The sequence below is a fragment of the Anopheles merus genome, chromosome 3L (assembly GCF_017562075.2).
Source record: "Anopheles merus strain MAF chromosome 3L, AmerM5.1, whole genome shotgun sequence".
NCBI classification, from domain to species: Eukaryota; Metazoa; Arthropoda; class Insecta; order Diptera; family Culicidae; genus Anopheles; species Anopheles merus.
Genome location: NC_054085.1, coordinates 12138201 through 12210289, shown reverse-complemented (window position 1 = coordinate 12210289; position 72089 = coordinate 12138201). Strand labels below are relative to the sequence as shown.

At 42.2% G+C, this 72089-nt stretch overlaps 1 protein-coding gene across 1 annotated transcript; it reads right to left on the bottom strand.

The window, feature by feature from the left end:
* Positions 1–43858: 43858 nt before the first annotated feature.
* On the bottom strand, positions 43859–59384 carry LOC121600383 (zinc finger protein sens-like). The gene is made up of 6 exons (XM_041928911.1): positions 58852–59384; positions 55331–55498; positions 55095–55253; positions 54210–55006; positions 52019–52169; positions 43859–46185 (listed from the first exon to the last, which is right to left on the bottom strand). The coding sequence occupies exons 2-6, from the start codon at positions 55482–55484 to the stop codon at positions 45818–45820; spliced, it is 1629 nt and encodes a 542-aa protein (XP_041784845.1). The 5' UTR covers positions 55485–55498; positions 58852–59384; the 3' UTR covers positions 43859–45817.
* Between the last annotated feature and the right edge of the window lie 12705 nt (positions 59385–72089).

The following is a 72089-nucleotide window of genomic DNA, read 5'->3' as shown; positions in this document are numbered from 1 at the left end:
TCGGAAGAACGGGCGCTGCATGATAACGAGCGCTACAACGAACCATAACAAAGCCGCAGCTTTTCACTTTCTTTTCTCCGCAGCCCTTGGGGAGGGAAGTTGAAGGACAGCGCTGGGGGAGACACTGTGGGGAGACGTCACACCATCAGAATTGGTCGGGCAATGATACCAGCATCTTCCAGCACCACCAGCGCAACCGGCAAGATGCACACACTCTTCGCCGTCTGAACTTGAACTTGCCTTTTTGACGGTTAGAACACGGGCTATGAGGGTTCAGGTTCTCTCCTGGCAGGAGGACGATGCTGATGATGATGGTCATGGTGGCCGGTGACCGCAAAAGGATGCAAAAGGATAGGGCCCTGTGTAAAGAAGGACACCCTGACAAATGGGGCAATATTTGTCATGCAACAAGCAGACCACCATCAGTTTTATTTGTTTTCAAGGCTAATTTATTTCGGTTAAAAAGAAAAGAAAAGGGGAACAAGGGATTTTTCAAATGAAACGTTTGGTTTTGTGTAATGGGTTTGGGAATAAGACTTGCAAAGCTTTTGTAGCGATATGATTACAATAAATTTAGGCTAGTATATTCAAAAAGAAATATTTATTACCCAGTAACATGCACCATTTTATTGTACTTTTAGTGGTTTTTTCTCAGAAAACAGACAATTTCTTAGGTGAAAATACTAAAATAGTAAAACAAAATAATTCAATTCAACGACTGGTTGGAGTCCTGCTTAAAAAAGAGTGAGATGAACTTATTACTTTGATCTACTGTGATCTTTGTATGTTTAATATCGTGCCTGGCTAGTGATTGAGACTCTTCAAAGAAAACGACAACGGTATGCCATCCATGCTCGATTGATAAGACTTTTAGATGTGGAAAGTCTCACCTTTTGTTTTGTTATTGACTTTACGTTTCAACGATTGGAGTAGATTGGTGCCATCATCTTTATAGGAATGAATATTTATAATAGAGACGCCTCCAAGGTACGCCGTTTAAGTGATCCCAAAGTATCTACGTAACTAGAATTTCATATTCATTTCCGTTACCGTTATATTAATTTCCCTTTAGAATTTCATATATCTAACATAGCTAATGGTCGGTCTCATGGTACAGTCGTCATCTCGTACGACTTAACAACATGCCCGTCATGGGTTCAAGCCCCAAATAGACCGTGCCGCCATACGTAGGACTGACTATCCTGCTATGGGGGGAAATCAATAAGTCACTGAAAGCCAACCCCACAAGTGTGTAGGCAGGCCTTGACCGGCATCGGTTGTTGAGCCAACGAAGAAGAAGAAGAAGAAGAAGAAGAACATAGCTAATAGGTCTCAAACTGGGAAGAATTGTGTCTTTTTTAGAGTTTTCACTGATGGAAGGAGTTGATACCTAGTGTTTTCGTATGTTTGACACGACCACAGTAAGTGGTCAATGTCATGGTGTCCTATACCACACGGACACTCTTTTGTCTTAGACAAGCCGATGCGCTGGAGATGAGCGTTTAACCCATAGTGATTTGAAATCAGCCTTGACATAGCCCTGATAAAAGAACGTCCAGCCTTCAAGGCTCTAAACCACGAGTGTATATTAATATTCGGTAATATGGAATGACAATGGCGACTAAGATCATCTTCACTCCAGTATTGTTGCCACTTTTCTATTTAATTGGTGTTTTAAATAAATTTAGTACTTTTAAACACTTAATAAGTATGTAACTGGTATATATTAATTTAGTATGAATATTTCGATATTTCTGACACTAAAGCGTCTTGAAAGTTTTATAAAAAAAGCAAATCATTGTCCATTTGTCAATTCTTAGAGCATATTGTACTGATTTGACTCACACACTGGTCAATTTAGAAAACCGCATATTCCCGAATCCTCGTAACTCGAGAACCGCGTAACTTGAGAGCAAACTGTATTTATACGTGTACTATAATAATAAGTGCCTTATAGCATTCCTTGGAATGCTATAAAAAGTACTATTTCACAAAAGATTAGTTGAGTTAGTACACTTTTGCGGTTTTCTGAAGCAACAATACAATCTTAAATTCAAAGGTGATGATGAAGAAAGAGATCAGCTGAGAAATAAAAGATCAGTTACGAATGATTTTAAGTAACTTTAATTAATATTTTTAAATATGTTTTAAGTAAGCCCCTTAGCTTTTTACTCCTTGTTTTATTCTGATATTTGAAGCCTACAGTCTCGTTATCATCCAACCCAAAGCACGTGTCACTTTATCATATACTAATGGAATTTTCTGACTATTAAATAAGTCATAAAATAGTGAACATTATACTCACGTGAGCCGGTCTCATGGTACAGTCGTCAACTCGTACTCCTTAACAACATGCCCGTCATGGGTTCAAGCCCCGAATAGACCGTGCCGCCATACGTAGGACTGACTATCCTGCTATGGGGGGACATCAATAAGTCACTGAAAGCCAACCCCACGAGTGGGTTGGCAGGCCTTGACCGGCATCGGTTGTTGAGCCAAACAAGAAGAAGAAGATACTCACGTGAAAAAGACTGATAAAATCTGTTGGCAATACTACAAATTTACAGTAAAATAAAATAAACTGTTTGTTGATATTTTATGGCAAATACTTTCATGTCATGTACTATCTCGAGAAAGTGAGTGTGATAGTTTCAGATTTCAGTTGAAAATCTGGTAAAAAAGATTAAACCTGCCCAAAAGCTTCAAAACCTTTTAACTATTGTTTATTTCGAGATACACTGTAAAAAAGTAAGATTCTCAATTATGGGAAAAAATATAAGCAACACGGCCGTTTTTGGACCGTACCTTCTGAGTAAAAAAATTGTGGGAAAATGCTGCTCAGCGTATGTCTTTGTGATGCTTGGCGATCCTTTTTTCTATTTCTCTATTAACTCAACCCCAGCACTCAATTTAGACACAGGTTGTTCAGCATTCCCAAATCCTTTCATTTCGATTGCAGGGAACTTATGGCTAAATCTATCATTTTCACTCAATAAAAAGCGAATCCTTTCTCCCGTCCACACTATCGTGAACATTTTTCGTTTTCATTGTAACATTCCCGTTCACACGTGGAAAGCACATTGTTCTTTCTCTACCATCTATCGTCTCAGTCGGCTTCTCAGTGTAAAGGAACCGCTGTTTTATTTACCACGCAAACAACACAAAGGAAGCGCTGTTACGTTTGTCCGTTTGTTCGCTTGCGAGGCACGATTTTCGTTTGAAAATTCACCTGATTCGTATCAGTATCAAATCCTTAATTTATATCCTTCCCCGGGTATTAGAGTGCCGATCGAGAGCGAGAGCGAGGTCCTCGATTGCATCAAAACGGACGCATTTCTCCCCATGAGGGTCAGCGTTCTTCAGGGGTTTCTATGTGGACGCCAGGACATTGAAGCTTCCGAAGGGTGTGTTTTTTCTTCTTTCTTTCATTCGTCCAGATACAGGTAGAAAATATACACACACACACAGTCATACGTTCAAAACGATAACGATACATTAACCTTACCTTACGTAGGGTTTGTAGAGGAAGTAAATTGACCTCCACCCGAGAGTGAGAGCAAACGGCTCGGCTACGGTGCAGCGTAAGCGAACAAGAGAGTGAAAAGCAAACTGGGAAACACGACCCCTGGGCACCCTCGAATCTCGAATCACCAGCCAGTCGGTAGACATTTATTTCTCCACGGCGATGCCGCCGGGCCCCGTTCGGTGTAAGAAGCGGGTTCGGAAATTCACCTGCTGACCTGAGCGAAGCTAAAACTAAAATCGAAGTGCATCCCAGCAGTGTTCAGTTGAATCCTGAAGACTCCTCGTGGCTTTTTGTCGCTGTGAAACGAATCAGGGGACTTCTTGAAGCCATCAGGACACTGGTCCGGGTTTTTTATGCCCGTTTTTTTCCTGCTCGACTGCACATCCCCAAAACATGCATTCCTCAAACCGATCGGCTGGTAGCAAAATCGGATATAAATACGCAACATTGCATCGCCCGGAAGCCTGGCAAATTTCCGAAACACCTACCAATATGTTCAGACCGGGCAGCATGGATGGCCGGAGAGGCCGGATTTCTGAAACAAAAGGGAAAATAAGCAAACCATATGCTAAGTACCGTTTTTGGGGGCCGTACGCACTGTTGCCAGGCGGCACTGTGCGCACGGCAATCGTCAGGATTCGTCTAATTATTATGTTTCCCTTCATTTACGATGATCAGCTTTTGGCATTTTTTGTTGTTGTAGTTGAGGCGGCCAGTCCCGTTAGATGAAGCAGCATGATTGGTGTAAATAATAATTAGAGGTGTAGTTTTTCATTGCACGTTCTAGGTGAGTTAAAAAAAAATGATGAAAGGAGTTTTGAAGGGGTAGGAAAAATAAGGCGGTGCATTTTTTTGTAGATTTGCACTTGATATTTGTAACAAAGTGTTACGGGAGCAGACAGTGTAATTGAACTTGGATATAAAAACTATAAATTGAAACAATTTGCTGTTTAATGGATAGCTTTTTCCATTCCCTGCTTATTGGTTGAACGAAAAATTAAATAATTGTACTAAATATTGCTATTCCTTCCATTTGAATGCTTGTTTGTTTCATTGCTGAAGGCTACTTATCTTGTTATAATTATGGTTAATTTGTTAATTCTGCTTCTTTATTTTATTTTAATGTTTGGTTTTAGTATTACAATTTAATTATTAATTTGATTCTTTTTAACTTTTTCAATATTTTAATTTTTATAACTTTATTTTAGCTTCTGTTGATCAGTTGTTTAATTGTTGAAAGCTATTTATCTTGTTATAATTATGGTTGATTTTATTATTGTCCTTTTGTTTAATTTGCTTTTTTTTGTTGTAATGTTTGGTTTCATTATTGTATCTTGTTATAATTATAGTTGATTTTATTATTCTCTTTTAAATACAAAAGGAAAAGTTTTAGTGTTCAGTAGTTTGATTATTATAATTTAATATTTAATATTTACTCATTATTTTGGTTCTTTTTACCTTATTCAATATTTTATTACATGTATCTAACACTTAAGTTTAGCTTTTGTTGATCAGGGTTTTCTTTATCTTACTTCAGTAATTATTCCATTTACTTATTTGAATAGTTTTTTTTCCTAATTATTTTTCCTAGGTTTTAATTTCTTCTTTGATGCTTCTTTTCCTTTTTTCTCTGTTTGGATTTAGTTTGGAAATTCTTTATTTTTTATCTAAAAGGTAACATTCAATTTATTTATTTTGCTATAACGGTTTTGGCATTCAATGCTTTTCTAAGCTTTAATATACAATTTGAACTTAAAAATTGCAAAAACTGCTCGATAAATTAAGCATAAATTAACTGCTCGATAAAGCAGGTTAAACACATCGTAACATGGTATAAACGTGTAAATCGCTTGTGTTCTTCAATTTGTTGTGTTGGTTGCAAATGGTTTACTTTGTAGAATTCGTCGTTTAGCCATCCGAAAAAGGCCTTTTCACCTACGCAAAGCGAAACAGGAGCTCACTTCCTTTAAATCTGGTGCTTTTCCAATCAAGGCATGACTTGCAATCAGTACGGCTATCGGTAGTGCGTTTGGTGTGCGATTCAAACTGTCTTGCGCATGAATGCAGCAGCGAAAAATCAAGACGCTGCAAACTGATTTACCTTTTCTTTCGCAATGCGGTGTGTGTGTGTGTGTGTGTTGTGCACCCGAACGAACAGTTTGCCGGTTGGATTGTTTTGGTACCCTCGTACCCTATCTTGATGGTTGAGGGAACTTTTTTTTAGCGGCTGCTGCTGGTGCTTCTGCTGCCGCCTCGACTACTGTGGCCGTTGCCTTTTTGATCGAGTCGGTTATTGAAACCGTTTATATGGGTCTCTTCGTTTGCCGTGCCTCCCCGTTCTCTCTGTCGACATCTTTATCGTACCCGGGGTGGCCGGCGAAGAAAAACCCGTGTGGTGACCGTATCGTATGCGTGCGTATGTATTGCTTGGTATGCGTTTTCGGCATCTTTTAGCGGCGGAACGTGGCAGAAGCAGAGGCAGTCGACGACGGGTAGCCCGAGTAGCCGGCTGTGGTCGATTTATGGATACACCTGCCCTGTCTCCGTGTGTTTCCGAGGCGGGCGAGTGGATGGGCTGGAGAAGGTCCTTGGCGGTCTCGCGCGATCAGCCACACTGCTTCTGCTGCCGGTCCCTATCATCAGCGCACAACCGCGGCATCATCATAATCGGGGCTTCTCGTTCGCACGCACACTGCGCAAATGAGTGCGGCGTGTGCGCCGGGGCCTTCTGGCGATACGTGGTCGTCGGGAAGAGAAGCCGCCCGGTGCCCGGCCGCTACGCAAAGGAGCAGCTGATTTGCCTCCGTGATTTTGTACCGCCGGTGATTGCGAAGGCTACGGGCGTGCGCGCGCGCGATCTCTCTCTCTCGGCAACAACAGGGTCGTCGTCTTCGTCGCTTCACCGTCGTTGAAATCTTTTGTTTTTATCTCGAAACTGGCGTTTGGGTTTTTTTCGTGGCGAGGTAGTATGTGTTTTTTTTTTCTCTCTCCCACTCTTACCTCTCAATTCCTTTTTTTATTCAGTGCTCTTTCCACACATTGTTTTAAGCCTGATGATATTAATCGTTCGGAAATTGGAAGCACGGTGCTTTCGGTGACGGAATGATATTGATAGAATTGGGTTATGATTTTCGAGATGAAGGCATTTGGTGTTTTATTTTTATGTTTGCCACCTGCAGAAATGAGTAATATAGATTAACACGCAGCATAATCTTCTTAATGAGCTTTTTCAAATGATGAGTTTAGCTGAATGACTTGAATGTAATAATACATGTTAATTACTGATTATTTTGGGGCTTTAATTGTACATTTATTTAATTTAATTGTTTGTTTTATTTTATTTATTTTTTTCTGAAAACCCCATATGAGACATGATTAAGTATGTTAAATAAACTAAAAATACAATCGTGATGTGGCAAAAGTTTGGTCCTTCGAACCGGATAAGAATGTGTTTCTTATAGAATAGTGATCTTGTCGAAATTAAGGAATGATTGCAAAAATATAATTAAGGAGAATTCTTGTAAAGGATATAATAAAGAATATAACTTTCTCATATTTCTTCAAGAGCTCAATAGATAAAAAAATATTTTGGTTTTGGTCCTTGGAATCGGACGGGAAAGCGATACAAGTGCAGGAACGTAAAACAATCTTCGCAATTAATAATGAAAATGTGTTTTTTATCTCTTTAAATGTCTCCTCACAACACTAACCGATATTCTATATTTATTGTTTGCTGCTACGAAGGTTTCTGGTCCTTCGAACCAGATCAAAAGCGATTATCTCATCCGTAGCGGGAATGTACGGCGCTCATTTGGAATCCTAGGGACGGTAAAACATTTCATGTGCCCGGTCCTACAACGCCGTGGTAAAAAACTATAGCAACTATCTAGTACGTTAAAAATATGAGGTAAAATAAGTATCAGGACGAACGCCGTCGCTACGAACGGATTCAAAGATATCATTTTTTTCTCTGCAATCATAACAAACTGTTTTAATCTCATTCAAAATATCGGAAAGCATTAAAATACACATTATACAAATAAAAAGCAAAAAAGTTCACCGTACGATATACCTTGACTCATACTCCTTTCCTTTGCCTGTGAGTCATACGCTATTTAGAGAATGAAAAATCTCCTTCCCATTGCGTAACAATGTGCTGTTTCAATCAGCAGCAAAATGGAAAAAGCCCACTATCACAACCACACACGGAAACAGAAACCAAAAAGCAAAAGTTCTCTGGCAAGCAAAACTTCTAGCCTTACAACCCCGGTTGTCGAAAGCAAGAAGCTTCCCGAGCGCTCCGATCAGCACCTCTTTCGCACGAGTCATTTGACTTTTAGTCATACGATGACTAGCGCGGCCCACACAGCACGCCCGCCATGCTCCCATATTGACCCACACAATGGCGTACACGTCGACGGCGTACGGCAGGCCGCCCCAGCATCACTCTGGCCGCCCAGGGCAAAGCAATCCGCTCCTTTCCCTTCGTTGCCATGATAAATCAAACATTCTATGTTTCAAAACACAAATTAATATCAATTTCATCTCATTATTATCATTTTGCCGAGACTGTCCGGACCATTTCAATAGCTTGCTCCCCATTCCCCCATTTCCCTCCTAGCCACAGAATCGGAGCTGGACCAACCGAACGCAGCGTATGTCATAATGCAACATTAATATTCATTAAATGATATTAACAAAAGGGTGACCCGACCAGCAGCAGCAGCAGCGCCCGGTGCAAGAACGCCGGGTTCGGTACGGTGACTAGAGCTGCCGTGTCGTTTCGATTCATTCTTCCCCCCATTTTGGACGTACACAACGGGGCGCAACATCCCGAGACTTACATTAAATTGTTCTTTGACCGGTGCCGTGTGCCCCGTGCCGCCTGCTTTAGGGTGGGGCCTGCTGGCAGCTTCTTGTGCAGCTCTGTGTGATCTTCAATTTTTCCCGAGCACCACAGAAGTGCTTTCGTGCTTGTTGCTTTTTTGGTGCGTACGCGTGATAACCATAAATTAGGCCATTCAAGGAACCGAGCACACACACACACACACACACATACACACACAGAGAACGAGGGCAAGTACAGGGCGGAGGGTGTATTTAAATCACGTACCAATGCGCCCTCCTGTGTTCCGTTAGGAGTCACAGGCACTCCTGCCAACATTGTCATAACAGTAACTAATTGTAGGGTATTTTTAGTCACCACCACACAGACGCCAAAGTTTTAAGTGTTAGTAGGCCATGCTGTACGGTTTTGAGGCGTAAAAAACCGGTCCTTTTCTTAAGATTCGTCGCTTGTCTGCGCACACGTTCGGGGAAGAGCGCAACCCCCCCTCCCGGAGAGAAAGAGAGCGCGTACAGTGAGCGATCAGAATCCTTGGCAGCTTCCATCCGACTTTTATACGTTCGGAATACCATAAAGACTTGTCCCAAAACCATCCCAACCTAGGACACAGCGAACGAGACAGAGTGCGGTGGGAAAATGGTAGTAAATGCTTAATTTGCATCGAAAACCAATCAAAAGATATTCAGGAAGAAAGGACAACCAAAGCAGCGCGCAACAAAAAAAGTGCTTCAGCGTACACATAATTTATGTTATGCTACACATTCTTGATCGTACTTGCTGCTGCTAGTGCTGCAATCCGTGCAGCAGGAGGTGGTTGCCCCGACGGCCCTCAAGAAAGCCGTTGCACGCACAAGGACACGTAAAAACGCCAAAGCCCGCTGCAGTGCAATGTCAAACTTTCATCGGGGCGGAAAAAAAGGCTGACCGGGCCATGAAACCACTGGCAACAATTACCATGCTTATATTGTCATTAATTCGGGAATGCACTCAATCTCGTCGACGTCGTGGTCGTCCTTTCCCGATTCCTGCCTCCCCGAACTCGCCACAAACAGGCCGGGCCGGGGGAGCCGGGTGATCGATTTTCGGGAAACTCGTCGAACGGGCTCCCGGTTAACGGGGCTCGATCATTTCATCATTAAAAGGGACGGCCGGAGAGACAGCGAGAGAGAGAGAGAGAGAGAGCGAGATAATGTACGCACCGTGATTGTCATTGCGACACGGAGAATGTGTTGCGCTTTAAATTTTTGGGTTTATTTTTTGATAGCTTTTGGTTGTTTTCCCTCTAAGGGAGGGATTTTTTTCTGTTGTTCTTTGTACGTTTTAATTTTTCAAAAAACAAAAACTGTCACACAGATGGAATGTTTGGATTTATTTAACAAAAAAAAGGACAGCCCTTGCCTGACTGGAATTTGTTTTCCGGGCATGTAGCTTTTTCCAATTTTTCATCAGCTTGTGAAGGATTGCTTGTGTATAATAAATGGCCGACGGGCGTGTTGGACGCTAATTTACCACCTTTTATGCATAATCTCTGTCCAGTCGTAGCAGCAGCAGCAGCAGCCCGGCAAAGCCTCTGCAGACTTTCTTTTCGGCACGGTAACATCCTCACACTCACATGACACGGCATGACCGTCGCCGCGTGTTGTGTGGACATCGATCATCGAGCATAATCAACCATCGGAGGCGCGCTGGACGCGCTGGAACGTATCTCAATCAAGTGCGGCTGCCCTCCTCCCCTCCGCCCCATTTTTGAAAGCGATCGCACGATCGTCCTTTGCGCAGAATCAGCGCATCAAAGTGAACCTCTGCGGGAAAGGACCACGGGCCACGTGAAAGCCTCTGCGAACGGGCAGGGGGCTTTCTCCGGTGCAAGCTGTAATCAGCGCGTTTGGTTTTGGCCGAAAAAGCCAACACTCCTGTGACGACTTCCCCGAGGAAGGAAGGACACTGATGGCACTGACCTCGTTGCGCGAAGATGGGTTGGGGTGAGGGGGAGAAAATGTTTATTTTATGCTCCGTTGCTGCTGGTAAGTGCTTGTCTGACGCTGACGAAACATTGATAAATAATAACCTGACGATAGCTTCGGCGCAGTGGGGACGAACCGTGGGGACGCACCGGGAATGTGTCTTTCGGGTGCACCGTTTAATTGAAAACTTATCGATCATTGAACCGGTGGCGGCAGGAATCGGGGATGATGAGCGTTGGAAAATATTGTTGCCTTAGGAAAAACGGTTCCCCTTTTCGTTCTCGGAGAATGATGACAGAGCATGATGAAGAGGGGCCCCGAAAGAGGAACGCTTTAAAGTGAAAGCAATCCGTATCGCGCGCTTCGTGTTTGTCACATCACACACACGCTGATAGTAATGATGATGAAGATGGGACCGATCTGCTTAAGTGACCGGCAGCGATCGATTAAAGCGAGAAGCACCGGTGAAAGGAGGGGTTTTTTTTGTTGATGCATTTTGTGCAAAAGGTGTAAAACGGTTCAAGGTGCAAAGGATGCAAAAGGTCTGCCCGTTATTCTATCAGTTCGTAGTGCAGCAGCAGCAGCAGCGCAATCAAAGGGTTGCCTGGTCGTTCTTGGTCGTTCACTTGTCAGAGGGAACGTATGTGGTTCACCACTGTAGGTTGTGTTGGGTAAATTAAATTTATAGTTTAATAGTTTGGCTGGTCATAAATTTTACGACTGCAAAAGATTGCAGCGGCCTTTACGGGGCGTATTGCAGGGGTACATCGCTTTCATGATTTTTTTTGTATGGGGCAATTTAACACAATAAACTATAGTTTCTTCTGCAAGCAAAAGTTGCAGGAAATTTAATACACAATGTAAACAACATGACATGTGAAATGCTTCATTTTTAGGTTTACTATCCGATCAAAATGCCCTTTAATTGAGTAGTCATGAAAAGTTGCATTACAAATTGATTTAAAAAATGATATCATAGTTTCAAATTGCTTAACATTTACTATAAATGTTTTATTTTCTTCTTTTATTAAAAAGGCCGGTCTCGTAGTACAGTCGTAAACTCGTACGACTTAATAACATTCAAACCCCAAATGGACCGTGCCGCCATACGTAGGACTGACTATCCCGCTATGGGGGGAAATCAATTAGTCACTGAAAGCCAAGCCAACAAGTGGTACAGGCAGGCCTTGACCGACAACGGTTGTTGTGCCAAAGACGAAGAAGATTAAAAAGGATGAAGTCCCATCTTACTGGATGGATAAGGTAAAATTAGTCTGATCCGTTTCTTTGGTATGAAATGAGATAATTATGAAAGTTAAAATTAATTTCTATCAATAAAGAAATCAGATGAATTATAAAACGTTGAAGACGTCGTATATACTCGTCGTATTGATGAGACAAGTTGGCAAAAACCCGGAGTTGACTCCGATGCGACTCTGATAATTTCGGAACAGACTCCGGAAGGTAGGTCCGCTCAGCATTATCCGGAGCATTTTGTAATCGTCTGGAGTCGTTCGGAGTCGTCCGGAGTCACTCAGAGTCGTCCGGAGTCGCCCAGATTTGGAGACATCCGGAAAAGTTCGGAGTCATCCAGAGTCCAGAGTTATCCGAAGTGGACCGGAGCAGTCCAGAGTCATCCGAAAATGTCCGAAGTCAGGCAAAGTCGTCAGGAGGCTTTCGGAATCGTTCTGAGTCGTCCGGAGTCGTCCGAAGTCGCTCTACGTCATTAGGAGTCGTCCGCAGTCGACCTTCGGAACAAAGGTTTGTATACGAAGTGCATGCGCAAAGTTAAAGTCAAAAAAACACAACGAAATGAATTGCCTGATAAGCACATTGCACCGGACGGCTCATGTTGACTTCAACTCCGGACGATTCCAAATGTCTCCGGGCGACTTGGAACGACTCCGGACAACTCAGAACAATTCCGAGAGACTCTTGACGTCTCCGCATGACTTCAGACGACTTCGGATGACTCCGGACGGAACTAGTGGTTCGGATTTTGCCGGAGTCGGAATCGGACTAATAATAGTCTGAATCGGATCGGAGTCGTGGGTGCGCTTCAGAGATAACATCACTAGTACAAACCCAATGAAATTTACAGGTTGCTGAATGAACTAATGATCAACAAGGTTGCTAAAATCCCCAGTTTGTTAAAGTGCTTTAAACATTAATGAGACTTTATATATCATTTTCGTATATTAATTAGTCATTGAACATTTCTTTCCTTTTTTCGTTTTAAGTGTTAAATTTGCTGCATTAGGGTTTTTTTTTATTAGAGAATATTAAATTATCCAATCAAATTTTTTTTAAATGTTTTATTAAAAACGTGCTTAGGTTCTATTTATCATTAAAATTGATCGAAAAAATGCGATAATTGTATGGCTTTCAACGATTTTAATGCCAAAAATTCGTTTGGCCGTTAATTACAAATTTTCCTTAAAACCGATTAAACAAAAGGAAGTTAAGATTAAAAACACTTCCGTCATGATTTATGAAACTATTAAGCATCTATTGAATATTAAAAATTTGAAAACTTCAGCTCAAAGAAAGGTATTTTTCAAATCAAATTTAATTCATACCATTGCCTAAACGATCTCGAATGATAACCATTTGCAAAACATATGAGACTACTCACAACTACAACCCAAAGAGCATCTGCTCACGTTTTAGCATACCTAAAATCATCCCCCCATCCGTAATGCCTAGTCTCTCAGCTAATGTCATCAATAAACGGGGAACGATCGACACACCGAAGTGTATATTTTATTGAGACGTTACACGCTAAGCAACTGCACATTAAACGAAATTTAAAATCAATTCGCAGCGCATTACAAATGCACTCTCTAATTGCATTTGCCTCCGAGAGAAACAACGGCAGGTTTCCTAGTGCAATGCGGTGGTGCGGTGAGTACGTTTGATGTGGTGAACGGAAGCTACCGGGACCACACGGCAGCTTCACCTGAACAAGCTCTCTGTTATGTCCTGCTGTCACCTGCTCTCTTCGCTTTTTTGTCGTTGTTTTCTCCATAAAACTTTACGCCCAGCAGGCAGTCCGAGCTGTGCTTCGAGCGAATCGATAAGGCAAGACTGCGTCAGGGAGTACATCGATGCGCAAAGGGTTATAATTTAAGGCACAAATGCACGCACATGCACATGCACCTTTTAGTGCGCACACACACACACACGGGAGGAGCATTGATTGCGGATTGCTGGTGCGCGCTGTCAAAACAATTATTACATGTGCGACAACAATGTTGCCTGAGCGTCATACCAAATGAAGCTCAACCTGCCTGCCACCCGAAAATTATGAGCTTTCGACGAGGAGACAAGGGGCTTGGCTGTGTTTTCTCCCCCCAGTTTTTCGATCATCAATGTGTGCCGACTGCCGATGTGTGTATATGCATTCCTTCGCGCCACTCACATACACGGTACGTGTCGGAGCGGCATCCTTCGGCTGGCTGAAGATGAAAAGCGCAGCTTCCCAGTTTTCACCGGCTTCCGCGTCAAAGAGTGCCGCAACCGAACCGCATAAGTCTCAGCCCGCCTTTCTGGTTGCGGGAATACAAAAGCGCAACCGCGCATCAATTAGTGGTAGTGTGCCTGGTGGACACTCCGGCCCCCATACGCACGGCCAGCAATAATTAGCTGCCAAGCTGGTGATGAAACCATTAAACCCGTTGCATATGGCATGATTTTGATGCTTTCCTGCATGCCTGCACAAACCAATACTGTCCCCGCCGCAGTGTACTGTGTTCCGTTCCTTGGTGCTGCGAGCGTGGTGGAGCCTAATTGAATCGTCACATTATCACACGTCCAGCCGAAATATCGACAAGTGATTGAAGCCCGCTTGCGGCTCGAACTGGTGCCGTGCCGGCACGATAATGAGCGTGCACCGGTACCGGAGTTGAAGGATTTGCTGCGTCGTTGTCGTCCTCGTCGGCATCACGTACGCACGGGACGTGGCGTGACAATTTGCGTAAAGGGAATGGGTTCCGAAAGCGCTTTGTTTTATAAGCCGACGAGCGAGGTTGCTCCTGGTTGTTTTATTTTTTTTGGGGAGAGAGAGCTGAAAATTAGTTTTCAATCACTCGCTCCTCGATCACGAACAATTATTTGGCGGTAACATAATTAGTGACATTCCTTTGCACCTGACGGGGGCACCGACAGTCGATAGTGGGTCATGAGGGATAATTTTGTTTTTATTGTACGGAGTTGGACGGGCAAGCTTTGCAGGAGAATTAACATTGAACAGGGCTGAGCTAACTTTCATCGTATCATTGGAATTTAGTTTTATTTTTGTGCTAGAAAAAAAATCTGTCTCTTCAAATACAAGCGATATAACGGTGGGATAGGTTCTCATCATGAAGGAACATAACATTTCAATCTGACCTTATCATCCAGATTAAATCATTTGGATAAAATATACCCAATAAAATCATTTAAAAATTACCTGATGATTGATTAAGAGTAATTTGTTAACTTTTCAAGTATAGGGATTGCATAAATTCATTCTGTGGGCCAGTTTTGGCAGACAAACACGTTCACTGTTTATGGTATTCATCATAGAGGAAGAGTTACGTGAATATCCCCAATACATTTTTTTCCACAAGAGAATTTGCAATTTTATTATATTTTTTTTCTAAAACAACCATTGCAAGAATCATTAAAAAATATAAAAGAATGAAGGCCTATGAAATTTACACCGTAATTTCCATTTATCATTAATTCGTATTGATTGTAAAACTGTCCAAAATTTTAGAACTTTTCGTATCAGAGTTATGTTGTAACCGTTGTAGAGTTCTGCCCAACTGTCAGCCAAGCACATCGCGGATAGTACAAAAAATAGATAAATAGGAAACGAACGGCAGTTTCAGCCCTTTTAGTTAAACGAATTCACTGAGCAAATACAAGCCACAAAATGCCTAAAATAAAACTAATTTTTTGGCACCACGCCTAAGCCTAAAAAATGTGGTTAGTTTCTAACAAGTTACTTTAAAACTCAAAAAACTTTCATTGAGGCGATGTATTCTCTCATCAGGATCTAGGAATGATTTATTATAATTAAGGCCACTTCTAACTCATTGCCCGTATTTGCCAAGAATAGATCAAAATGTATCCCAGTTTTGTCGAAACCCTGAAATACAGAGAACATATAGATACAGCGGAACCCCTCAAAATGAGTTTAATCCGTTCTAATGACTCACTCGTTGTGCGGGAGGCACTTTTTCACACAACTTGTATGAAAACTGAAATAATTGATTACGGGTCAAGAAAAGTACAGGTATATAGGGATTATATGAATCACTACCATACGGAACACCTCCAAATGATGCGTTGATCGATTCTTAATATCGAAATTCTCGTCTTCACGAGCAAATAGATCAAGAATGCATGCAAGAACACACTCATCAATACAGCTCACACCTGTGAATCACACGCTTTTTAGGGAGGTACACTACACACTTAAACCCACATCCAAAATCCACTTTCACGGCCGATGCCGAGGAGAGCCTCTCATATTGTCAAATAAGTACGAATGAAATAGAGCAATTAAAGTGAAGACACTACATCACTTACTCCACCTGTCGATAAGGGCACAAAAACTCTCAGCTCCGCTATTTGATCTAGAAAGAGTTATCTAACATGGAGTGGACCACCGTCCGTTCCAGCCTTTTTTCGATTTTTGTATGATTTCGTGAAAAGTGATGAGAAAAATGAAGATTTCGTCGGAATCGATTCCGTCTAGCTCCGAAGTTTTCTAAAATCGATTGCGGATAGTAGGTCCGGAATCGATTCGGGAATCGGTTCCAAAATTGGTTTCGGAATAAGAATCGGGTTCGAAATCGGAATCGGTTTCGGCATCTCCATAAGAAGAGACGTTTGTATCCCATGATGCTACGTGTTGAAAGCCACAAATACTCAAAATTTACTTGTAAACTATCCATTTTCATGGAGATACCTGGACTGATTTCGCTTCTGAAACTACTTTTTTCTATCCAAATTTTCAAAACGAACTAATTCTCATTTTGGAGCTAATTCCAGTTCTTGAGTTAATTCTGATTCTGTTACCGGAACAAATTGCGATTCCCGAGTCGATTCCGTTTACGGAGCCGATTCTGATTCCAGAATCGATTCCGAAATCAACTCCTATTCAGGCTGTTCAGGCTATAAAAAGAAGACCACTATAATGGACATATTTGTTTAACGTTCTACTATTTGGGATCCAAATACATCTCGTTTAAACAGTCAGATTGGGGTTTCATCCTAAAATTGTTACACATGTTGAGATTAAATTAGTTTTAATTTAATTAGATGATTAGGTGATCGATTAGAGCAGGATGTATTGACAAATCGGCAAAGGCTTGGCACACCTTACAGATGTCTGGGAGATGTTTTCCAGCAACCCGCAAAACAAGGCGAAAAGCTCAGTGTTCTTGTGGATCATCAGGAGAATAATAAGTACATTAAGGAATTGTCAAATATCGCGAGAGATTAAGTGGACGATAAACCATCTCTATGAAATGAGAATGCTAAAGAACTGTTTGCCAACTCGACCATTGAAAAATAAAAACTGCTCAGTTGCCTAACGTCGAGCATGAAATGTAAAGGATTTGTAATGGATTTTGCAACTCCATACCACAACAACGTTCCGTTCTTTAACTAAACCGTTAAACAGCTTTAGAAAAAAGGGCTCTCCTATTTCCTAACAACAGATTTCTTAGAGCCACTCTGGGCAAAAAATAGCGTGGCACAGAATATCTCATGCACTGACTGGGTTCTAATTGAATTAAAACGCAGCTCCAGGTTTTAAACCTTTGCCGTCTACTCGTACGGATTAGACGAAGCCGAACGAAAGCAAATCTTACAAACAAACCCAGACTGACTACGTTGACCTCGGTATAGATTTCGCTCATAAGCTGGCTGCTTAAAGGTAAAACAAGCACAAGGAAGAGGAAGATACAAAACAGGACTGATTGGCGGCGTCTACCGCGTAAACGGTTCTGGGGGGAAGGAGCACGTTTTTTTTCCTGCGACGACCATCTGGACGGTTTGGTGGCCGATTAATTCGTAGGACACGTATCAGTACCCGTGATAATTATACACAGTTCAACTCGATCAAGCTGTACGTTTCGATTAAAAATGCAAACCCCTCGCGAGAAGAAAGTTTTACCTCCCCTTTTGGCTGAGCTTCCCCCAAAGCAGCAGACACACAGATCATACCACGTCCGGCGTTTTGTTCGCTGGACGTGGTATGTTGTAAGACATAAAGAAAAACCTCCAAAAATATACGCACACACACACAGACACCCGCTCGTACGACAGTGTTAAAGTGGCATACGTTTTAGTTGTGGCATCTGCCAGCTGATGGTCAAGGCTTCTCGTATTTCCTGCTCGAATCTTATCAACCGACTGCGCCGTGGAATGTGGACACCGGTGGCCGGGTGCCAGGTTTATTGCAACATTGTTGCATTCGATCCGTCCTCGGCCGTGCTGACCGAGTGGAGAGAAGAGAAAGAATGGTTGATGATTATACAACTCCACGGTTTCGCCTGCTTGCTGGTCCGGTGCTGGGTTCTGCTTCTGCTGCTGGGTTTATTGGATTCTTATCGGTCATAAACTTGATTCTTGGTGAAAAGTTTGGAAAATTAACTCGTGCCTGTGTCCGTCCATCCGTCTGTCGTCGGTCTGGTCGGCCGGCCGGCTGATGATAAGGGCGTGCAATAATAATGTTAATGTTTGACCCCTTGACAACTTGAATTGTAATTGAGATTGTTTCAATGCACGTTGAATAATTCATTTTTTTTTGCTAAAGGAAAGAGTTAATTGGGTGCATTTGGTATCATTTTGCACTCTTGTATAAATTTAGAAACATAATTTAAATATCAAATCGAATTAAAACAGGAGGTTCACAGCTGTTTCCTTATTACTTAGCTAGTTGTTTGATGGTTGTCAGTAAATGATACCTAAAAGAAACCTATCAATTATGCTGTTTGAATCAGCGAAGGAAAACGCACTTTCAGAAACATTATAAACAATTTAGACAAAGAAAATAGTACCTAAGTGAAAAAATGATAAGTCCAAGGCAGGGATATCCAAACATTTCAGTTTGCTATTGCTTCACAAATACCATTCTAGAGAGCCATTTTGACCTGACTTTTAGCGAAAGGGTGAACGTTTAAAACTCGTTTCCATAAGAAAATATTAACTGTAGTTAACAATTCTTTTATTAAAGTTTGATTTTCATTTTTTTAACGCAATAATTCATTTTTTTATCAAGATAGTCTAAATAATAAACTATTTATTTTAACCTAAACAAAATCATCACGAGTCGCATTATAGATTGCCGCCTACGGCCCACCTGCAAGCCTTAGTTTCAAGACCTCTGGTCAGTGGGAAAAAGTTTGGCAGGACGACTGTTATTGCAAAGAAACTGGAAGAATCTGTAGGGATTTTCGACGGAGGGATATATTCCTGAAAAATCAGCATAAGGAAGATTATGTTATTGAAAATATTATTCTGTTGTTGGTTATATTACAATTAAATTTGTTTATTTTAAATATTTTATATAATTTTAAGATCCTACCTGGACTTTCAGGATGTTTGTGTAAGCACTACGTTGCCATACAGGGAAGCCGTACGTTGCGGCTGGTAAGATAATCTGCTTATATACAGCAAATTTGTTTTTTTGGAAACAGCCGAAAATTACGATTCAGCAGAGGGTAATGTTTGTTTTTCAGTAAAGTAATCATTTGAGTTGATAGCTCTTTAGTGTCATGGTTATATAGGAGCTTGTTATCAATGATGAGGCCCAGATATTCCACCCACAACCAGATGGTGAGTAGTGGGTTTCACTAGTTTATTTCTTAGGCAATGGGCGACAATCATGGCTTGTGTCTTGGTATTATCAATTCGGATCTTCCATTCCGAAGCATAGCCTCGCAAGATGTCCAAGGATCGTTGCACAATACCCCTTAGTACTGCTGGTGTTCTGCCTTTTAATGCAATAGCCGTGTCGTCTGCGAACAGAAACAACTCAGCCGTTCGGAAGAACAGGAAGAACTCAGCCGCAAACAGCAAAAATAGAAGCGGCCCCAGAATATTGCCTTGTGGTACGTGTTGTTTATTAAATTTAGTTCTCTGTTAGGCTAGTTTGGAAATGAAGTATAGGTAGTAAAAAGTAGCATGCCTGCAAAATAGAGCTACAATAAAAAAATATGTAAAAATTGGAAATATGAGTTGTATTTTGTCAGATTGGTGGTCTTGTTGACCTAGATCCTTTATTTGGCGTAAACGTCCTACGCGGACATGCCGGCCTATACAGGCTTTCAAGACTTCATTCAATACCACGTAGCCGGACAGCCACAGTCCTTACTACAGAGGGCCGGTCCATTCAGGGCTTGAGAACCCATGACGGGCTTGTTATTAAGCCGTTCGAGTTAACGACTGTACCACGAGACCGCCCCTTGTTGCCCTAGATATAGATGTCAAATAGGTAGATCCAGCATATCTATCATGGGTTCAAGATCTAACTTACTGCTTAATCTATGCTTATTTTGGCGTATCCTGCCAGCTTTCGCCATCGTTAGGATATTTGGTTCACCGTAAGCAAGCTTCTCCTTGAAACTTCATGATCGTACACACCGCTACAGTAGTCCGGAGGATGTGTCACTCAAACACGATTAGAGCATTTGCATTCTCCACTCGGATGGCCCAAGACTCGTGTCCATAGTCCACATTTTGTGCAGTCTCTAAGTCTTCTGGATCTCAGCATTTTCTGGATCTCCATAGTATGCATAATTCCCCTGCATAATGCGTTTTCGGATTTCGCAGCTGATGTCGCTGATGCTTACCTAACAATGCTTAATAAGTCATTCAATCTATTAGTTGCTTTGCGCTTCATTAATAAATCCAACAATAGTCTTAGCCCAAAATAATCTAAATTTGGAAGTTCACCCTACTTAACTGTGAGTGCCTATAAGAGAGTTAACATGTAAGGCAGTACAGTTTTTAATCAATCGAACGGATTATAGATTAATTTAATCAAAAAAACTGGCCCAACTTAAAATACTCCAATTGCAGACCTTTTAGGTTTTATTTGGGATGTGAATTAAGAGAGTCATACTATGTTACATCTTGAGATCCGTCACAGCTATTCTTGTCGCAGTAGTATGATTACTTTGATCCTCTTACGGATGCGTTACCACATCAAGCCTAACTGATCAGACTGATTTATTCAGGTAAACTGATTGACTTCAAATTTTCAGAACTGACTGAAACAAAGTTAAGTTCATAACCATTGCAAAACGTTTGAAAACAAATTGTTCATTAAAATGTATAACAACACCATCGTGGATCGAACTTCCTCTATTGCCTTTGGTTTTTAATGCCCTCCAGTTTTAAGTCTAATGAACAAGCCTTTTTTACCTTCTGATGCCTCCCCATCGTATCTAGAAGTACCCATTGATGAGCTTCTTCATTTGCTGCGTATTCTCGCCTTCGTGCGGCACACCAAAACCGCAAACGTACCGAATCCTTCCACCGAAAAAAAAACCCGTCCGCAGTAGCCGTCCCAAGCCGAGGTGCATTGCTGCTTAATGATACCTATTAAATTTGGCGATTTAATAACAATAACAGCCCCGGCCCGGGTCGGATCCCGCGGGTGCTTTAACCTCATCTTAGTGCATCGGCGGTGTTCAATCCGCACAAATCGATTATTATCCTGCGTGCCTGCGTGGATCTTGTGCAAAGGGGAACGCGAGACCCAAAGCAGCTCGGATTCTCCGCTGATCTGATGGCGAAATTTTTGGCACACTTCAGCTACCGACGAACGAATTGCACGGTGCTGCGCCAGTTAAAACATACCTTCGGTTGAGAGGCTGAAGTAGAATATCAGTCATCAAACAGCGTCGTAAGCCGATAGGTAGCGGGAACAAAAAACACCCTGTTGAGCGGGAGGGAAAAATGTTTACGCATGTGCCATGGACAGTGGATAATATTTGCGCTTGCAAAACCAGCCATAAACCATTTCGTAACAAAATGAGCAGCCCGGCGCACTGCCCATCGCAGCCTTCGGCCTTCTGAAGTCTCCGGAAGGTTTTAGCGCCCGAGGTTGTATACTAATTTTGTACCACCATTTCTCGAGGGGCCAAGCGTCTGTAACGTCTAACCGCTTATCCTTCGGAATTGGGAGGGAACGCTCCAAAGATGTTCGCCGCGGCGGGGGAATTGCAATTCTTTTTCTGCTCTTCTCCCGGAGATGAACATTGCGCATTACGGCGGGGACGCAGCGTAACAAAGGCCGCTGCACATGCTTCATTGACGAGTGGACAAGAAGTCAATAGCATTTGCTGCCAGCGAGCAAATCGGAGCAAGGTTTTTGCGTTTTGTTTTTCGGGTTGTTCGTTTGCTTTTATTTCTTCCGCTCCTCCCCAGAAACGAGTGCATTTTTCGAGGCGTATACGCATACCGTATGTGTTTTCGGCGCTCGGCCCTTTCGGGATCGGTGTAATGGGGCTGCTGCTGGTGGTGTTGCTTTTTTGCTCCAAGTTCTTGTGCTTGCTCTTGCTCACTGTTACGGATGCTTCCGAGGATGAGCATAATTATTGTTTATTATCTTAAATCACTGCCTGTGCACTGTGCACGTTTGAAGCGCGGTGCTACCATCCGTTTCCAACGGGCGTTTCCTTTGGCTCCGTGCGTCCAATTTGGCTGGCTGCAATTGCATTTTTGCGCTGCCGCGTAAGGGGGGGCTTTTGCTTTTTCTGCCTTGTTTCCAATTTGTAATCTGCATTGCATTTGCGCCCGGGCAGGCGCATTAGAAGGAGCGGATGGAACCGGATGGTGATGGAGGATGAGCCATGGCTACGATTATAATGCCAGAGTCAATGAACTTGGCTTTCAAACGTCATGTTATATTTTTTTGGGAGCAATTAGCTTACGTAACTGGTTTGCGGGCAAGTGCGGCTGGGTATGGGCAGAGTGTTTTTTTAATCTCATAATTTTATGTGTTTTAAAATGTGGCTCAAGTCGCAATAATTAAAATTTTATGTTTTTTTACTTACTAACAACTGGCAGGGTCATTTGTATAGCGTTCCATGAGGTTTAAAGCCTTTAAACTGATGTTTTGAGACGTTGGTTTGAGAATAGTTAAGAATATAATGTTTAATTTATAAAATTATGGTTAAAAAATCGTAGATTTTTCTTTAAAGTTATATACATCTTCTCATGCTTATACATCTTTTTGGATATATTAGCATGTTGTAATTCATGGATGCACCCTTAGGGATCCGATAAACCGATGTTGTTTTTACAGAATTTACAGTTTTTGTAGCAATATTTTCACTTTCAGTTACCATTATTTCTCTATGCTTCCAATTTTTGACGTGAGAAGTATTAGCTTTTCCTTTTAAAAGTGCGATTTTTATGTGAATTGCGTACATAGTTTGTTATGGAATTAGTTTTTAAGTTTTACTAATATCACAATATCAAAAATATAATAAGACTTAGTTAGTGGTTATGCTACAATTTTTATGCCGGGTTTGAAATCATGCGTGGAGCTCTTTTTTATGCTAAAACAATAAAATTTAAACAATCTAAATGAAAGCAACGATCACAATGGAAAAGAATTATCCCTAAAAAATGCGTATTTACTGAACTTTTTTCCTCGCCAGATTGGTGCGCTCGTAACTCCTGTCCTTTGACTTTTAATTTGAGCTATAAATCTCACATAAATTCTCAACTATTGCCTTATAATGACTCATCAAAGCAGCAGCAATTTCTTTTTTATCATCCCATCCATCTTGAAAGCGCTACAACCGCGAAAAAGGAAATACCAAAATCCGTCCCTAGCAGTCAGTCCGCGACACGTTTTGCTTTTTGTGTGTGTATTTTGCTTTCCATTGAACTGTGAACCAGAATCTCTCATCGAAGATAAATATGTTATTTTAATTGCCTCGTCAGCCGGCATCGAATCGTCCAACCAATCCCGAACAGCGCAGTCCCGTGTAACAGCTGATCGATGAACGCCAAACCGGGAACGCTATCCAGCACAGGCGACCGGGACCGGGGGCCGTGTTGTGGCTGTCTGTGCGCGGCGGAAAAAAAGGACGACCTTTGCCGCGAAGGAAGTGACGGAAATCGATTATAAACTGTTTCGTCGAATCTAATCTTGCCCGGAAAGAGGAAATGGCAGATGAAAGCCAGATTCGGGGCACGATAAGCCCCAGCCAACGCGTCGGTCCGGAGCAGTTGCTGGGTGCGTGGTTCGTCCGAGGCGCGAGTTTCCTATTGTTTTTGCTTTGTCGGAATTTTCGGTTCGATCGGGTCCGCGGGTCGGGCCAGCATATCCTTTTGGGCTTATCTGTCAAGGTAGCTTCCGGGCGGAATTAGAACATTTCGTAGACGATGGAAAGCAGCAGCAGTTTTTGGAATGTTCGTATGAGATTATTCTGATGGAAGTTGTTGTCTCCGTTTATACTCGTATCGATGTTTTAGAACATGCTCATGTTATTTCATTTCAATTTAATTATTGTGTCTACCTGATTATTTAACAAAAATATAAGTTGCTTATAGCTAGCCTAAACTATGGTAGAAGGTGCAATATGGATATAAATAGAGAGGAGATAGAAGGAAATTTGGAAAGGAAATTAAATAAGGAAAGTTGGAGGAACTGGCATCAGTCCGCAGCCTAGATCTAAATGACGCCGAAGAGATGTCATAATCGAATAAGTGGGAAGAATCGTTGAAATGTCTGATGCAGTTCAGAAACGGATCGCTCATGCCAAATTCGAGTCGATATCTATGCACCATCCCGAACACTTAGGTCTAGAGAAACTCTACGGCTCGCTCAACCCCGTTCCAGTGCTGGTCGGTCTGACCCTATGTTCCGCATGTCGGCTGTCTTCAACACTGTCTCGAATTGCTTCGACTTCGACATCTCAACTCAGTGCTTCAAGGAACGTCTCCGGCTTTTGCCGTGGCCGCAGTGAATTGCGATGTAAATCTTATTTTTGCTATGTATTTTTTTTCAATCGAACTGTTACATCTTAATTAGGCCATACGGCCCGTTGAAGATTAAATAAATAATAATAATAATAATAATAATAATTGGGTTCGATGTCTGAGGATGTCTAGAGGAGGACAATGTCTTAGTGGACGGGCAGGGACATAAAAATCGATATAAGAAAGAAGAGGAGAGGTGTCGACTCCATGGAGTAGGATGGACTCGATAAATAAGGATTGGGCTTGAGTACGACGTGATTCGATTGACTCAATCCCAAGAAATTGAAAACGGACAGAATGCGAAGGGTGTCCGGACCGAGGATTCTCCGAAGAGCGAAACGTGTGAACATATTTTGCACCCGTTCGAGTCTGAGGATCGAGGAGGGAGAAGAAATCGACCACACTATGCGCCCGAACTCTAATATTGGTCGTCTGACTAAAATGCAATACAGAGCCTTCAAGTACGTTGTGTCCAAAAACTCGGACCCAATGCGGCGAAAACAACCCAAAGTTCCATATGCCCTGCTAATTACATTGTCTTCGTGCAAAATAAAGCAGAGCTTATCGTCTATCCAAACTCCTAGGTCTTTTACTGACTCCTAGGTATGATACCCTTTGAACATTATTACATATAAAGTCAAAACGTCAAAACGTGGATTGAGAGATCGACAAAAGGAAATGGCAGAACATTCAGGGATGGATAACGAATGGTTAGCTTTTGTTCTTTGTTCTTATATTATAGTTTCATTTCCTATAGTACAGTTTTAACATATTTTTGATTTTCATAAGTTTTACTTTGTTATCATTTTAGATGTTTGAGACTTTTTCATGTTTTGCATTTTGTGTTTGTTGTGTAGTATTCTTGCAATTTCCTATTTTATTGCTTTTTGTATGTCTTAGGTAATGTTATAAATTTATCTTAAATTCATCATTTATTCTTATTTAGTTATATCACCTTTCACAATTTGCTCAGACAAATTGGTAATTGATAGGAAAAAATAGTAATGGGCCTCATTCATTTTTTTAACATGTTTTAAATGTATATCGCAGCTCACAACACAACATACGAAAACAGAACCAAAAACACAGACATGGTTTATCAGTACGAAGCGATAACAGAAGCAGTATGATTAAAACACGCACAGCGACACGCACCATATGATCGTAGCAGCTTTTCCGAGCTCAACGGTACATGATAATACTCACTTTCTTTACAACGCCCGGAACACATTTGACCCAGTTTCGGCGCGCGCATCCGCACATTCAGGATAAAACACCGGCAGCTACACGATCTGTCGCATCGCAAGCTATCAATTTAAGCACGATCGGCCATTAGCTAGTGCCTCCCATGCTGCTGCACTTACCGAGCGCATTACGCTGACGAACAGATGCAGGACAGGCGTGTGTGTGTGCGCGGCAGGCACACTATTGTTCACTTTCCTTCGCAGTATCATCCGACCTTGCATTCCATGTTTTGTGCCTAGGCTGTTGGCAATTATGACCGATCCCGAAGGCTCGATCGATCACCTGCCAGCCGCGGTGGCCACACGCGCGTGCGCGCCTATATCCGTTTAAGACTTCCGACTTCTGGGGTCCATTACAGCACGCGGCTAGAGCGTTACATAAACAGAAGAAAGAGCCTAGACCGATCGCGTAGATCGCGCGTCGGTAAGGAAAACAAAAAAAGGTCGTTGGCAGCCGGTTGGCACTTATTGAAGGTGGTGCGTGTTTGATAACAGGTTGCTGTGCTGCAACTGACGAATGCACTTCCAATCCATTTACATGCCACATGTGATCGGCAAAACACAAGCCGCGACAACCGAATTGCTTGTTATCGGTGGCTGGCAGACTACTTCCCCGTTCTTCTTCGGCGCTCGCCGTGTTTGTCTGTCTGATAATGCTTCTCATATTGAGCGTGTTTTTGTGTGTGTAGTTGAACATTTGAACACGTGCTTCGGCTACACCTTTCGCAAAACCGAAAAACTGCATCCATAATCCTGCGCAATGGCATGACAAGACTTTCGCGCACATGTTCGCTGTCCCGGTGACGCCTCTGCCCCCTGCGTGGATATGAAAGTCGTCCGACCGGGTTAAGCACTCGGCGGGGTGAGGCAAAGGAAGGAAAAGCTGTCGAACTGTGAACGGGAAATGAGGAATCGATGAAATCGTGGCAGGCACCACCCTTTTACTTTAGGTGTTGTGGGGTGGTTCTCCAGTTGACATTGCTTAATTGTACGGCAGTAATTAAAACTGTGAAACGGTGCGAGCAAGAGCTTCTTCAGCAGGCGACAAAGTTGCAGCCCAATTTATCATCGCACCATTGTGCGTGTTCTGTTTTCGCTGGCCGAATCTTTTGGCGTGTACGTGACTGGATGCATTTGTCAGGGTTTCGATCAGCAAACGCCCTGTGCAGGTGGGCCTGGTGTCGTGTTCTTCAGTGGGTTTGGTAATTAGATCATCGAGTAATAGCGATAGAATTTAAGAATTCATTCAAAATTTGGTTCTACAGCTACTGATCGAGAGATTGTGGTCAGAAGAGATGATCGATACCATGAAACAGGTGACACGTTACACCTTCCGAAGAAACATACTTTGTTGATGGAATTGAATATTTTACGTACATAAAGATTCTTTCGCACAAATCTTTATGTTCAACTTGCTTGTTATAGGAAGCGTAGTGATCAGAAACATAAACATTTAGAACAGATCTACATTGTTTTATTTTTTCAAACTTAGATTGATGTTTAGAAAGCCTAAAATAGTTACATGAAAAGCATTTGTTAAAAATCAAAATGATCTTTAGGAAGTTTTGAAACAGCATTTCTTTGGTTTTCGAAATTATAGGAATCATTGAAATAGAACTGTTGAATGCGTTTCTGAGAAAACGAATCAGATATGAACTTCTTGGAAGTTAGCACAAACTACACGAGATGGAAAACGATGGCTTAACTGGCTCACTAAATGGTTTAAACAGAGAAATAGGTTAGGTTTTTGAGAATTCGATCAGCTTGATAATATTGATTAAATTATTGAGCTTGTTGTGGAGCAACGATCCGGAGAGATACTAATAATTTAACCATAATAATATGGTTCAAATCTTGTATTTTGAAGAAAGCTGAAGTTTAGTTTTGAAGATTTGAAGTAATGAATGTTTCAATATGGCTTTAATACTGGAAGGTCATATAATTTGGTTTATGTCCTTGTGCCCTGTGATAACTTTTGATTATCTTTACTTAATTTAGGCTGCTTTGGAACATGGGTAATATGGACAAAGATAGATCTAGCAATTTATATATGTTAGTTATCTTGCTTGTCCTCAAATTATTCCTTCAATATGTTTATTGCAATTTTACTTTTAGTCAATGATGGAGGGCCCCTAATTTCAAATAGCATTTTAACCGATTTCAAACACCATATAGTTCTTCCGAATTACAATATTTAACAAATTGAAAAAATACCCCAAGCGAGCGTGGCACATCAAATCTATTCAAATGGACTTAATTCGATGATTTCTTATGTGTCTATCTGTTTCTTGCTTATAAAAAGTAATGAAAAATAAAACACAACAAGAATCAAGTTTCGCGATCAAGATAAGCATACTCAAGATTTGTTTATCCAGCAATATAAAAAAACAACATTACTGCTCCATTCAATACGAAGAACTATCTTCTAAAACAACTCGTTTAAATCCGTACCATTGATAGCATAATGAGGTGCAGCACATTCCACGCTTTGTTCACACGTCTAACACAAGAGATAGAGAGGGAATACAGAACTAATGCCAACTGCTAAATACACCCAGCACAACGTTTCCCAGTGTTCCCCAACTGGCCGATGCAAGTTCAATAAACCGGACATCCGAATCAATCCGCAAAAGGTTCGGCGGTGGCGTGGCACATCCTTTTCGCCCGTGCCCGCCAGCTGATAGTCGATTTTCAATCGAACGGAAGAAAACGATCAATAGATCTGCTGGTGCACTCCCCCCCTCCCATGTCGGCAACGGTCTGCGGTGTCTGCGGGAAAGGATTTTTAAGTGCGCGAGACGATAATTGTTGTACCGAAAATCGTTTCTCCAGCCGTGCATCGTGCATAGGCATTTGCATGTGCGGCCACCACTCATCGCAACATCCGAGTGTCTACATATGCCACCATCAGCGAACAAATGGTTACAGCCAGCCAATGAAATCATTAAGTCAATCCTTTCGCTCGAGCGAGCCTTTTCGAGGGGCGCTCGGAGCAATCGAAAGGACCTTTTCTGGCCGATCGCAAGTGGCGGGCGGATGTGTAGCGCATCGGGAAAAGAAAATCCTGCCCTAGAAATAAAAAAAGCGACGAGGGACTTGTGATCCATTGTGTGCACGCTTCGTAATGTACGCTTGGTTGTTGGTTGGATTGTCCGGTGTCAGTTTGCGATTTTTCGTATGCTAAGACAAGTAACATGTGGGCAGAGCGGCACCAAATGGTGTAAACGAAACCCACAAAGTTCATTCACATTCAATTTGCAGGCTGGAAGTGTCTCGCCTTTCGCAACAAGGACCCTTAAAATGCGCAGTACGCCCAGTAATGCACCCCAAAAACCGTGCGAGGTCTCGCAAAAGGATATCTTTATTACCACTTCTATCAACCTCCCCGGTGAAAGCTTGGATGCGCATCAATTGATCCAATTACGTTTAACGCTCTCTTAACGCAGGCCCAACCCGTCATCGCAAGCGCGCTCGAGTGAAAAATGGTAATTAACTTTAAATCCTTCCGTCGAACCGATTAGTACAATGAATGCGCTGGGCACAAAAAAACGGCGCTGGCAAAAGTGTGACAGCTAACTGCCGCAGCTCGCTTCCCCGGGAGTGCCAATTTATGACAGATGCAATTTGCAGTGACCAACTGCTCTCGCCCAGGTCGCGTGTCTCGCGAGCACCATCCAACCATCAATTTCACTTATGTAAACGTACGCAAGCAGGTACGCGCACGAAACGGCGGGGTGAAACGCAAGCACGCGCGCGATCCTTTGCGCGACACGTGCGTTCGCGCATCGCTGAGCAAGCGCAGCGGCATCCTAATGCGCAGCGAACATAATTCCCAATGTTTTGGTACGGTCGGCTTCGCTGTGCTGCTTCTTGCTCGTAGTAGTAGTAGCAGCAGCAGCAGCAGCAGCAGTTGTTTCGGAAGCCTTTTGGCAAATATTATCGATCATCATTCGCCATATCATACCCGGCATCGGGACTCGGCCCTTGCCGTTGTGACCTACTTATGCTCGCGAACTTTTGCGCAAAGACCAACTGGACAGGACCAGACCAGCCGCCAGAGGGATAACTGTCCATCATGGAAACGGTGCCCGTAAGATGATTGAGATCGGCTGACGCGAATCCTGGCAGCGGAAGGCGGGAAGAAGCAGCCGGGAAGGAGATATACCGTACATCCCATTAATATATCGTTAATGAAAACATCCTACTTTCGGGGTATGCTTTACGATATAGATACCACACAGGCCATCGGTAAATGGCTATGCAAACATTATGCTTGGCGAGTTATTAGCTCGTTGCGGAGCAGGCCAGCACGCATCGAACGCTCTCCTGTCGGCTGTGTTGCAGCCTGAAAAAATAATTACACCAGGATTCATCAGCACGCGGGATCGGATCCGGGGGGACGCTTTCACCGAAACCCGGAGGAGAACTTCGAGCGAGAATCGGCAATCAGAATTTTTTAAACCCGCTCGCGCTGCTGATAAGCGGAGTCTGATGCGGTCTGGTAAATTGGTTTCCCGGTTCGTTTTCGAATGCTGCGAAACGTTTCTGGAGGTAGTTGCTGTATGGTTGAGATGGAGTTGAAGAAGGAGATGTGTACCTACAAAAAACACAGAGGTAATTACGTTCTTTCGTGAGCGAAAGCTAGGCTCGTGGCAGTGTCGTCACTTTCTCTTGATTAAAGTTTTTTCGCTTCATTGCATTAAGCCAAACAAATTATAATGAGGAAAAGAATTACCTGTTTAATATTCGTGTAAAATTGGTAATTTACAAACGAATACAGCCATTCGTTGGTATTACTTCATTGTACTTAATTTTCTGTTATGATTTTGTCTTCTCCCAACGACATCAAGATGTTTAGATTCTCTTTAGGTTCTCTTTTGAGGATGTTTAGATCACATCTTTAATTGATATGTGAAAGAGATGTCTAAGAGCTTAAATGACCTCACCTCTATTTTTGCTCATTTTTGAACCAAAAAGGGTAAATAGTTTATTTTATCATGCTAATGTTCTCAGTTTCTCAGATGTCCTCGATGTACCTTCAATCATTCTCAGATTTCAAACATATCTGGGGTAGGTTGATGATGTTTTTTTTTAATTTAGGAAGAACGGTCCTAGAAGGCCGTATTGCTTAATGTTGATGATGTTATCTGTTGCTGATTTGTCTGGGGATTTGTTACTGAAATAATGCAATTCGTCTGAGCTTAAGTGTTAAGACCGGTCAACAAATGTAGCACATACTTACTGTTTTAGGTGACTTAAAGGTCTGAAAAGCGCTCAATGAACTGATTGTTGGATTAGATCTATTTATCATTGCCCTTTCTTTCCCATGCCTCCGAGTTCTTAGTGGAAAGTCATCCAAAAATGATATTTTATTGAGCAACCTCCAATGAGCCTAATTGTAAATTCGATTCGAAATCAGCGTTAGATCAGCGAACGGCAAACTTTTCAGGTAAAGGGTCAAATTTAGTAAACGATCGAGAGTTTATTCCGCAGGCCAGTTAGTATTGCACATAAATTGTTTTATTTCAAAAATATAAAAATAATATTTTTTTATGATGATAAGCAATAAGTGATATTGTTGTATTAATGTGATAAAACCACCCATGCAAGATTAATGCTCGAAAAATCCTACTATTAAAACTAATTATAATAGTAGTTGAGTAGTTCAGATCCCTGCTGCTTTTGAAAGCGCGTGCTGATCACAACTTTATTTTTTCGGACCACAAACTGATCTCTCTAGTGGTATATTTGAACAAGCAGAATGATTTAACGGCTTCATGATATGTACGCAGTCGAACGATATAAAAATTCATCTTCTGACTTGGCTTAGGGAGCTATACAGACAAAAGGAAATTGTCATTGTTATTTATTATCAAAAACCATTTGTAGCCTTGTGCTAAAATGACTTTTTTTGCAAAGAAAGTTTTTGGTTTTAACATAATTCAGCACCAACCTATTAGGTTTCAATCGATCAAGCAAGGCGTAAGAAGAATTTGCGTTATTTCATCAGCTATCTGACGATGTTGTAAAGAGTTAAGAAAGTATCCGAAAATTATGAGAACTCTCAAAATCCCGTGTAATGATTAGTCCGTCAATCCATATTACGATAATGAAAGTAGAAAGAGTACGACTGTATGATGAATGATGGCATGTCAAGCGTAAATATGTACAATAACTTTTAGGCGTGCCAGATTTGATGTTGCGATGGGCCGCATGTGGCCTGCGGGCTGGAATTTGCCCACTGCTGCGTTAGATAAAACTACTTTTAAATATCCAAGAGTAAAGATAGATAGAAGCATTTAGATTTTATTTCTAGAAAATCAATAGACTTCATTTTTAAATATTATTGTTCTAAAATGACATATTAGTTCTCATGCATTCATGGGTGCAGGCAAAAACTGCTGAATTTCATTACTCTTTATTCATCAGAAAACATAATCTCCAAACTAAAAAAAAAAACATACATGGGAATCAAACCTTTATGTTGCTGTCAAAAAAGCACACATATGTTCTGTTTTTCTCTCTAGCTAATTTATAACGAAAAAAAAAACGGCTCAAACCATTCGACTGCATCAAAGTGGATTACTAATAAAAATATTAATATTCAACACTCCTGTGCAGCCGCAGCCGTCTGTCTGTCTGTCGGTCGGTCAGACAAATCCATAAAAGTGTGGCTCGTGTCAAGTCTGTTGCACGCATGCAGCGCCGCCACAAACAAGGTGTCTTCGATGCACAGTTGGGGAGACAGGGGAGCGTTTAGGTTTCGAAAGGGGATCAAATTGTATGCATGCAAATTCGTTTCGGATGTCGCCGTTGCTAATAGTGGTGTCGGGGTTGTTAGTTTCCGGCTTTGAAACGGCGAGCCATATGCAATAGCATGGCTAAAGAAATGTGGCGCTTCGTCGACGATCCATAGCTCGAGCTCGATGAACGCGTTACAGCAGCGCTCAACGCATCCGTAACATTTCGGTGAGCAATCGATCAGGTGCATAATATGTTCTCGCGCGAGTTCGTTGTCTTCTTTCTAACGCCGTGCTCGTGTGTTCTTTAATCAATCAAACAAACGGCAACTACAGCAAAAACATTCCTTATCAGCTCGCTGTACCACGGGAACGCGAAAAGCCAATTATGTTTGAAATTTATCAACTTACAACTCCCTTTTCCCGGAGCAGCAACAGCAGCAGCAGCAGCCCTTAAATCATTTCCTTTGCTCCCCTTGGCTCTTGTTTTGGCGGCGGCAATCCCATATAAGGCAAGGACAGCCTCGTGGCTCGAAACGCCACTGACAGTCAATTTATCAATGCACACCGAGCCTGAGTCGAACCGGAAACCGGAGGCCTCCCGAAACAAAACAGAAAAACCAAGATCACGAACCCAATCATGCCAATCACATGAAGATACAACACCACACGTTGGGATGTTATTTTGTTGAGATCGTCCCCTTCCTTTTGTCTCACAGCGTCCGTACGCCCGGTCTTCGAACGGTTGCTGCTCTCATTCCAGCGTCAATACCTGCTTATAAGATTAAGTTGTTCCGGGGCAGGTGCAGAAGTATTTTGGTCACATGCGAAACATTTCAAATCATTTCCTTCTCCAGCCTGCTGCTGCTGTTGCTGGAAGCCGATCGCAGACGATCGTTACTGCAGCTCAGGGGTTTTCATATTTCCCACACAGGTTTCGTTACCCTGCCCCGTCTCCGGAATCGCCCGAAAAAAAGCAGAAACATACATCGCCATAAAATAATTGATAAATTAAAACGAAAAACTTTTGCACCCATTTCACCAAGAGATTGGTGTTTTTGCCCTTCCCTCCCCCCTTTATTACTGCCCTCTCTTCAGGCTTCATGCATTGGACGCATTGCGTTTCATGGATTCCGCATTACCTTCCAGGTATCGCAGCTGAGGTTACATACACTTGCCCAACATTGATTTCATTGCTTTTTGATTGAGCTGCTGCGCCGGCTGCTTCTGGTTGGACGTTGTGTTCGCCCCGTCGCCAACGCCGATCCCGACATCTTGCGACACTTTTGCGCGACACGGTACGAGCACGGATCCGCATGTTCTCCCATCCCATTGGTCGGGATTGATAAGAAGCGACACACGGTGTCCTCGCTCGCTCCAGGAAATCAATTAAATAAATATCATTCAACCGATTTTTATTGCATTGACGGGTGCGTGGTCCACGCGAAAACGTGCCCGCAATGACTGATCGACGGGCCGGCACTGTATGAATGCAGCTGCAATGCTTCCGTACCCGAGCGGCGTTGGCGATGAAGTTTTCGGGGTGTCTGCCTACTTGCTTACAGTTGTTTGGTTCAGCTTTTTTTTTTTTTGGTTGGGTTCCGTTAATTTGCTCCTTTTTCCCAAAATTATGGCTCCATCAACACTCGAACAGAAACATAAATTTGTCGAAGCTGCAAGATAAATCTTGCACGATTGAAAGCACTCCGGGCCCGGCGTCTTCTGCGGGTTGCGTTTGAGGGGCGCCTTTTTTATGGCGCACTTACATCGAACTTCACTGAGCGTTCTGGCGATGGGTGAGAAACGCATTTGATTCCTGCTCGCAGCTATTTGAGCTTTGGCGAGCCAATCCATCAATAAAAACAAACGGGAAGTGTGCAGAGGCGCACTTTACGCCGGACTATTAAATCGGACCGAAAAGCCGAATCCGGATAATTATAAAAGGAAACTCGAACGATAAAAGCTGAAAGCATCTTTAAAATCTGGAATGTGCTGCAAGATGTTCAACTACGGCGAGGTGCACGAAGTAATAATAAAAGTAAAACTTTAAAATGATGTTGCACTGATTGATGTTTTGGTTATGTTGTGATTTTAGAATAGTTATTATTTTAATTATGGATTATTGTTCATGAAAGAAGAATTTTTGGGAGAGTTTCAAAGGCTTAAGATATGCGTTTCTTTAGCCATGTTTTCTGGTTTACTAGTGATTCCCATTCATGTAATAATTGGCAATTCAGATTACCAAATGTTTTAAATGTTAAAATTCTTTATGGAGTTAAAAAAGACACTCAGTTCTATTTAGAATCTTATACATACTCGTAAATTTGAGATATTAGAACGAAGGTCTTGTTATGATATACTGCGACAGGAATGTCAAGGTGGTCTAAAGCTAATTTACTTCGAAAATTTCTGATGCTTTCCGTAGTCGGTTGATACATGAAACTGGGTAACTGGCCCCGCGCCCACTTGACCGTTTTATTTAGCGTAGGGTTGCTCCCCCCCCCCGCCGTTTAGTCACCCTGTTTCCAGGGATGCCCACCACCCTTCTGATTCGTCCGCGTATCCAGGCTTGGAAATGTGGGGACATATGTTACCACTCTACACGACGAGGACGTGTTGGAATAGGAGTTGGATGGGAGAGCCTATATGATCTCTCAAGAGGCTTCGGATCCCATCTCATGCAGAGCTAAAACTAAACTTAAAAACCGAGGCGTTAATCATTTTAGTAAACTTGACTATATTCTATATTTATATTACTATATTTAGCGTGAATTGCTCGCCAGATAAAATACGTAGAATTAAGAAAAAGAAGAAAAAATTAGTAGAAAAAGAAGAGGAAGAACAACATCAACAAAGAGTTCCTGTCTCGTCATCTGGAAGAAGAGTTTGTAGATCTTAGAAGTTTAGCATGTAGGGAGTATTTTGCACTTTTGTGATAGTAATGAGATATTGCAGGAGCAAAAAAAGAAGGGAAAGATAAACGTTAATAACGTGAAAAATTATAAAATTATAATAAAAATAATGACAATTACACTAAAGGCATTAAATAATCATAATAATAATTGCATAAAATAAAAAAAAAACTAATAATAATAAAAGTAATAGTAAAAGTAATAATAATCATAATAACAATAATAATAAAAGTTATAATAAAAGTAGTAATAATAATGATAATAATATTAATAATAATAATAATAATAATAATAATAATAATAATAATAAAACTAAAAATAAAAAAAGTAAAAATAACAATAATAATAATACAAGTAAAAATAATAATAATAATAATGATAATAATAATAATAATAATAATAATAATAATAATAATAATAATAATAATAATAATAATAATAATAATAATAATAATAATAATAATAATAATAATAATAATAATAATATAATAATAATAATATTATAATATTAATAATAATCATAATAATAATAATAATAATAATAATATAATAATAATAATAATAATAATAATAATAATAATAAGAATTATAATAACAATTCAAGTAATAATAATAATAATAATAATAATAATAATAATAATAATAATAATAATAATAATAAAACAAGTAAAAATAATAATAACAATAATGATAATAATAATAATAATAACTATAATAATAATAATAATAATACGAAGAATTATAATAATAGACAAACACTAGTTACTATAATAACTATAATAATAGTAATAATACGAAGAATTATAATAATAGACAAACACTAGTTACTATAATAACTATAAAAATAATAATAAGTCAATAAAAAATGACAAGAAGAAGAAAAAGGATGTTAACAACATAAGAACATAATCATAAGAAGAAAAAAACCATTAGACACTATGAAGAATAAGTAGAAAATAAGTATGACGGAGAAGAAGAAGGTGAAGAAAAGGAGGTTTTTATCTGATCATCGTGACGAGGAGTTTGTTATGAAATTGGCATGTATTTAGCATGTTACATCAAAGAGGCAAGCACGATATATAGTACAGTATGAATAAGTTACTTTAATAAGTAATGAACAAATATAAACTAGTTACTGTTATACCTCAAAATGAGAAGATTTATTTTCAATAACTCTAAGAGTTTGAATATAGAGACGGCTAGCTAGAGCTCTAACGTCTATCCATGGGGCTCTAACGTCCATCCACGAGGCCCTTCAAGGCAACTGCCTAGTCCGCCCACCGTTAGATCCGCTACTGCGTCCGCTTGGAAGAAAGTGTGTTAGTTCAATTTAGTTTATAGAGTTAGTTAGTGCTGTTGAGATAATGTAATGTTCGGAATAATATGTAACACGAGTGCACATAATAACGGGAAACAACAAAACACCATGGAAAACTATGAATTAATCTCATTATTATGAAGCTCTATTTCTAATATTATAATATCCAAAGCAATTTAGTCCTTTCCAAACCGTGCCTGCAAACTATAGATCGATCGTAGATGACATGGAACGGCAACATAGAACAGATTCTCAGCAGATATATCTTATCGGTTTCGCTCATAATCGTATGGATGAATGATGATACATTTACTTTTCCTCATGTGTACACTCGATTGGTGCCTCTTCTGCAACTAAATCGCTTAATTGCACGTTCGCAACAATAAAAGCTTACCAACCCTGCGGATACTGAATCGTTATTTGCCAATTGATATCAACTAGCAGGCGCACTACGAGCAGGGCGCACCAGTCAACGCATAAATCAATCATACCTTTCGCTACCCCAAATTAATGTTCTGGCGCACAAGCGCACGGAGACCCGGGACTGACTGGCTTGACAACCTAGTGAAAGATATTCGAGTGTGCACAAACAATAAGCAGGAGCAGCAGCAGCAGCAGCAGTAAGCGCTTTACCAACGATTCCGTTGCACATAATGGGATTTTAATTAATTTCTGGTTTTGGGGTTTGCTGCTGCTACAAGAGCCTTCATGAGATAGTACGCAAAGGGAACATGGAGGCTAGCAAACGGGGGCAAAGAAACACAGAAACCTGCTCCTGTCATTTCGCATAAATTTCTCGCCAGCATTCTCTGGCCAGGATCATACGGAAGCAAACTGCCCGGGTTTCGGGGCGCAGGCTCCGGCAATCGTACAACGGTACATAATCAGAAAAACCGAAAAACTCGAATGAAAAGCCAGAAACAGATTGAAGTATGGGCTTCACTAAGCGTAACCATACACCGCAGTGGAGTGGGAGTGGGTGAAGGGGGGTGGGGAAAGGGTAAAGGAAGAATCCGTTTTCATTCATGTCTAGCGATGTTTCTGCTTTCGGGCCTTGGAATAAATCATACCTTCATTCATCCGTTCCTTTCGCGGCACACAATTACGCTTCTGACCATGACACTGACGTTCTCGCGCTCTCTGTGTGTTTTGGTGCCCTGCTATCCCCAGTAGATCATTTTTGCTTCGGTTGCATGCATCGATATGACGTGCCTGCGGCCCGGTTGCAGGTCCCGGAACGCCCCTCCCGGACCATACAATGTAATGCCAGCGTGTCCTTTTTGCGCCTCCGTTCTGTGCGCCACCGTTTCGCACTGGCCGAATGAATATTTATCATTGAAATCGCGCGTTGATTACGAAACACACAATCATACACACATACTCATCTGTACGTGATTTTTTGACGAATGACCGTGCTGATAAATGGTGAAATGGTGTATCGGTGCAACGACCATCAACACCCGGGGCCCCCTTTCGCTCGAGCGTTGCATTAATTAGTCGCGTAAAGTATTTAATTGCCAAACTTTCACAATCACGAGCGCGCGCGTTCGATCGATTCGTGGAAGCGTCAGGGCGTGTTTGTGTCATTGTACCCCCCCCCCCCCGGAGATGTCCTCAAAATCCATCCGATGTTGTGGTATGATCCGGTAGGTTCGATTATGTGATGTTGCGTTGATTGAGAGGCGGCTCGAGGACCCCTTTGCTGGAAACCCCTCGAAGAAGCTCCTGTGGAGTTCCGTTAGGCGGAAAATGATAATATCGAATTTTGACAGATGCGCTGTGCTGCGGACTCACGGTTTTTGACCAGTGGGTTTGCTGAATTATTCATCGCCACGAGGGTCATAGCAAGACCGGGAATAGGCGTATCAGTGGCAGGCATGCATCACCAGCAGCGATAGTAAATGTTCTGGCTACCAGGTTCGCTAAGCGAGGCGCCATACACGCTAGGACGTTCTGGCTGATCGACGTGACCACCGGGATGGTGACATTGTAAGCTATCGTGTAAACGTCAGGGGAAATGGTCTGTTTTTTTAAAGGTTTGTTCATTGTTGAGTGAAAGAAAAACATGAGCTGCTGCTTTCCTGGCGTGACCTCCTTGTGACAATCGATTTATGTATGTGCAGGGCTTGTTTTATGCTGATCGTGTTGGGTCACGCTGCATATAACCATGAAGCTGCAAAGCTACATGGCAGGTATGACATGGTGTAATGTACGATGTAATGCAAGCTTGGTATGGTTCATGTAGAATTGACACTTATGGTAAAACTCTGAGTAAGATGATTTAAAATCCTTATTTTTTTAAAACACATGTTCTTGAGCAGCATGATGAATTATTGGCAACGGAAGCTTTGGTCCATTGGGTAGCAGTAGTAGTTGTTTTCTAAGAAATTATTGCAAAGATTGGATTGGAAGATTGGAATGGATTACTAATCAATGCGACGAGGATAAAATACCTGCTTGATGAAGTCTCATCCCATGATAGGAATGTTCCAGAAATTGTTCCAGTTGGATAAGTTGCTACTTAGTGAAATTAACTTCTCTGTTATATTGAAACGGTTATATCTTCGAACAACGACATCAGCTAGAAACCCCGAAGAGGATTGATGTCCATTACCGGTTAACGGTAGGCATCTCCTTATAAAAACAAAGAAGTTGTAGCAAAAATGTGGGTATAACCTTATTTTTATCTTTATACTTCAGTTGGAACGGAATCCGTATTGGAAGGAGTGTTCCATACTTCGACCTTACGATAATGCGCCAAGTAGAATATCCTGGAAAGTGATCTCGAAACTAAACTAAATGATCACGGGAAACATTTAATTCAACACAAGAATATCTTATTTTTATCGTATTACTTACTTTATTATACAGAAAAGATTATTACTATGGTACTCTATGACTGATACATGTCTCTACAAACATGTCTCTAAATAAATCTCGTAGAATCTCATCATATCACAAATTATACTTACAAGCAGAGAAGTGAGGATCGGTTGTTAGTTTGCATTTTTGTAAATGATCATAAATCCATTCCAAGTGTTACGATTATTTTTGTTTTGTCTCGTTCTTTGTGTTGAAAACCATTCCATACCTAGATGATTTTCATTTCTAAAGAAGATTCTCCAGTAGAACATCTTTCAAATGTAAAACGAGTTTACATTGTTATTTTTTAATTTCAGGCTTTTCAACTGTTCCGCAGATATTTTTTCAATATGTTCCAGGGATTCTTCACTGATTCTCTTTTTTATAAATTTTCTTTACAGTGTATTGAAAAAAATTACTATGGATTTTTTATTTTACAATTTGTCTCAATATTGTTTAACACCATAACTGCTATTTTTGTTATGGCCTAACCTGATGGCCCCGTAAATCTCGGTCGATAACACTCAACACAACAGTAGCAACAGTGACAGTATCGGCGCAGACGACGAGGTGGTCCCGCCATCTCTGGATGTGATTACCAGCGTCATCAAGCAGCTTAAGAGCAATAAGTCTACGGGCAACGATAGACTGGCGGCCGACCTGTTCAAGATGTGGCCGGAGAGGCGCCAGATCCCAACAAACCACCTGTTCATAGACTTCAAGACGACTTACGACACCATAAACCGGAAGGAGCTATGGAATATCATGCAGCGGTACCATTTCCCTGGGAAGTTGATCAAGCTGTTAGAGGCCACCATGAAAGAAGTGCAGTGCAAGGTGAGAGTATAGAACTTGACGTCGGAATTGTTAGAATCTCACAGGGGTCTGAGGTAAGGTGACGGACTCTCCTGTCTGCTCTTTAACATTGCCCTAGAAGGTGTCATTCAAATCGCGGGGTTAAACAACGACATCCGTGGCACGATCCTTTAACGGTTTCTCTAATTTCTTTGCCATTGGAGGACAACAGCGAAGGTATGTGAGGCGTACACTCGACTCAAACGCGCAGCAGCAAGAATTGGATTGCGAATCAATGCGATGAAAACGAAGTATCTACTTGCCGGAGACTCAGACCATCTAGGAAACAGTGTATAAGTTGACGGCGATATTCTCGAGGTAGTAAAGGAGTTCTGCTACCTTGGAACAGTCGTTACTTCAGAAAACGTGTGTTCGAGCATGGAGCCTGGAGCCCCAATCTCGGGACCCCAGTGTTCATCGTTAAGGGAGCCTTGGTCGCTAGTTAACTGTCAACTGTTATACATACTGCATTCTATAGATCAGCGTTCTCCAACCTCCGCTTTGCTTACAGGCGTGGTCCGGGACAGAATTAATTATTGAAATAGAAATGCCTATTTCAATACATTTCATACATCTTTTTTACCACAATTAAGATTAAAGTTTCAACAGGCTACAAAGGTTGTTTTCAAAGCTAAGTGATCCGCGATTCTAAAAAGATTGGAGAGCACTGCACAGGGCCCCCATAACGACGGTGCGCCACAGGTTACCACCAAGAATTGTTAAATCTACCGCTGGTGATACATACCTTTAACGAGAAAAAATCTGCCAAAAATGCTTGAATCTTGCTTATTCGGTGTCAATGAACTCTTGCAGAGAAAAAACATCCTTCCAGGAACATGCACTGACTCTAAATCAAACGAAAAAACATCGATAAATCAATCCCTATCGATGGCATGCCATCATCAAGTGTTAGTTTGATGGAATGCCGTTGGCACAGGTTTACTAAATTCCTGCGGCACCCCAAAAAAAGCCCCAATAACTATGCTTCTAATGAGCGGAAAACGAGCGGCAGCTCTTATTCATCTTCAGCGCACGGTTCCGCCTTGGGGAGTAAGACGGAAGCACATTGAAGCACATTGGGGTTTTTTGTCTCCACAAAATAGCAGGAAACTAAATTAAAGATTGAACATTGTTCATTGGGAATTCTTTTTTCCTGCGGGTGCTTTCCCCTCACGCCTCTGCTATCTTCATCACAATAATAAGTCAAAGTGACCGAACTCCCGAAAAATGTTCCCTTCCCAACTAGAGTTCCTGCGAGGTCGGAAGCATCCTCAGCATTTCCTTCCTTTTTCCGATCCGATACAAGTGCGTACGCTTTGAACGATCGGCTCATTGCTCAGTGTGTACTTGGCGGCACCGATCGGCGGCATCGATTGCAAAACCCAAATGTCCACCTTTACACCTTACGCACCTGATGCAAAAATCATAAATCGACAAATTAAAACATTCTGCCGCCACACGCATGCTGTTTGTGCAATCGGCCGCCGCCGGCTTTGATCCTGCCCGGTCGGCTTTTCCTTTGTAGACCCGGCCACAATTGAATCTGCGTGCCACTGTTTTGGCAGAAGTCCTGCTTTGCCAGTACGTTCGTCCATTCCCCAATTGCTGTTCGATCTGGTGCTCTGAATGATCAATTTCCTGGCCAATTTCCTGTGGCTTCCTCCGCTCCACTTGGCTCCTCGTATCAATGTCTTAACGAGTAGCCCGAAGCTCGACGAGTCCATCCACCGAGTGGCAAATATGCTGTTCTGATCTACACGACCGTCGTAATGATTCCCTTCGCCGCTTGACTTGCTGCGGCGTTCCCGATACGAACCCGATTCCTAACCAGATTTCAAAGCTCAATTTTTTGGCCATTTGAAGTGCGCACGACTGGCAAGTGCAATTCATCAATTGCAGCCCGCAGGAATCGGTACATACCGATACTGAGGTTCGGAGGGACGGCCGACTCATCCGGTTGTCATCAGCGGCACGAGATGATTTGCGGCACCGTGTTTGATCATCAATAAGTGCATTTGTGGTATGTATCCGATTGCGCAAACACCTTGCCGCTACTGGAGTTCATCACACACACACAAACACTTACGCGGAACAATGGTTGTGAAAAAAGGGACATAAAATGAGAATGTGTAGGGTTGGTTTCATTGAGGTAAAGAGCGTAAGTCGGTAAAAAATCAAGTTCAATTGATGTCATTTTTATCACGTGCAAAGGAAGCATGCTGATTCATTGGAAGACCTGAAGGGTTTTTAGAAACAAAGTAGTTAGAAGTTAGATTAAACGTGGCACTTCTTCAAGCCTAGACAACTTATCAACTGGGTTAATATGCATCAGTTTTATTAAACATGTATTTAGTAGGTCCGAACTATGCAGAAGAAGCCTGTATTGAAGTGATTTTTTGAAATGTCATAAAAGCAAGTGTTTGAGAAATGATCAAAATAATTCATGTTTCGTCAAAACTAGATGAACATCAATTGAAATTTGATGCTAAAGACAGCAATCTATAAGTTCATTGACCAGATAAAGAATTAATGCCACTTACTGGTCATAAGTGAGAACCCCGAAGTAGGGAACCTTACGGCATTTAGTTTATTTATTTATTTATTTATTTATTTATTTATTGGAGTTTGCAGATCCAAGATAAAACTACAATTCCGAAGCCGAATGTTATATTCGTTCTTTGATTGTCATTATGCACATATGAGACATGGTCTCTTATCGATTGAATGTGATAATTCGTAAATAAATAAATATTTAGCAATACACGAAAATAAGCAAAAACTGCAAACAGTATAAAAGACTTCAAAAAATATCGACGCAGTAATAGCACCACAAAAAGATATAAAAAAGTTCTCAAATATCTACATACAACTGACCGATATAGTCAGCTTTAAAACGCACATTACCTGGACGAATATAACAGAATATAGGCGAATGTAGCTCAAACACTGTGTGATTCTCTAAAAGCAAAACAAATATCAACATAATCTGCCACTTTGCCAAGCTGGATCGAAGAGAAACGATAGAAACAGTTGTCTACATACAAAGGTTGCTTTAGTTTATTTATTTAGTATCCTGCTAAATTATGCGTACAGCACGGCAAAATGTTCAAAAAATATTCAAGGAAACCATCATTTTAGGTCATTTTGACAATTGCTAATCGAGCTAATTTGACCGAATTCGATCGAGTTTGAGAAAGTGGCTGAATGACTTCAAATATACTGTTTCCTGTAGAAAAATCCCTTCAAAATGGACTGTTAATCAAATCTTTATACAAGGTACAAATGCTATGCTTTACAAGGATTATACCAGATACATCAGTGATAATTTCATGTTCATGCACTCAATAATCGATAGCTCTTTAAAGATCTTCTTAGAAACTATGTGAAAGTATCCTGAAAATATTTCCTTCAGTTTGAAATATGCAGTTGAACATTTAATAATACATTACCTGGATCATCTTGAAATATGTCCAAGTAGCCGAAATGCCACAAACCAACCTTATTTATATAATACTTTTTTCCAATAATAATATCAACTCATGTAATAAACGTACAACGGTATTGTTACATTTTAAATATTTTCATAGCTTTTATTGTTTTCTCGTACGGTGTAGTATGTATACATTTTAATTTATTTATCTGACTCCTAGCTTTTCTCCCTAACTCACTAACACTACCTAAATATAACTAAACGAACTTAGCTACTTAGAAGACCATAGCTTACTAGCAGACTATACAGTACACCCTTAATCCTAACAATCCCTTCCGGAATCTGGATGGACGGTTTCGATCCCAACGATCGCGTCTGATTCGCAACACTCGACACATAACATATCTAGACACTAGATAACAGACACCGTTCTAGCTCCACTTTACGTACACTAATGGGTAGTTGGATCGGGATCGGTCTCGATTGAAATCAAAAGAGAGTATAATGGGAAAGGATGAAAGCCCGGACAAACCTTGCCTGCTATGTTCCGGAATGATCTCCAGCAAATTGTATCGACTAAGACACAAGCGGATAGGAGACTATCCGGACACAAACGATGGCTAGCGTTTGGGCTTTCGTCTTTGAATTAAACACTTCTCTTTGGTCATGTAGCTGATATGAGAATAAGTGGCATACTAATTCATGACTAAAGACGGAAAAAGGGTTCAACACGCTGCCCTTGGGCAACATGTGTGTAGACACTAACACTGACGGCTGATTACACACTAGTTCATGACTAAAGACACGGGGAGGTGTTCGCTTGTTTACAAGACACAATTTGATGCTTGTAAACGTGATTATATGTACGGAGTCTAAATCTAAACTGCTCGTTTGCAGTAGAGAATTCCCTTGTTTTACCTCGGCAGAGAAGAAAAGAAAAAAGCAGCAGAATTTAGAATACGACGAATTCTTAGTACGCGGTAACGATCCACTCTAGTCGTTTGGACTTTGCCTCTTTAATTTTGATGTAATGTCGGTTGAGCAATGCGTAGGGTAAAAGGGTTAAGAAAAGGGTTATTTCCATTCGATGACATTTTACAGTCCAGATGTTGGAGACTAGATGCTCTAAATCATTTTGAAAAAAACAACAATGATCTGTTAGGCCGAAAATGAGTAACGAAGGAACGTATTTACAATCTTGTTTACTAATTCAAAAACGACCAATCGGGAAAATTTGTCTTAGGTTTTAGATCGATTGACCTCGTATTGATGAAAATGTCATAGAAAATAACCCTTCTCTTTCGCTCATCATCCCATATCATTGAACTCCGGCATTAACTTTGGTATATCTAGTTTCAAAAAAAAAATACAAAAAAAATTTCACTACATTACACTTAGGTGGTGTTTCCCTCCTACGGTTGCTTTCGATTGGTAATAATTAAGTACACATAAAAAAATAAATATCTTGTGAAGGACCCATTGCTATTCCTGGTACTACAGGTTCACAAACTAGCCTTACTTATGGTACAGCTTACATCTAAACAAAAGGACGGAGGGTTTTTTTTGTCGTTGTTATTGTTACCACATAAGAAGGTGAATCTATACGAAAACGCTTCCACAAAGCATCTTCTGAGCAACGCACGTATGGTGTACAAAAGGGGCTCCCCAAAAAAAACGGCCTGAACTGATTTAGTATTGGATGCATCCCTTTTTCACTTGGACGAAGGAAACTAACAATCACACCAGTTGTGCACCTCTTGGTGTACCATCTGCTCTTGTTTAGGCTGTTTTTTCTCGGGTCAGTGAGCTCTTTTTGCTGTATAAACTCACACAAAGGCGTTCACACACACATACACACACAGACCACGGCTGCCAGTACAGAATCCACAAACGGTTCAGTCCGGAATTAGACGACGCGCCGAAAGCACGCAATCCGCTTTCGCTTTTACACTGCGCTCCCTCCGGAAGGGAAGTCTTCTCAGCACAACACGGTTTTGAAGTTGAAGGAACATTTGGTACGTTTTTTGCTGATCTTTTCTCACTCTCACTGCGCCTCTATCTTCATCTTCTCCTACATTTACCTCGCGAAACATTCCATCCGATCCGGCGGGATCGGAAATCAGGAGCAACTGCTGCTGACCTGCTCCATCTTGATGTCGGCGGGGGCGGCGGCGGTAGTGTGCTGGTATTCGATGGTGTGCTGTCCATGCACCGCACCCACCTCATCCATCATCGTGTCGTCCGTTTCGCTGCCGGTGTGGTTTAGCTTCGGCTCGTACTTGACCATATCGATCGGGCTGCCGGCCGTCGCCGGCTCGTTGTGCTGGCCCTCCCGGTGCCTTCGCAGGTCCACCTTGCGCTGGAACGCCTTATCGCACAGCCCGCATGAGAACGGCTTGTAGCCGGAGTGTTTGCGCATGTGCGTGATGAGGTTCGAGCTTTGGCTGAACGCCTTCAGGCAGACGACACACTTGTGGGGCTTTTCACCTATCCGAGGGGAGAGGAGAGAAGAAGAGCGGAAGAAATAGATGAGTAAAATGGTAAAAAGGACAATAAAAATCATTTCCAAAGTGATTGGCAACGATTTCGGTACGATTCAGCACTAAATTGATCAAAAGACTTCAACGCGCGGTAAGCGAATGAGAAGCGACGAACCCCGGTTTTAGCGAACAAATCGTACAAATTAACCCACCATTCCGTTTATCATTACAATGCTAGCGATAAAGAAATCATTTATCTTGCCTGTTTTCCCACTGTTTGCCTCCATCTCAAAAAGGGAGTGTCTGGGCCTACAAATCGGTTGAGATAAAATATTACAAACACGCGCCTTTCGCACGGGTCACGGGTACTGTGTGGCATGCGCAGCAAAACAAAAAAAGCAAGCGAAGTATCCATAATCTGCTGTGGAATCCATTTTTTTTGCAGCATGAAGCCCGTCAAGTCTCTTACAACGGAAGGCAAAATGGCGTGAAAACGCAACGAAGAATTGCACATTCTTTTCTCTGCTGCAGTCACGGGTGCTGCCACAAATTAAAAGCATATTAAAGCCTTTGGCGATGATAATTAATTTCAACAACACTAGTACCACCACCACGCATAGCAGCAGCAGCAGCAGCGGCAGCAGCAGCCGCTGTGCTGTGTTTCGCTCGCTCGTGGCCAGATTTGGGGCTAAAGTAGCTTTAAATTAATGCTTTCAAGCCGTTTCAATCGTTTTAGCGGAAAGGGGTGTCTTTAGGGTGGAAGCTACGGCCAACGCGAAAGCATCACAGCAGGCTATGCTTCGTTTGTATGTTTGTTTAAGCATGTACCCTCTGGTGGTGTTATTATTAAATGTGTAGCCGTTTGTATAAACAGTGCCATTTAATCACGTTCATTGACACGTGTTTTATGCTGTTGTGCGAAGGATAAAACAATTTCCATAAACAGACCCTGTTAATAAAGAATCGTGTTGCAGGATTTTTGTTGTGACCCCGTTTCTGTTTCGTCTTAACACGCAGCAATTAAGCAACTGATAATCTAAATTCATCGAACGTCACTATCGGCACTCCTGCTAATGAAATCGTTCTTCAAATCACCTTCAATCTAATAAAAAAGGAAGCTACCAGCTACATTCAATCAGGCAAACGTGTCCTGTTCAAGTGTTTCCCCTTCTAACTACCCCATTCCACTTCCACTGTACAGCAATCAGCCAATTCACTGTCATAATATCAATAAATTGTGATTGTTATTGCCACTTTACGTGACCGTTGGGGTGCGAACAAACCCCTTCGCACCGCCCCCGGAGTGTCATCTTCCTGCACAAAAGCAGATGGGATTCGAAGAAATGAAAAGGTGCAAAGGTACACGCGGTGCAACAAAAAAAAAAAAAAAAAAAGGTGCGATGAACGTCGGTCGGTAAAAGCATACTCATTAAAAAAGCAACACAGCAAACGAATCCTACTGACACGCGAATCTAAAATAAACATTAAACCAGTTCCTGTGCTCCCGAACACGGTGTGTGTGTGTGTGTGCGGTCGATTGGTCTCCCTCACCCACTCCTCCCATCACCGTTTTTAGTTTTGCCCTCAATTTGATAGCTCTTTTTCAAGTAAAAAAAAAGATGGAAAAAGAAATATCCTCATTGAAACATTACTCTACGTTCATGCTCACCATCAATCCCGTACGGCTTTGTGCGTGTAAGGGACCGAACCATCTCAGGGCAGTTACGGGCTAGTATACGCAACCCCTTCCTCTAGTTAGCTAAACATAGAAAGCAAGGGGGGCTACAATTTACGAAATGAGGTAATAAATTTGTTCAAATTTGTTTACAACCGATTCCGCCGGTGGTTGGCGCTTTGTCTTTGTTCGCTTCTTTGATCGCTTCTAATGCTCCGCCGCCCTGCAGAGACCGTGTAGAAAGTGGATCTAAGAAGAAGGGAGGAGGCTTGATGGTGGGTTAATGGTAAAACAATCGGCGGAGGGTGACAAACCCAAATGAAGGGTTTCACTTTCCACGAAACGAATTTCTAGCTGGGGATGCAGGCCACTTTGGATATCGATTTTTCCTAGAAACTTCATCACTCGGTGTCACATTGGTCCGTTCCATTCATTTTGTTTTTCATTTAGATTAAAGTATTTTTTTAAAAGTATGAAACAGAGATGCCTTATTTAAAAAATAAAAACATAAAAATTTTGAAGTATTTTTGTTTAAATTAAAATTACATTTCATAAAATTCAAATTACCTTCTGTTCCCAATGAACTGAAATAGAGCTAAAGAGACAGAACAAGACCCTGCGAGATGCTAGTTTGTCTCCAGCGTGCCCCCTTACTCGCCTGACTCGGCCTTTATTATTATCAGTTGTGGTTTCCTTTCGCGCTTAAAAGCGCCAGTATGCATAAATTCTGTTTTCCCATCGATTTGTACCGAATGCAACCGAAGCGTAACATAAAAAGGGCAGCCAAAAAGCAAAAGGATAGACAGAGAGAGAGAGAGAGACAGAGAGCGAAAGCGAAGGAAAGACTTTATACACATTGTCTTTAACTCCTTGTGCCCCCTTGTGTTTTGGTGTGTACCGACCGCCGATGTTACGGTAAAAATCATGCTCACCCGTGCAGATCGCGGTGCGCATAAAACAGGAGAGCGCAAGCGACACCCACCCAAGCTCCCAACCCCTGTCACCCGGAACGCACTCCGCCTTTGTGTGGTTACTTTCAGCGGCACAATTTGCGATCGGTGAAATTGTCCGATTGCCTAAATAAGGATATCGCTCCTCCTGCTGCTGCCGGCGTCCACCAGCAGCTTGAGGTTGGGGCGGCCCGCACACGGCGCGTAACATAGCGAGCAGCTTGTTGTACGTTTGCAGCAAATGCTGCCTTGGCGCAAGCGATCGTACGCCGATCGTACGCCGATCATATGCATAGGGGCAACATATTTATCACTCCCCCATTCCCACCCCATCCTTGTTCCATCGTGAGCGGACAATTGGAAGCAGTTTGCCGTGGCAATATTACCCTTAAATGCCCTCCAATCCAATGGTTTTAGAACTGTTTTTAGAAGGGAAGGGAGCAGGAGCAGGCACTCCAACATACACATAGAAACATCAATTAATTTAATTAAATCAAGATATAAGCCCAACAAGGATACGGCAGGCTTTTAATGCTACGCTTATCTATCCCCAACGGGTTGGGGTCATTATCGGCGTCAACCTCACCTCGCACAGTGGGAGTCGGGCAAAACGGGGCTTTCCATGTTTGACCTCCTGCCTTACAAATGAGTCATAGGCACGGCCCGTGGGTGGGTGTGAGAAGGAACCGAACATGGGTACGAGATTTTCAATTTAGGAAATGTGTTTACATAACAAATTACAACCCATCCGGGGGCAGCAGTAACCAAACAAGCGAAAGGGGTTGTAGTAATATGCTTTTAATTGTCTCTTGAGATCAAAAATTTACAACCAAGGCTTCGTGCTTTGAGGGGGTTTTCTTCTTTACGCTTAGTTCCATCGAATTGTCTCACTGCTATGTATTCCCAAACCCCGGAGGGCTCCACAAAAGACGTCCTGGAGTGAAGATTAATGCTTCTCACTGTGTCTCTTTTTCACTCTCGCGTGTGTTGCTCCTGCAACGGTAGAACTGAATGAAAATGCAAACAACAAAGGGATCGTGTGGTGAAAGGATAAAAGGGGAAATAGGGGCCCTCCTTTACCTGTTTGCCGCCCTTCCACCCTTCTCAAAACTGGGTGTTGGGATTAGGTGCAAAATGCAATCTTCCGTTCCGTCTCCGGGGCGATTGCTTTCCGCGTGGCCGAGAAGCGTGCCCCACCAGTTCCTGTTGAGTTCATGTTTAACAAAAGTCCCATTAAACGCTGAGGTGTATTAATTTTTGTGTTCGGTTCTGCTGTTTGGCTGTTGACACGGTTGCCGTTTTGCTTTGCGGTGTGCAGTTGTGGTGTTTGGTGTCGTTGGGCCGTTCCGTTACGAGCGGTGTTGAACATGCACATAACAAGCACGATAACAAATTGTTTTGCTGGTTGCGCTTGGGCGCGTTGTGGCGATTTTGATTTAAGCGTTGTGCGGTGTTGTTGTGCGGTGGAAATTAGTGTTTTTGAAGTGTTGTGCGTATTTTATTCGCGAAAAATCATTTACAAGCTAGTTAAAATTACGACGTTAGAACTTCATCTCGAACAAGACTAAATATTGAAGATGTTTTTAAAATTATTCAAACAAATATCATGCATGCGAAAAAGTTTAAAGAGCGATTATCTAGCACTAAAAATTCTAATATAAAATGAGAAAAAGAAAACAATTGATTTTAGAATCCAACAAAATAGTCTGACAACAATTTGGTGATAATGAACAACAAATAAAAAGAGGAATAAAAAGATCCCTTATGATCTGAATGTGATGTACTTAATTTACTAAACCAAAGTTTAAGATATGAATATCAAATACCAAATACTTCGTAGAATATCATCCATTCTAAAACCACCAAGCCACGTTTTCCCATTACTCTATGGCTTTTATTCAAATGAAACCTTTTCCACGCAATCCATATTGTGAGATATATTTAAAAATGAACCAAGAATGCCACCAATTCACCGGTAAAATAGATCGGAACAGAAACCAAAGCCACACAAAAAAGATACGGAGTTTGCAGTTTGAAACCTGCGCGTCAATGTGGCTTAAAATATGCACAACCCTTCTCAGAAACTCACGTAAACATTTTCTTTAGAAAGAAAAAAAAAAGTGATCATTGCACTACACAACCATTGCCTTTCATTACTCATGCAACATCAAACACAAGTGAGGTGTACCGGGAAGGGGAAAGAACGAGAATTCGGCCCCAAATAAAAAGAGGCTGCTACCGTTGCTTGCGTTGATGGCAAAGTAAAGAAAAATATTGAAGTTACTTCGTGTCAAACAAAGCCGAACGGCACAATCGTTTCAAGTGTAGCCCGAAAGAGGATGGGACCGAAATTGGGACGGATTTACCCGTACGAAATGAAACACGTACGCGCGCGTAGTGCCGTAGTAAAATATTTGCCTGATTTACTGCTACTAACTGCTTTGCGTTGCGAAAGATCCGGCCACAAAGCGATCGATTCATTGGGCGGAAGAGAGCCGCAGCACAAAGCTGCGTCTATCTGGATGCTCCAGAATCTTCCCCGGGCACTGCTTCAGGGTGAGCTTTTTTTACTAGAAACGAGTTTATAAAGCAACCTTGAAGGTTCTGTTTTTTTGGGAAAAAGACAGACAATCTTTCACGATTTCTTTTCGACACAATTGGACCGTTTATGCTCCCCTAGCCACAGATGCTGCAGACGATCCCTCGAGAGCCGGAGGGACACACGATGAATCAGCTCATCCTGCGGGCGTGAAAACAAAACCACAAACCTCGCCTTGAAACGAGCCACAAGTGTGCCAGCATGTGGCACGAGACCACAAAATCCTGCCTGCCTGCCTGCGCAACCCCATCACAATCTTGCCCCATAGTGTCTGCTGCGCACATGCTGCACAGCCACGGCCAATGATGATGATGACGATGCCAAAACCATGCTCTCCCTACAGCTGATGTAAATCGATAGCGCCCTCTGCGCGCCTGTTGCAGGCGCGTGCCTCGCCCGTGTCTGGTCGAGTGTGCAAGGATGAGGGCCCAACAAGGCCACTTTAAAGGCAACAAAAAAGTGGAGTGACAATGTTTAATGGTCACCAGAAGAAAACTGGGGAATAAAAAGCCCAAAAAGTGTCCTGTCTCTCTGTGTGTGTGTTTGTTTGGGAAAAAAAGCCCTAGAATTGCCATCAAGCTGAAAAGGAAGGAGATTCAATTTGTGCTCAACTTACCGGTGTGAATGTACGTGTGCTTCTTCATGTCGGACTTCTGGTGGAACCGCTTGCCGCAGTACTGGCACGGGTAGGGCCGGGTGTCGCTGTGGATCAGCAGATGAGTCGAGAGCGTGCTGGACCGTTTGAACGTTTTGCCACACTGCTTGCACTGTTGCGGAGAAAGAGGGCGACAGGAGGGAAGAAGATCGTTAATATCAGGAGATGTGCAGGTTGAAAATGGTGAATGAAGCGAGTGAAGAAGGATTAAAATGATTCAATAATAATTGTGCTCCAACGTGGGTTGCTTTTTTCTCAGCTCTCCTGTTGTTGCAGTGGCGTTTTTTGCTTTGCTGGAAGGGCAATAATTGAGCCACGACACGAACGGGCGATCAATAGATTGACGGCATTGTTGTTAATTGTTGGGCAAAGTTTTACGACGCACATTGAAGTTCTAGAGCAAGGGACTTGTAAAAATAATACTTGCTCTTTCAAGTGAGTATTTCAAATGGGAAAAGTTTTCCCATTCCTCCCAAAATGTCTATTAATAAATATGTTCTCCGGAGAATACGAACTCACGGGGAGCCTAAAGGGAATCATTTATTTATTTCCAATTCAATTTGTGTCCATCGCGCTCCATACGGGTTGTAATCGGTATTTTGATTTATGAATGCGCACAGGCGAGCAACCCCGAAACCCTTTCAGGGGATGTGTGACATCCTCTTCCTGTAAGCAACAAGTATCATTTCCCATGCAACAGCCACAGAAAAAGCACACACCATTATGCTAGATTAAGGGCTGGAGGGCACGCAATCTGTCTCGAGCCTTTAATTTAATTACACACTAATAATATCACTACCTGGTGCTTCATGATCCAACACGGTAGCAAACAGTAAGTGAAAAAACAGTCCTCCAAAAAGGGCTGGCACAGAAACCAGTGGGGGAATTACATATTCATGAAGCCCTCGCGTACCTAAATTATGAATGTAAACGACCAAATGTTGTGAGCGTGTGAGCGAGGGGCAGAAGTTTTACGCCTTGATTATAAATCAATACCAGAGGCCGCAAGTTGCGCGTATGTGAGTTCCCATTTGACCCACCAGCCGGGCCAGCATAACTTGCGCTTTTGTTGTTTACCTGGTGTAACCTTCCTGGCATTTTTTGTTGGGGGAGGGAAGCGTGGTCATCAAATGGAATCTTCCTTTCAACCGGATGGCTGATTCCGAACAACTTCCTGTCCCAGTTTTGTTTCTTTTTTTCGGGGGAGGTGACGGTGAAGAAGAAGGAGCACTGTTAGATGTCTTATTCTTCCCATTTTTTTGGGGGGGGGGTTTGGGAATTAGACCATGACTACGGCGGCACGGTGAAGCGGGTTCTGTTTACAACTGACGCCGTTGTGGCGTCGCCGGACTGTGGCATCTGACAATTGCACCATCCGACCACCTTCGCAAGGCAAATACACACGCACGCACACACACACATACGGTCGAGCCAGCTCAACGTGACCTGATTACATTAGCATAACTTCTTCCGACCCCGGGAGTACGGCGACAGATAATTTATGAACCTCCCAGGAGCAAGATGAAGCCGCTTGGAGCCCGCGTCGAAGATGACGGACTGGGCAACCACTGCCGCAGCGGACACTTGCGCAAACATACACAGCAGCAGCAGCGTAACGAACTCCACGGGTAGTGTTGCGCCGTTCGATCCCTTTGTAGCTTGCCGCAGCTGAGAGCGCTCGCAAGATTGACAACCCTTCGTCGAACAAAATGGCTCATCTTCGCGGGTGTGACACACAACAGGAAAAAAAAAAGGAAAACCAATTTGTTACAAAAGCGTCTCCCGCTTACCCCTGTGCCGGAACCGCGATTCCGAATAGCCGCCACCGAGGGAGCCGTCACGGATTTCACCGGGAGAGAAACATAACAAGGTAACATAATGGTGACGGATGCAACTGCAAACAAACCGTCAAAATCGAAGCGACACACACATACGATGAATGCTACCGGTTGATGTGTCAAGCAAAAACATCCGCTCCGAGTCCGCAGCGCAGGGAAGATTCCAACACTTGCGCAAACATAGCCGCAACACAGTCGAGATCATTCTTTGGAGCATCCAATGGTTGGGAGTTGGGAAAAGGGTTGCTTTCGGGGGTTTTCCATATACTTCTCAACTCTTATATATTAGAAAGAAGTCACCTAAAGACACTCACCTGATACAGTTTGACGCTCTTCTTGCTGCCCTCGCCCGTCGGTGTGCTCACGATCGAGTGCGAATGACCATGGGACGAAGAATCGTTCGAACTTCCGTACGGACTGTCTGCGTGGTGCGGTTGCGTTGAGTCGGGTCGCGTTGAGGAACTGCCCCCTACGTCCATCTTCCCGTACCCGTACTGTTCACCGATCGTATCACTGTCACTAGTTCCCACCCCAACACTACCACCCAATCGTGCACTGCCAGCACCACCACTACGCTCCTGTCCCGTTTGGTTTTGGTTCTTGACGCCCTCCTTGTTGTTGTTATCGTTTCCCCCATTCAGCACGAACAGATCGGTGCGGTTTTGGCGCAGAATTTCCAGATTTTTCTGCTGCTGCTGGAGGTGCGTAAAGTAGCCTTTGCTGATCTTGCTGTAGTTGAAGTAGTCCTGGGAGGAGCGTGAGCCGCCACCGCCCGACTGTCGCCCGTTCAGCAGCAGGCTGTTGTACTCGGTCAGGATGCGTGCCGTTTCCCGCTGACGATCCTGGCGCTCCTGGTGCTGGTGAGGTTGGTGATGGTGCTGATGATGATGATGGTGGTGTTGCGAGTCGAACGACTCATCGATCTGCAGATCACCGCTCGAGTCGTCGTCGTTCTCGATGTCGATGTTGCTTTGGTTGTCGCCGTCGATCGTTTCCTTCTCGCACATGCTGGCCGGCGACCAGATGTTGATCGAGTGGGTTAGGGCCACGTGCCGTGCGTTGGGCGTCGAGGTGGAAGGCTTCATCGAGAGGTTCAATGGCATATCTTCGTCTGGTTGCGAAAGGGGAATATAATGGGAATGTCCTTAGAAACAAAGGCGATGTGGACATTTTGGGGGACAATTTGGAAAAACACTCACCAACAATCTCCTCCTTCTCGGGCGTAAGCGTATAGTCACGACTAGAGGCGTTCAGGTTGGGCGACACCGGTGTGATCGGTTGCTGAGGTAGTAGAAACTGTGGCCAGGGAAAGGCGGCGGCACCCGAGTAGAACAGCGGGTTGTACAGTAGCAGAAGATCTAATGGCACAGTAAATGTTATTCAAAATCAGCTCTAATCCTGTATTTGTTAAAGTTCCTAATTTCCTGGTACTCACCACGTGGGTTCCACTTCTGCCCCAGTACGGAGCTAAACGCTGAGGCACGCCGGATTAGGTTGGCTGAAGCTGAGGCGTTCAGTGCGTTCAGGGCACTCACGGCCGGGGGCGTTTGGCCGACCGGTGGCGAAGGTGGAGGCGATAAGTGTGCCATGTCTGTGTCTTTGTCTGTGTGGGAGAAAAAAAAAACAAGCGTCCAAAAATCCGTCAGTGGAACAGGTCCTGGTGTTAAGTGCGGTTGTAAACAAAATCATTTCCCCCGGTACGAGGAAAAACGTGTGAACAAACGCACGCAGGCTGCGGAAGCGAAGGGAAAAATACTTCGTTCCCCTTTGTTGAGCACGATTTGTTGCTGTTGGGGGGAAATAGGGAACTAGCCCACCGCACCACCGATAGTATCATCTAATTTGTTAATGCTTTTCAATTACGACTAAAACGCAAACGCTCATAGGGCTCGTATGGGTGCTCCATTGTGGAGAACTTACTTTAGCAAACGATGGCTTATTATGTCTCATGTGACACCATCAGGCAAACAGGCTCTCCCTCACTCTCTCTTTCTCTCTCGTTCGACGTTTCAAAGGACAAACAATTTGATTAATCCTTCGCGAAGCACTTGTGCCGCTTTATGTATCAAGGTCTGTATGGTCTGTAGCCGTGTGTTGCCACACTCAACAACCCTCCAGTGGGAATACTCTCTAGCCCTCGGTTCAAATGTGGCAAATGTGGCTATCGTGTGGTTGAGCAAATGTTTGTGAATAAATAACACTGATAGCAGATCAGGGGGACTTGATTGATAGATAAATAAAGTCACAGTGCTCCGTAGGTACCGGGTCCAATCAGTGTGCCCGAGAGCAATGGGCTTGGGTTGCTGGTGCTGGTGGTAGTGTATTTGCCCGCTAGAGAGAAGGTTAGTAGACTCTAGGAGCGCCCGCTTAACCGATTAATACGATCGGAAGGGGGTACACTGGGTGTGATAAATGCGATCGGAATGTACACCACGGGCTCGACCAATGCCGTGGCAGCTCGTTGTATTGTGAAGCAATATTATTGACCAAAGCAAATCAATGGAATGGATACAGTGTACGGCGCTTGTTTGCATAAAATGGAGAGGAACTTATTGGTGGAGGACGGACATCATGATGGTGGCGTTTAATTTATTTGATTTTCTTTGATAATTAAGCGATACAAGGAGCATATATTGTTAGAATTATACTTATCTTTTTCCATGGAATCGGAAAGGATTAAAATGAATGAAAACGATTTTTTCATTTTTATTGCAAAATTTGCTGTTGATGTTTGTTTCTGGTTTTGAGATTTTAGACCAAGTCACACCTTCAAGATTATGGAATGCTTTTAAGATGCATTGACGATTTTAAATTAAGCTTTGAATCATGCAATTTAAGTCCAAAAAACTAAACACACGACCACCAACCGCTTCGTAATTTAAAGAACTTTTGCCCTAAGAAGCATATAATAAACGATACCCACTTTTAGGTTTTGGTAGAAGGAGATACACGAAAACGGCTTTGAATAAAGTTCTAAAGTAAACGGGCAAATGTTCTTTAACCTCTTTCAGAGAGAACCTTTTAGTAATTCACAAGAGATGTTGTCTGTTGGCCTTGAAGTCATAAATAAGGAATATTTTTATTTTTGCATCTGGATTCTGTTAAGAATTGAACTTATTACCACCACCTTGTCTCTAAAGCGCAACGCTTACCAACAGCGCCATTTGACGCCTCTCCTAGACGATCCAACTGACCCCAATATAAATTAATACGACATCGCTAAATTGTATCACAAAGTGAACATCGTCACTAAAATGTATAAATTATCCAAAAAGTCCCATTTGCTATTCCAAAAGCTTTCGAACCGCAGTGCTGTCAGTTACAATGTAAATACAGATTTCATTATTGATTTCGTACCGATCAATTTCGTCCTTCGGGGCTCCAGTGCAAACAACTCAAGATGATCCATTACACTGTTTGTGTAGTAAAATTGTCATACCACTGTACAAATAAAAAGCACACACACACACACTCTCAAGGTTAAATGTAAAAGCACATCGGAAGCTTCATGTTTTCAGCCCAAGCGCTCTTCCAGAAGTCACCCCCCCGGGAGGTAGTTTATGTTTGCTTTCGGTCTGGATTTACTAAAAGCCTACAATTATCCTGCCATTCTACCAACCGTCAGCAGCAGCAGCAGTAGTAGTAGCAGAAGAAGCTCTGGAGGAGAACAGGAGAGTACGAGCGGGCCGATAAAAATCCAACTCTGGGCGGCATCAGAAATCTCTCCCTGCCTCCTCGTGAATGATGATTGATTGCCGTCCTGCAAGCGTACGAGGGTGCAACCGGAAATGCAAACCACCTGGAGGAGGAGGTTGGAGGAAAATCATGGGGCAGAAAGGTGACATGTGCCAACACACACACGCGCGCACTACCGCCGGGGTGGTAAAAGGAACGATGAGCAAATTGTTTTTTAATTGATACTGTGATTATTTCTATTTTCCATTACAGCGCTTGGAGTGGTTTCTTTGTGCAGCGCAGGTGACACTCGTTTCCATCAAGTTGGCCAGCGAGAGGTGTGCGAAGGGATATTGATTTTAGCAGGATTTATTTAGATAGCAAATGATACCCTTGTTCCAATGTGGTTTTGATTACATGGAGAGAGAAAGACAGCGCAACGTTTAGCTTGGATCGCTGGAAGCGACATCAACATCAGCCAACTGCGGGCAAATTATTTATTGACCCATCAGTCTGTTTGTCAAGGATTAAGGCGTCGCTGTGTGTACATATTGATTCGAATGTAAAAACAGGCTTTAAAATAGGACACAAAATTCTTCGTTCTACAAGAAAAGAAGAGACGCGCTTAAAATATAACTCAATACAAAGCCGCCACCCGGTCCAAATATTACGTACAACCTTCTCTCTACACAGATATATGTATATGAATCAGGGATTTTTTACTCTACGGTAAAAAAAACTACACACCAAGCACACACTTATGCAGCACGATGGCACGCGGCGGCAGGTGTTTCACCCGGTTTTTTTTTCTGTATGCCTCTTCGTCTTGATATGTTGCAGCAGTCCAAAAAAAAAAAAAGAAGCGACCGATCCTCACTGATCATCATCAATTTTTCTTTTGTTTTTTGCCCGTTTTTTTGGTGCTCTGTTTGGATATCTGGTTGCCTTCTGTTTCAGCTGGATTTGCTTCACGAGCATCAAACAGGTAAAGGAAGGTTGGGTCTGGGTCTAAATCAAGAGCCAAATCGATCGGCTTCGATACTTCTTATTTAGCTTTCGGTACAGACCAAAATCCGAACAGCAACAAAATAATCACACAGAGCGAGAGAGAGGGAGAGTGAGTTGATCCTTGCCGATTGGACTCTTAGCTTCAACAGCTTGCATCGATTTAATGATCGAAATGATCGTTTTTGCACCAACTCTGGTGCTAAAGCAATCCCCACAACAACAAAAACCCAGTGCGGGAAAATTATCAGTTACGAAACGGGGTTCGTCGCTCACCTTCCGTTTTCTGGCGATTCGATGAAAAATTCGCTTTTAAAGATGCGACCCGGCGTACGGCTCGACGGCTGCTTTCACACCGCTGCTTATAATGTGCAATTTTTCACCCTCTGATCACTATGCACACGATCGTTCCAATGTTTTCTCGTTCGAGTTGCCGGGTAAAATGGGGTCTTAAAATTGCTACCGAAAAACACTCACAATGCCTTATCAAAATAGGCCACACTGTAATCAGCACACCAGAACACACTTTGTAGACCGGTAAAATCGCCTTCTCTTTTCACTGTTCCGATGTTGGACACTGGTTTTGCTCTGCCAAAACTTCAAACAATCCTTACATCTATCACTAAAACCGGTGCATCCCTTTTGCACGATCTTGCCGGCACAACGGTCAAACAAACACTTCGCTTCGCTTGCAACTGGAGGACACGTTGGTTTCTCTCCTGCTGCTGCTGCTGCTTCTCCTGTTGCGCTGAGCGGCTTCGGAAACGAAAACAAGCACGTCCGTTCGGCTTGGTGCCCGGCACCTGACTGATCTCGACGCTGCGCACGATCTTGCGAAGGAACCGCAGCGCAATCAAAGACCCGACGCGAAACCCTCATCATCATCATCTGGTCCGAAAGGAGACCCCATATGTGCGGCAGCGCCCCTGGCAGAGCAGCGCAGACAGAGAGACAGTGCGACAGAGAGCGATTCTCCGGTCGCGAGAGCGTGTGTACGAGTGAATGCGAGCTCGCGAGCTTCAGGTGAGCAAAAGGTAAACACACACGGACTGCAGCTGAATGGGGTTTGGCGCGGTTTGATGTCCCGGTGGTAGTTAGTGGAAGAACATAATTGCGCTCCCCCCACCTCTGTTTGACTTTCCACTCGCAAAGGATGCGCTCGGGCGAGAAATGAAGGACCTCTTTGGTGAGTGCGAGGGAGAAAGAGAGAGAAAGTGGACACAATTCACACATTTTCGATCGTTGCACAAGTTTATCAAGGTGTCCTTGTTTTTGGGGGGGACTTTAGATAAATGAAACCTTTCCTTACACATAACAGAGATAGGGGATGGATTTTATTTTTCCACCAATTTTGTGAGGCAATGGAGTTTGATCTAAGGGTCATCGGTGTGCCTGTTTTGCTCGAGGATAATGCCTTCAAATCGTACCGCGCACCGAGCACATCAACCCCATGGACTGGGGATGGGTTCGTTGGTTGGATGGATTGAATTTTTAATGCACGTACCAGAAGGGAAGCGAGGACAGCTCCTCCTGCACTCTACATTTTCCTCCAATCGGTGGGCAGTTTGTGAGCTTTGTTTGTGCGTTTGTGTACCGCGGTGGGGGGAGGGTTAGAGTTTACCTTTTCAAACCGAGAGATAGGTGTCGGTTGCAATTCATGAGGGTGCCATCAGAATTGGAAGCAAAACGGCGTCAAACTCTTCGGGCGTTCAGTGCCTTTCAGTGTCACCTTTTGCCCGGGAGGTATCACGCACGCAGAAAAGCGCGCGCTCATTTACTACTATGTTTGTGTGTGGCTGTGTGTGTGTGTTTGTGTGGATAAGTCAACGGTCCTAACGTGGCGATGTGTGATGAGCGCACACACCAGATTGCGTCCGCCATGCCCGATCAACGTTCGGTTTGAGGGTCATTTGGGAAAACAAACGGGCGACAAAATGGTTGGATTTTGGGCGTTTGAGGTTTGATGTTTCGTATTCATGGAAACGCTGCTGCTTGTATGAAGAACGGGACAGACGGTGTGCGGATTAATGTCAGAATAACCGGTACATTTTTAAAATGGTTAGCTAGGAAAGGAAGCATCAGAGAAGCCTTACATTAAGTGGGTGAGGGTTTGTACTTACAAGTGACGAAAGAATGTTCGTTTTGTTTTATAAATGGTAGAAAGCAATCATTTTCTTCTCAATTTGTATTTATTTGTACCTTTAGCTAAGAGTTTTAAGTGCTATAAATTGTAATGTAGGTCTTGACCTTTCCTGCTGAATAAATAAAAAGTAGAATTTATGAGATCTTTTGATTACGGTTGGCAGTTGAGTCGTTTGATTCTACAGAGAAGATTACCTGAGAGAGTTTAGTTTAGATAAGATCTCATATTTTAAGTACGATTTTTACTATATGGAGGAATTTTGTACAAAACAGTTATAGACACACTAATAGTTGCTTAGATTTAAAATTTCTTTAACAAAAAGTCTGATGCTTTTGATGTACAAACCATACAAGTTCGGTCATATTGGATATCAAATTTGCTAACTGTAACCTATCCTGTAACCTGTAACAGAATTTTATGCATAGGATTTAAAGGTTTAATGCATGCTTTACCTAAAATAAATATATTTATATCTCTATTATGAAATAATCTTTTACAATTCCGCAAAATCTCTGTTACAGGTCATTGAGATGAATGTAATATGTATGGTTGCTGATTTATAATAAATTTTTAGTTTTATATAGTGATATAATTGTCTTACTATTAGTTTTTTTTCGATTTCAACATTTATCTTTTGGATTTGATTTAAAGTTACATTTGATGCTTATATTATAACATGCATTGTCTGATTTTTGGACATGAAGAACTTGTATATTTCGAATTAGTCGTCAAATCAAGAAAAGTAAAAAACTAATTGCGCTTCAAAGTGAGAGCGTTTTAGGAGCTTTCCATTGATTAATATCTGAAGTTAATTGATTGAAACCTTCATATCTGCACTTTTCTTCAGAATTATTATGTGTTTAATAGGATTCCAACTATATTTATAGCATCTTCTTCATTAGGCTCAACAACCGTTGTCGGTCCAGTCCTGTCTGTACCACTTTTGAGCTTGGCTTTCAGTAACTTTTGGATTACCCCCATAGCAGGTTAGTCAGTCCTACGTATGGCAGCATGCTCCATTTGGGGCTTGAACCCATGACAGCCATGTTGTAAAGTCGTACGAGTTGATACCTATTGTATTTATACCTACTTAAAAAAATGAGACAGTATGTGTCAATAAGCTGATAAATGGTATTCTTTCATAAAATTATATTCAAGTCTCAAACAAAATGTACTGGTTAACTTAAAATGCGATTTTCATAAATTTTCCCGCTTCTTCAAGTTAAAAACAGATGTTTCATTTTGAGCAGCAAATAATAAAACCATAAAGATCAACCGCCTCTAGAGCAACAGAAACAGAATCGTTTCAAGTCTGCTTTTGTGCACCTTTTAGCACCACTCACTCGCGAGTGTCATCACACCCGAGCGCAGCTCATTTGCAATCCAAAACAATAAAATATAATTACCACCTACCATCTTGACACTCGGCACACACACACACACACACACACACACACACACACACACACACACACACACATTACCTTGCATTCCTTCTCATCGTACCGTCCCTCCTGGCGTCTAATCGCAACCGAGTGTGCAATCAACTGTCACACGCCATGCGCGCCATGCTGGAAATCCGTTACGGCCCGGCATCGTTCCCCAGCAAACGCAAACGCACAGATGCGTTCAGATTACCGCCATCATCTAAATGGCGGTGCCCACATAATCGACGAATTGTAGCAAAAAGGTAGGAATTTGTTATTCCCCCACTGCTCTGTGTGTCCCCCCCCCCTCTCCCCTCTCTATTTGCCCTGAAGTTTCCCAGAGGCACTACATGCAACAGGCATCGGTAGTGGTAGTAAACCGGGAAAACAAAGACATTTTGAAATCAAAAATAGCTTCCGGTACCCCATGATCCACGCGTTGCCCTTCCGATTGGATGGGAAGAAGACCGTCACCTCAGTACGGTGATAACGATTGAAACGACGCGGGCCGCTTCTCCCGCCGGAGCTTCCTTGTGAAACCTCGACCCCTGACCGTGAGGAATTGCCATGAGAAGGCGCCCTATGCCGCATGTGTGAGAGCACGCCAGCAGTGAGCGAAAGAGAGAGAGAGAGAAAGAGAGCTTGAACCAAAACGCTCGGTTCCGTTCGAGTGCGTTTCCGGGTTCTCCCCGCGATTTGGCGCAAAAAAGGCGCTGTTGTTTCGTAGCGGGCACGAGAATTAGTAACGGAAAGTCACGTGCCCCGTGTTTTACGCTTCGCTAGCTGATCTAACCGCTGTGCTTGGGTTGTTGGCAGCGCAAAACCAACCTATTTGTGGGACCTCGGCTTGTCCACCCCTCGCGTAAGGGCGCGATCGGGCAGATCCTTTTTGGTGGGCTAAACGTGGCTGGACGAGCCAAAAAGGATCGCTCATCCTTCCTTGGTGCTTCTTTGTACAGTACACTTACCTACACACACACATGGACGCCCCTTTCTCGATCGTAAAATACGAGCTTTACGAGACACACACGCGTTGCTGCCAGCTGGCTCCGAATGGGAAGGAAAACTGTTATTACATCTTCTTCCCTTGCTTGCCCTTCATGCTGCGGCATGACTGCATAATGCTGCTGCTGCTGGTGCTGGTTATTTTACAGGACGCGTGCGCCCAATTGCTGTGGCGCTGGGTGCACACGCAAAAGCTGGGGAAAGGTCTTGTTGGGGAAAGGTCAGAAGAGGGTGAGTGATGCAGCGCGAGGGCACACTAAACCAACTGTGTGAAGCACTTAAGTGTGTGCGTGTGGCAGGCACAAAAAAGGGAGCCCCCTTTTCCGTTTCGAGGCGCTCTCCCGTCATGCCTCTGCCATTTGGTTTGGCTGCCAGGATATAGTGAGGGATGATTTTCATCGGATTCATCCGAGTGGAAGATTTAAGGGATGAAAATGTGTAGTTTTTGTTTCGTTTCTATGGTCCATCGTAAATAGGACGAGTCATTCGGTCCAATTAAACTAGTTTGATTTGAATCTTTCCTTTTTGATCAATGATTTCGTGGTGCTGATTTCAAGGGCTCTTCAGATTAGTTTTCTCGTTCTTCCCTATCCCAAAAAGTGTATATACTTTTAACTAGTAAGAGTAACCTCATGTTTGTTTGTATTGTATTTCAAAAAGTTAGTACTTTGGATGTGAATAGGATATATATCAGATAGGGTAGAGCTTCCCATTTCCCATTCCCAGAATTTCTAAGGACGTTTTTACAGGCTTCTTGGCATCAGTTGCTCATAAGTGAACGAATGGGGTTCGTCGTCTATCGGCCGTAGTTCATATGAAGCATAAATATCCACTTTTTTGACTTTTCCTATTTATTTCAAACAATGGCAACTGTCTTGATGATATATTGCAAGCGTATGTCCAACTTCTTGGTGAGTGTAGTAGTCCATTTTCAAATTTTTGCGATGTAATTTGAAATGATCATCGTCGTCTAGTTCAAAATTACCTTTTTCAAACCCTAAAAACTACTTCTGATGCGTTATTATAACTAGAGCATGGTATCATAAACTAAAAATGACTATGTGATCAGTGGCGGATTTTCCTATAAGCGGACTGAGCGGCCGCGGGGGGCCCCGAGCTAAACTTCCACATGTTAGTTCACTTTTATAAGCGATTTATTTTTTGTTATTTATGCACAAATGGACGGAAAACTAAATCATTCTCAAAGTAGTACATTCTAACAAGTAAGTGTGTGGAATGTGTTGATAACGTTTATAGCAATTAAAAGTTGTTACGAACTTTGGAGATAATTTTTGAAGGCCAAAACATATTTTACATATCTTTGCACTCTTCCATATTAAAACAATAAATCCTCTCCTGATCTACTGAAGGACGAAAAGACTAAAAATACGTGCAGGATAATCATTGTCGGACGCTTGGATTTCAGGCACATTTTATTTATCTGTGAAACAGGAAATCACACAAGTTTTGTATAGTGGCTTTCACTGCTCATGTACATGAATGAGCAAACAAATGTATTGCAAACTCTGCTCTAAAAATACAAAAGTATAAGAAGTAAAATTCAGATTTTTTGTCAGGTTTTCCAGATAAGCCATTATCTAGATATGCCTAGATCTGTACTGAAATTCGGAAAGTCTTGAGTTTTGATAACTACAGTTTATCATTTTATTGTTTATTGATTCATTTCAATATAAAAGACTCTTAGCTTAGTAAAACGACCTTATGCGTTCTTGTGTTGAAAAACTACTACATACAATGAAATGCTTCTTTACACCAAACACTAGTAACACTAGTATAGTTAGTATGTGAATATAGTTCTTATTTTTGCACTACCGGAAACAACGATGATGCACATCCTAAAAATATGCAAAATATGTTAGCTTGATTACACGAAGGCTATAGATGCTATTTGGGCCGGTCTGGACAGTCGTCAAATCGCTTGACGTAACAACATGACCGTCATGGGTTCAAGTCCCGAATAGTCCGTAGGACTCTTTCTCTTTCTCTCTCTCCATACGTAGGACTGGCTATCCTGCTACGGTAACAAAAAGTCACTGAAAACCAAGCCCACTTCATAAGTGGGTACAGGTAGGCCTTGACCGACAACAGTTGTTATGCCAATGAAGAAAAAGATAGATGCTATTAAAGTAATTAACTAACTGCCATAAAAAACGACAGAAGAAAATTAATCCCTAACGAAATCAGGATGACATGTTTGGTATTCGTAACAAGATATTTAAAAAATGCGATATAATTTTGTGGACTTTTAAGGAAACCAGGGGCCCCAATTATAGCCCCCGCTTAGGGCCCCGAGATGGATAAATCCGCCTCTGTATGTGATATGAAAATGATACCAATATAATACAATGACTTTCGGCAGAAGTAATCTACATAATGTCAATCATGAAGAAGAAATCCTTATAAAGACACATGCTTTGTTACAAAGGTTGTAATTTTGTAGTAACAACAGTGTAACAAGTGGCGACATCTACCATCAAAACGTTACAAGCTTATTAGTACTATGAACAGCCTCATTAGTGAAGTATGGTAGTAATACAACAAATGATTTTCCTAATCTCTCCATGATTTTTTCAGTTATTATTAAACTTATTGCTTAAAAAATGAAAAAGAGAAGGATTGAACATCATGCTCTTACTAAACAACAATATTATTGCTACATTAACTTCTATGAATTCTCTTCCACAATTTCACAATCTGTTCCTTTGACCTTTGACTCTCAGTTTTCATGTCAACTCATGTCAACAATCTGCAGGCGATTGCTAAGCTAACAACTACTAGTTCATCGTGCCACTACTCTTACCAGGTACAGGTACGAGGTACAAACGCACTCCATAACCGCGTGCCCGGACGAAGCCAGCATAGTTTTAGCGGTGTGGAAATCTTATCCAAGCTGTGCTTTTTTTTGCATTTCTACGTATGTTTACCGCTTATCTAATTAGCTATTCAAAAGCAAACGACACCGTTGACACCAACAAAGCCGGGGTAAGTACGTTGGGAATGGGAGTAAAGGAGTGTGTTTATTTTCACTTTAAAATCAGTTATTTCAAACATTTAACCAGATTTCGTTTAGAAAACTTTGGAATGGTTGATAATAGTAGTAATTTACTACCTATTTATTTAAACAATAATTTCTGAAATTGTTGCAACAAACAAAAGCTTCCACAACGGTTGAAGCGTGTTCGTGCTTCTTCTTGTTTTTATACTTGGTGGTACTTCTTTGCTTCGATTGCATTAGCTCCTCCCCTTTTCCAGAAACACTTAAAGTAAGGCAACGCTTGCACAATGGACGAGGTTTACAGCAAATGCTGAAAAGTGAATGATGGAAAAATTAAAAAAAAAGTATTTATGCCCTGTAACCAGTAATCCTATGACAGATAAAAAATAATAAAAAGCTTTATATAAAATGTTAACCTTTTTAAAGTGAAAAACATAAATAAATATTATCTGATGCGTTCAGTAAAGAATAGTAATGAATAATAGGGGAATTCTTGCAAATATTATGGTCCATTGGATAATTAAATTTATTTTGTAATAAATATTTAAAGCTCATGAACATTCTGAATGTTAATACGCACTTTGACAAACCATTTAAAATATTTTATTTGTGTATTTATTAAACGCGCATGACAGCCATTCATTATTCCTTATAATATTTGCTGTGTGTTACTTTCAACTGTACTGTATTTGTTTTCTACGATTGTTTTTGTTGATATTTGATTGATTTTTATGCAATTCGATTTATGTATCGATTTGGAACATTATTATTCATTTATATATTAAATTTCAATTCTTGTAGAATTTATATACAATTAACTTTTTTTTATTTTTTATTTTGAAGTAATAGGACATTTAACCAATTGAGGTAGAACAAATCGCTCAACACAGGAAGCGAACTACCTATTTGCCACGATCCACCCCGTCCATCCACCGTACCGAGTGCAACGAGCGCGCGCGTGCCAAAAGGAAATGGGCCGCAGCGTGCGATACGCAAACGCATTCGGTGTGTACGCGAAATAATAATAAACGAACCGCAAAAAAATGGGCAGTAAAATAAAGTCAAAAATGTGAATAACCGCGCTCACCTTTGCCACCATCGGTAATCATTTTAACCTCATTTCATACGAGCACCATTTGGGTGAAGTAATTCCGGCGCAAAAACAAAAAAAAAAGCTGAATAAAAACACACCCGACAGGATCGCTGCACTTTGGTAAACACATTTTTCAAATTGCGCGATTGAGGATCGGGAAAAGATGATCGGTCCCGTCTTTATTGGCAGGCCGAAGCGCGCATGCCAATGCACCTTCCCTGCGAGCGATCAGACCCGTGGGCTCTGTTCCTCTCGATCCTCCCTTCCGTCTGCGCTGCTTTCGGCGTCGATTTGGCATTTTCCCGTCGTCCCGCCTGTTCAAACTTTAGCTTTGCTCCTCATTGTCGGATATTTTCCTTCCTTCCACTGATACGTATCTGCACGCTGAGGAATCAACTCTGGGGGCAGCAGTTGGGAAATTTATGAGCGGTTGTGTTTTGTTTTCGTTCTTTTTTTTCCCAATTCGGGATGGCTTCCTTTCCGTTCTACGACCTTTTGCGATCGTGCGCGACGCGATCAACGCATGCATCCGGATGATCGAAATGCGTTTCGGAGCCCTTCTCCTTGCTGTCTTGAGCCTGCACTGTTTTTGGGATTTTATGCGGGGCAAGCCCACCGTAACAGGTCGGCGAATTTAAGATTAGTTTGTCTGCAGCTCGGGACAAAATGCCAGTTGGTTTACGGTAGCAGCACCAGCAGAGCCGCGCGGTAGTTTTGCCCTCCATGTGACACCGTTTTTTGGGATGGCACCGAAATGGACGACCCTCCGAAGCCTTCGAATCTTTCGCAAAAGATCAACACCCGGTACAAAAGGTTCGCGCCGAGCTTCTGCCGGCACACTCTCAATCCATTGTGAGGGGCACAATTAGGAAATCTTTTGACGTTTGTGTGCTTTCCCCCTTGACTTCGTTCACTTTCTTGATCATCAGGGCAACAGTTGTTGGCACAACAGTGCGAACAGTTGAACGACCCACGCGTGCAACAGCATGCATCGAGTGTTTCTGCAGTGCGTTTGTTGCGAGGCGTCAAACAATTAAACTATAAAGCTATGTGAAGGAAGCTTCCGATGCGCACGAAGCATCAAAGACAGCAGCAGAATCCCGATCGCAGATTCATCTTCACAAAAGAGGATCCAGCTGGCAGGTTCCCCTATACTTTTTGACTACCAAAAAGTCAGCCCTGCACCATTCCACCGGGATCGGAAATTAATTAGAACAAGCAACATATTATCAGCGCTGGAGGGAGTTGCCTTTGTATCTGTTTTTATTTTTCGCTTCCATCTAATTACAGCATGTTTGCTGTAATGCAGAAATGGAATGAAAGGATTCAATTACAACAAGCAAGGCACGCGTACGGTGCAAGATTTTACCCCATCAAAGAGCTGTTGTAAATCGTGACGATGGTGGCTCATAAATCGTGCACCGATGATGAAGCGCTCGTCGTTAGCAGGAGCTTGTTTTGTTAAAAGTGTGGAGAAGCAACAAAAATCCTGAAAAAAAGGCTGAAAAGGTGCACCAAACAAGTGACCAAATGTTGCTGCTGCTTGTGATGGTTCCAACAGTTTAAGTTTTGAATTGATTTTGTGAAAGAAAAAGGATAAGCCAGACATGTTTCCGTGGAATATCTAGAACGAGGACGTTTAGATGGCAAATAAGAACGATGAATATCACGTATGAAATATCATGTACCACACTTTAAGGGTTAATTTGCCGTGTTCAATATAAAAATTGATTGTTTGAGTATTTGATTAATAAAAACGGTTTATTAACAAAAAGGTTACAAAATAATTCTAACAAGCTGAAGATAAATGCCTAATAAATATTATAAAAGATACTAAGAGGAAAATTTTTGAAGATTAAATAATGAATGAGAAAATGAGGATTTTATCAGATTTAATGATCCGTACTAGACACGATTTTTCTGAAATCCGGATTTCAATGCTGCGAATAGTAAGTATTATCTATCCTATAGTGATCAAATCATCAATCATCCTATAGTCATCCCGTTGGAAATGTCAATTGTGCTTGATTTCTTTTTCGTGTAAGGTATTACAAAATTCTAGAGAATTGGCTTGCTTGAAGTCTTCTACGCATCATTAGAGCGATAAAAAATTAGCTAATGATCCTAAATCTCATGAACTTTACCAGGAAAAACATACTATTTCTTGAAACTCATCTTTTACATCAACTTTTGAACTATCTGCCGATAAAATTAGTATGAAACTATTTACAAAATATAGGAGGACACTCTGAATCTGAAAGAGGAGATTGAAACAAGAAGCTTGAGATACATTTTTGGTTGGCCCAACGTTCATGCTTAGATGTCAAGGCTTCTTGCGCTTGATTGTCCTTAAGCTTGTTGGACATGGGAAGCACTATTGGTAGTAGTGTTAAATTGGATGTTAAGCCTTATCTTTCAGGTAACATCAAATGTTTGGAATGGACAGTGATTTAACGAAATGTTTGATTCACTGTAGTTGACAAGTTTGTAATGTTTATGTTTATTTATCTATCGATGGACAGTAATGCTTTCTCAACATAATTTAGCACAGAAATGCGATGATTAAACTCAGTCGGCAAAATCCTCAGCTTAAAAGCGTCGCTGACGGCGTCGAAAGCACGGCACATGAGTAGGAACGGGCCAGAGAAGCCAAATTGCGTTTTATGATCATCGACATTGATAACATTGCCCGAGTCCGGAGCGGCCTGGCAGGTACAGGTTGTTGGTAGCCAGTAGTGACGTAGAGTTAATACGGCTGTTCAAGAAGTCCCGTGATGAACGACAGTCTGGCTTTCCGTATTCGTTCGCCTAAAGTAGGTAACCCGAGTAGCAAACACCTAGTCCGGTAATCGAGCCTTTGGTTCCATGAGCGAAGAGCAAATCGTGTAATTTTGCGCTGGATTGATTCCAAAGGTGCCTAAAGGACGCGCTGCAGCTGCCATACCATACCTTATTTGCATACTCCATCAACAACCGGATAGATTAGCAATAGAGCGCCTTGGAGTAGGGTATATCGTTAAGCTCACAAGTCATATTGATAACTAGTCCTAGCACTCTATGCCTGCTGTGCTGGTTGTGCTGTAATTTTTAGTCACTCAGCAAAACAATGGTCTCGTGATACAGTTCATAAACCCACATGACTAAAAAACAAACCCATCATGGGTTCAAGCCCCGAATGGACCATTCCCCCATACGTAGGACTGACTATCCTGCTATGGGAAATCAATAAGTCACTGAAAGCCAAGACCACTAGAGGTACAGCAGGCCTTGACAGACGTCGGTTGTTGGGCCGGAGAAGAGAGGAGAAGCAAAACGATCCTCTGTTTCAAATCATACTCAATTCATATTTGTCTCATATTAGGACACAAGAAATTAGATCCTTAGTCAATTAAGGATCAATAAATCAATTCCTAATTAATATTATTGGCATGCAAGTGATTTTCCTCCTTAAATCTCATAAGTTCTCGTCTGATAAAGGAATTCTTTTTATTAGTGTAATTTTTCTTCCACAGATCACGTTATGGTCAAGACTCCAATGACCCTTAATGCGAGCATTGGTGTCGTTGCTTTAAAATAGAAATACGAAAGTTTTACACACCCTGCGCTTAAGCAAAGCCTGTACACATGACTGTAGTAATCTTATCATGATTTTTTTTGTGACTCGTTACCAAAAGCTCATGACATCGCTGGCACTCGCCACCATGCGCAACATGTTTAATCGGACTCGACTTGCTCGTAAATGTCCCGCTTTGTTTCCACCTCCACCAACCGAATCTGATGCACATGCAATCCACTGCTGCTGCTGTTGTTGCTGCTGCTGCTGCTGCTGCTGATCCCAAAATCAAACATATGCTGCTTCCACCGTCGTTGCTGCACCGAGGATACCGATTTCCCTCTTTTCACAAAGACACGATCATCAGATCGTTAAAGGAGGGTGCGCACTCTCGCTCTCCCTGTTGTGTCGGTCGAAACTCAAACCAAGTGACAGCCGGCACGCGTTACCTATTTTTTCGAATGCCTGTTTTTTGCCTTCCTTTTCGTCCCCCCAGCTTCGAACGGGTCAATCGTTAAAGACGCGTGCGTGTGTGTGTTGGAGTGGTTCAACGACTGTTACACCGCAATGGTGCATTGTCTGCAGTTTTGTGCAGTCAGTCGTCGGGCGCAACCAAAAACGTGTCCCGCCAAACATGAGGGGCGAACCTTGGAAAAAGCCCTGCGATGAGGAAGAAAATGAGGAGGAAACCCAAAATAATCAGCCGAACGGGAAGTAGGATGAGCTGGTTGTGTGTGTGTGTGTGTTTGATGAGAATGCGCATTTCCTGCCCCTCAAGCCGAGGCCCCGAACCGTCTCCACTGAGGCATTTGGGTCGTCTGCTGCTGCTGTTCGGCTCGTTTCAATCAACGAATGATCTATCAAACTGTATATAGGGATTGAACGGGAAACGATTTGAGGCAAACCCCTGAAGGACCCCTCTTGATTGTTGCTTTCGTATGCATGTTGGAACAATTTACAGGCGCATCTTCTACACCCATAGCCCTTTTTTACGTGTTGTGTTGGTGGTAATAATTAAAATCAACGGCAGAAAGGTATCCAAGCGTAAAGTTTCAAGCATTTGTCGATGAAATCCTAATTTTTCGATGCCTTTTTCTGCTCTGCTAGGGACACCTTGTTGATCAATGTGAACGGGGAGATGACTGGAGCGACTTGACGTTTTGTAAAATCAATCCCTTTTTCTCTACTAAGTGTAAAAACTGCTCAGGTAAAAAAATGGTTGAAAAGCTTTTTGAAAATTGTAAATATTTTTGGTTGTTTAAGTCATCATTTGGAAC

What these genes read in the sequence shown, in the direction of transcription:
- LOC121600383 (XM_041928911.1), bottom strand. Translation starts at nt 55,484, where the DNA reads ATGGCACACTTATCGCCTCCACCTTCGCCACCGGTCGGCCAAACGCCC. An exon ending in GCAGAAGTGGAACCCACGTG is followed by an intron (nt 55,254 to 55,330) that starts GTGAGTACCAGG and finishes CTGTGCCATTAG; the next exon opens with ATCTTCTGCTACTGTACAAC. An exon ending in CGAGAAGGAGGAGATTGTTG is followed by an intron (nt 55,007 to 55,094) that starts GTGAGTGTTTTT and finishes TTTCGCAACCAG; the next exon opens with ACGAAGATATGCCATTGAAC.